The 72,089-nt window shown below is 43.0% G+C and overlaps 2 protein-coding genes and 1 pseudogene across 18 annotated transcripts in view; 2 read left to right on the top strand and 1 right to left on the bottom strand.

Annotated features, from left to right (window-relative positions):
• LOC133503907 (uncharacterized) overlaps window positions 1-8,099 on the top strand; it is a 13,784-nt gene extending 5,685 nt beyond the window's left edge. Inside the window, exons 1-2 of one of the 2 annotated variants that reach the window (XR_009795864.1) lie at window positions 1-4,316; window positions 5,114-8,099. The exon at window positions 1-4,316 is cut by the window's left edge and continues 5,685 nt beyond it. Coding sequence is in view for 1 of the 2 variants with exons in the window: in XM_061825897.1 (XP_061681881.1) it covers window positions 2,346-3,596 (1,251 nt within the window). In the remaining variant the exon portion in view is untranslated. Of the gene's footprint in view, window positions 4,397-5,113 lie in introns of those variants that run through there. The other variant, XM_061825897.1, reaches the window with a different exon arrangement.
• An 8,673-nt stretch (window positions 8,100-16,772) lies between these two features.
• Window positions 16,773-70,439, bottom strand: eef1db (eukaryotic translation elongation factor 1 delta b (guanine nucleotide exchange protein)). 16 transcript variants are annotated; one of them, XR_009795666.1, is made up of 10 exons: window positions 69,777-70,041; window positions 54,536-54,662; window positions 52,975-53,046; window positions 41,122-41,206; window positions 28,172-28,228; window positions 27,985-28,097; window positions 27,701-27,895; window positions 27,411-27,605; window positions 21,814-22,761; window positions 16,773-16,871 (listed from the first exon to the last, which is right to left on the bottom strand). XR_009795666.1 is itself a non-coding variant. In XM_061824365.1 (10 exons), the coding sequence occupies exons 3-10, from the start codon at window positions 54,656-54,658 to the stop codon at window positions 22,708-22,710; spliced, it is 894 nt and encodes a 297-aa protein (XP_061680349.1). In that variant the 5' UTR covers window positions 54,659-54,662; window positions 69,097-69,170; window positions 69,777-70,043; the 3' UTR covers window positions 16,878-22,707. The 16 variants fall into 16 exon arrangements, 12 of the variants coding, with proteins under 12 accessions (XP_061680352.1, XP_061680349.1, XP_061680350.1 ...); XR_009795667.1 differs by lacking the exon at window positions 16,773-16,871 and adding an exon at window positions 16,878-19,967 and having other exon boundaries at window positions 20,084-22,761; XR_009795665.1 differs by lacking the exon at window positions 16,773-16,871 and having other exon boundaries at window positions 16,878-22,175; window positions 22,610-22,761.
• On the top strand, window positions 22,768-27,404 carry LOC133503135 (protein Jade-1-like; annotated as a pseudogene).
• Window positions 70,440-72,089: the final 1,650 nt, after the last annotated feature.

Genomic DNA, 72,089 nt, shown 5'->3' with positions numbered 1-72,089 from the left:
GTTAGTCAAAAGCAATACCGGATACCTGGAGGACAGGAAGAAATTTCGGCGACCATTAAAGAATATTTAGAAGCTGGTGTATTGAAAACAGTGACGACAAACTGGAACAATCCGTTGTGGCCAGTCAGGAAATCAGATAACTCTGGGAGGATGACAGTAGACTACAGAGGATTGAATAAACACACACCTGCATTGACTTCCGCGGTGCCCGACGCAGTGACAATTATAGAATGAGTGCAACATCATCCCGGAACGTGGTATGGGGTCATAGATTTGGCTAACGCATTTTTCACTATTCCTATTCCTGAGGATAGGATGAATCAATTTGCGTTTACCTGGGAAGGGCGCCACTACACGTTTACCAGACTACCACAGGGTTATTTACATAGTCCCACAATCTGCCACCGGGTGGTAGCAGAGCACCTGGAAAAGCTAAAAGTTCCTAAGGAAACAATGTGACTTTAGTTGGAGGGAAGAACAACAGTGATCATTTGATATGGCGAAGGAAGCGATACAGCAAGCAGTGTCACTGGGAAAAATGAAATCGGGACTGGTAGAATTGCAGGTGTCGGCGTTAAATGAATACGCTAACTGGAGTTTGTGGCAAAAGCAAGATACGATTCGTAAACCCTTGGGATTCTGGTCGAGAAAGCTCCCAGAAGCAGGCCTTAAGGTACACACCTTTTGAAAAGCAGCTATTAGCATGCTATTGGGCATTGGTTGAAACTGAGGCTCAAACGGTGGGCCATGAGGTGTTAATGAGAACACATATACCGATTTTGACATGGGTTAAAGGTAACCCGACGACACATAGAATAGGAACCGCACAGGAAGCTAGTATTATCAAATGGAAATGGTATGTGTCTGAGCAAATTAAAATAGGGGAAAAAGGAGTCTAAAGAGTGGGCAAAGACTCACCATGTAGAATTGATCTATCACATTCCCTATTATCCGCAGGCTGCTGGGTTAATAGAGCGAATGAATGGAATTCTTAAGGAAACATTGAAAAAGCTATCTCGAAACAGAACGCTGGACAAATGGTGCAAAGACTTACCCGAGGCGGTGAATCAGATTAATAATAGACCGCTTGGGGCGGGAATAACGCCCCTAATACGAATGATAATGAGGGAACCGGTACAAAAATTCCAATGGGGAAATTAAAATGTGGAAAATTGACCCTCAAGCTGAAATTCCCATACGAGCTGCTCCAGGCTCAGCGGGATTGGATTTGAAAATCCTGACAAACATCACTCTGGTTCCCAACGAAATCCAAATAGTGAAAACAGGATTGGGGCTCCAGTGTCCATCAGGGACATATGGACATATTCTATCACGAAGTGGGTTATCACTAAAAGGGTTAACAATTCAAGCTGGAGTGATTGATGCGGACTATCAAGGAGAAATTGGAGTGGTATGCAAATTATTAGCAGAACAGCCCCTTACATTGGAAAGAGGGGACAAAATTGCTCAATTGGTAGTGAAGCCTTGCCTTGTAACCAAGGTAAAAGAAATACCTAAACCTGTGGTGATAACCACCAGAGGGGAGGGAGGATTTGGCTCCACTGATTTGGGAGGGGCAAAAGTTTGGGTAAAACAGCCAGACGGTCCTCCCTGAGCATCAGAAATTATAGCTCAAGGGCAAGATGCTACTGTGAGCGTCTTATATCCTGGAGAGGAAAAATGGGTAAATGTACCGGTGTCAAAATGTTATACAAGAGAGAACTAATCACATGTTTGTAGTATGCACTATTTGTCGTAATACAGATGCCGTGGTGGTATTTGCTGATTGGAAGACCATAATCGGAGCGGCGCCATGGCCGGACCAGGGAAGACCGAGGGCCGAAGAGGTGGCAGTGTTGTCTGCTGGGTCACATGTATCCTTGTCCTTGGTGCCATGGTCCAACTCTGCTGCGCAATGACGGAGGGTGACAAATTGGAGCAGGTCCAGCGGCTCCACATAAGATGGAAAAGCAGTACCCAGGACCGTACTCAAGGAGACTACACCTGTCCAGCTTACCAAGCTTGCGACGTGGTAAACGTCACCAGCAATTGTCAGATGTGGAAGTGCAAAAGGTGCCTTGGAGGAAATGACATCCCGGTGGTGGAACAAGGATGCAACTTAACCGTCACTTCAGTAGTCCCCATGTGCCACTACAACAGGACAACCGAGACCTGCAATGAGCACAACTGGACGAGGTGGACAATTACCGTAAAAGAAACTGGTTTTTTTTAACAGCTCTGAAATCTCGGGACGGAACACATTTTTGTATATAATATGGGTGTTACCTTGTAAACCTAATGCTACAACGACACACATAGCACCAGTATTAGATACCTGTACACACATGGCACAAGCCAGGGTTAAAACCCGAGTGTACTGGGAAATAAAATTCCCCGATATACCACACTGTACACGAAGACGTAGAGCTTGGTATGATACTCTCTTAGGAGGAATGGGAACACTGTATGGTGTAGCTCATGCTGCAGATAATGAAGTAACCAGAACAATGTTATCTAACACAGGGCAACATGCATCAGAGGCTATACATCAGGTCGGGGTATGGCTTCCAAAAGCTTTGATAGGGCAATTGGAAAACAAAGGTGTTTGGAAAAAGGCATTTACATGGGAGTTAAAATTATGGAATGAAACGTATGATGCGTTAAAGAATCTATCACATATAAGTAATTGGACAACCTGTGCATTGCAAATGATACATGCGGAAGCTCAAAAAGAGCGATTCCAGAGAATAATGACAACGGGAAATTACCACGAATGGAGACAGGTTTGGAATATTAGTAGCAAACTTTGGTTACAGTTACACTCGGAGCGAACAAAATGCAACAGTACATATTGTGCTGGGTATTGGACTCAGTACAATGTGTCTACTGTTAAAACGATATGTAAGTATCAAGTATTACCGGTGATTACTACCTCAGGATTTTGGTTTCTACTGGATGGAGAGTGGATGGATGTGGGAACAAATACGACTTATGAGATGAAAATGTGTGACGAAACAGACAGAGGAATGGCGTGTACATTACAACAGGGACACAGCAATCCATGTTTAACCGACTCAGAGGCTGTACTTTGTGATTGGACTAGGGAGCCACGAAGGGAGATGTTGTGGCAAATCGGACCACATGCTCTATGTGTGGCAACAATGCAAAATAATTCACAAGTACCATCGGTTCCTTTCGTTGGTTGCTTATATAATGTGCACCTATGGCATTGGGGAAACCAGACGTATCGTTTGACGAATTACCTCTCACTGGAGCGTTTCAAATGCGCATTGGAACAATCCACTGAAGTTCAGAAAATTATACATACGTCTAACATCTCCAAGCTCATGGTGTCCACATTAGTAGCCAGCGGACCGGTACAACATGCTGCTAAAATAGTACAACAGTCCTCAGCCCATCACTGGTGGGACATCTTTTCAGGGATGTCAGTCACTGCTAAGAGGACTTTGGTGCACCCTCTGATTCTGTTGGTTATTGTAATAGTATTGCTATCACTATGTAATCTGCTAATGTGTATCAACGTAAGACGTATCCGAGCTGAAGTGGAGTGGGTGATTATGCAACGCATGAGATGATTGTACGCCTTGAGAAAAGTAATGGACACTTCAGTGTCGAGAACTACACTGTTAAGTTGGTGCCTCACCTCACTCATGTATACATGTATGCGAGATGGCAAGGATGTTTATCACATCAATATATTCACAGAAACCTAACGTTGCGGGAATTATGGTCCATGTTCTTTCATGACATCATGAATAACACTGGAAATGGAATCGTGTTACCATCGACGTTTGACGGGTATATCAACTAATATGTGACGCCTCAAGAGTGGAATGAGAGGAGTGTTAATTAGTGATGCTTCCCATAACCGTTGAATACTCGAATGTATTGTGCAACCATGGTTATATAAGTTGTTTTTCACTCACTTGTTTTTCACTTTCGTATCACTCACTTGTTTTTCTGGTCAAGACGTCTGGACCGTTTCACTATCTTGTTCGCATGCATACCAGAGACGAACATTGTTGTGGGATGTCTTGACAGTTATGGCTGCGTAAGATGTTTTTCAGAGCCTGAAGGACACACTTAGGTGTCATTAGGAAATCAGGAAACAAACGTTGCGGCGCCAGGTGGGACGGGTAGGCCACCCGGCCTTTCTCTCGCACGCAACTGAAAAGTATAATAGAGAGATGCAGAGTACAAACAGGTAGAGTCTGCTGCGGGTTTCGTATAGACGCCCAGCTGGTTGACAAACGGAGCTCTACCTGGGTGATCGGCTCTCCACATTCTCGGCATAGGTAAGGGGCTCATATGATTGATTTCACGCAATGTCAACTGTGTTTTGAGAACTTGCATTTGGTCAAAATAAATATGCCAGTTATTGAGGCTAAATAGCATTTGGGAACGTTGGTCTTTTGTTGAGTGTCGTCTTTGTCTCCTGAGCGCCGACCAGCACCGATCCTTTCAATAAAACAAGGACTAATATATATTTTTTCTTAACACAAATATTCATACACAAAGGAAAAAAATGTTTTTACTCATAATCTGGATCTAGAAACAAGTCAGACAGGTTTAATGGAAAATCGTCATTGCTATCACTCCATCAACATTCTTTATCAATAAAGGATACATCGCCACCACCTGTTCCCTTGTGGAAAACAGTATTAATGAGTTTCACAAATGAGAACACAGACATCCACACAAGGTCAATATTGCTGTGAAAACAGTGACATACAAAATTGAGGACACCAGGGCTTTGTATTTTCCAAAGGCACTCATCCAGGAGTCCCACACGGACGTTTTTGACATTTCACCATTAATGGTTCGGAGACTCTCTTATGGCGTTGGTGTGTGACTTATTCACAGCTGTAATGTTTGGAAAGAAGTGTGCGACATTGTTCTCTGAACATAGCACAAAGTTACACTCTCTCAGCCAACATATCAATAGTGACTCCACCTTGGAATGCCACAAATGAAGTAGCACTTTCATTATTTGCTTAAATATGACCTTATACATTGAATCAACAGATAAAGTGTTACCCATTTGCCAATCAGACAAAGATGTGTTGTGGTTGTCCTTGATCTTTCTACGCAGAAAACCGGCTGGCGCCAACCTTCTATCCCAGGCGTTGCCGTGGAGATGAACAACAGCAGATAAGGAGCGGAAAGTTACCATCCCGGCCCAGGACCAGACTGCGGGGGGGCAGCCATTTTTACCATGGACCCATATATATAAAAACCTTGTGTTACAAGGCAGCTTTTGTCTTCTTGTTTTGCTATCCTGCCAGAAGACGCATGTCTCGTGTGCGGCAGATACCTAAATAAGACACAGACATTCCTTTGCAATAAATCCATTTACTGTTAACTTTTTCTAATCAATGGTCATATCTTCCTCGATTCGTGAACACATGTAGGGTCCAAACTCGCAAATCCCTACACTCCCTTCTGACCTTAAGCAGATACTCCCGAACACTGAGAGGCAATTTATTCCCCTTTTAACCTCGAGCAGATACTCCTGAACACCATAAACATGTCTTAAAAGAATGCCCTGATAATCCCTCGTGGGTTTATCCCTAGTGGGTTTATCAGGACACTGTTGCAGCCTTGAAGAAATATCTACCTTAGAGTCTATGTTGGTGTTGGTGAAGCCATCTGTTTCACCATTTGCACTGAGTGAACTTGTAACCATATATCTTTTGTCGCGAGAAAGCAATAAAAAGAGGCACAACGGGGAGGCTGACTCAGAACATTGATTGGAGGTGCAGCTAGTCAGCTGAACCCGTCCTCCTTATGAGAAAATCAAAGATCTCTTCTTGTCTTTAATTATTTGCATATTAGTCCAGAGGTTAAGTGATGAACCTGACAACAAGCCACGTATCTGGACAAAGAAAGGGGAGAGGTGGCTATCGCTAGTCTATTGCTTGGAGAGATTAGTGAGTTAGGGTCTACTTGAACTACACTAGGTGTCCACTTCAGGTCACGTTATACTCCCACGGGTGAGGACACCCGCATTGCATTACTTGACCCACACGTTGCCCCACGCAACAGCTCTCTGTAGCTTGCCACGTACACGTAAAAAATTTTTTGTCATGGGTGTGTGCCACGTACACGTAAAAATTTTTTTTGTCATGGCTCACCTGCGTTTATTCTCGGTAATTACGTTACATATATCTTGCCACGCATGCGGTCTGGTTGTACTTCATGTCACGTTCCCACAACTACATGTCCTTGCCTTTGATGCTCTGTGTACTGAACCCTGCCTTGTTGATAACCTTGCCTCTTCACCTAGTAATTCTGACAAGGCTCCTTGTTGGGACTGCCTGCCTGTGTTTCAACTTTGGACTGAATAAAGATGCTTCCTGAACTGTAACCAGTCTCGTGAGTTGTGCATTTTGGGTTCAACCTCGTGTTCTGGTCATGACAGAGCGATCTGGCCAACACATAGACCCAGTCAAGTCAGATCAGGTGCGCAGCACCCTCCAGGCTCAAGGACGGTGTCTCGTCGAACACAACAAAAATTTCCAGATGGTTGCTCGCCAGTGGGAGCAGCAGAACAACCAGTTGTGGGAGGTATTTGCCTGGCTTCGTTCCGTCTGCATCCTTCCCCAGCGGAGCCTACGCCAGCCAGGCGCCAGTCGCTGCCGCGGTATCCTCTCGTATCCATGAGACAGTCACCTCAACAGTCCCGAGCGTACATTCGGGTGTCTGCTGTCCCGTTCAGAGTGTTTATCAGGGGACTCTGAAAATGTCAAGTCATTCATTACACAGTGCGAGCTCCTCTTCGAGCAACAGGCACGCCTTTCCCTCTGACAGAGCCATGATCGCGTTCATCATTTCTCACCTTACGGGGCGTGCGGAATCATAGGCAAGTGGAGCCATGACATGGATATGTGTCGGACGTGGGCGTCATTCGTGAAATCCATGGTGCAAATGTTCCAGTATGCATCCCCTGAACGCAAAGCGGCGAACTCCTTGATCACGCTGCGGCAAGGCAAGCGCCAGGTTTACGACTATGCCATTGGCTACTGCTTTCTTGCAGTTGAATGCCAGTGGAACAACAGGGTGCTTCTAGATGCATTCTTTCTATTGCTGTCCCCCGCGGTATAGGGCCAGCTGATCCCGCTGGACTTGCTGACTGACCTGGATGGACTCATCACTCTTACTTTAAAGATAGAAAAGACTCATGGAGTGGGAGCAGGACAACGCCTGGTGGGGGAACACGCCTGCATGTATCAGGGACGCTGACACTCCTCAAAGTGCGTATACTGAGGCAGAGAAGCCCAGGCAGCTGGGCTGCCCCCGCCTGTGATCCAAGGAATGCCTACGCCGGCAGAGGGAGGGACTCTGCTTCTACTGTGGGCAGTTGGAGCACACAGTGACACACTGCCCGGTTAAACCAGCTGGTACCTCACCTCGAGCTCTGACTATGGTGCGTCTCAACCTCATTCAGGACTGTCCGGTCTAAGCACTTCCTCTTGTCACCCTGTGTTCAGGGGAGCCACTCAGGGTGACTGCATTCATAGACTCGGGTTTGGCTGCCAATCTTTTAAATTCAGAGCTGGTCAAAAGCATGGGTCTAACGACCTTCGAAGTACAGTGCCTCTGTAATGCATATGTGGCAAATGGCAATTTCCTCTGCAAAATAACCACTGCACTCAGACGCTCACCCGGAGATTTCCGGATTTACGTTCAGAACGCATAAATGTCCATGTTTTTGACACCAAGGGCTACAACATAATCTTGGGGGGGTCCATGGCTGAGATTACATAACCCTCATATTGATTGGTCGACCGGACAAATCAGGTCCTGGGGAGCCAAGTGTGCACTTATGTGCCTCTCGTCCCAGGGGGTGGAGAGGGAATAGGCTGCTCAAACTCCGGGAGATGAGCCAGACCTGTCTTCAGTCCCCTCCTGTTACCATGACCTGAAGGAAGTATTTTCCAAGTGTAAGGCCAAGTCGCTTCCTCCTCATAGGCCATACGACAGTGCCATTGACCTGCCGCCCAGCTCCTCAACCCCTCGCGGGAGACTATACTCTCTTTTAGGTCCTGAGTATCAAGCCATGAAATTATATGTGGAGGAGTCGCTAGCTACAGGACTGATCCGGCCCTCATCATCACCGGCCGAGGCAAGGTTCTTTTTTGTACCAAAGAAAGACAAGACTCTGCAGCCCTGCATTGATTACTAATGACTGAACGACATTATAATAAATAACAGGTACCCTCTCCCTCTCATTTCCACAGACTTTTAACTTCTGAAGTGCGGATAAGAGTGCGGATAAGAGAGGGAGATTAGTGGAAGACTGCATTCAACACACCCACGAGGCATTATAAATATTTAGTGATGGAATTAGAAATTTTAAAAAATCCACAACCTTCTCAAATGTATTTATTTTTTTGCACAAAATAAGATAATGAATCTGGTGTAAACAAGTTGTGTGCAAAACCACTAATAAAATCCACTATGGCAACGCTGCAGTAAATTTATCTCAATGAAAAATGTTTCTCTGCTTGTTTCAAGCCAAGTCAATGTTACGCCCCCGAGAGCCATATACCCCACAAATGGTCGGTATTATTTTCACCTTTAACCTAACCTTAACCCTATAAAACATTACACACTTCATTCAGCAGGTCAGTGATACACTAACAAAGTGAAAGTTGTTCTCCTGCAATGTATGAAGCACTGATAATAATGCAATCAAACTCAGAGAAGATACTTCTCCCTCACTTCCCTTAGAACATACAGCCTTGTGTTTGTTGGTATTGTTCACATTTAGTTCTACATGTGGTCTTGCGCAAGCCTTAATTGATCGTAGACACTTTGTCAACTGTGTCTTAGGCTTTGGAAAATAAATCAACCGGGCTCCTTGTAACCTAGCAGGATATCTTTCATCAGAATTGCGCGTTCCCCTAGCGCATCGGAGGACCATTTTCTTCGTAACATTAACTTTTCCAAGTGCAGGCTACTGACAACCAGCATTGCTTGTGGTACAATATGGCGAGAGGGGCGTGTCAAGCCAGGGGGTAAGACAATGTGGCTATCTGATTGACTATTCTTGTATGAGTGATTGACAGGTCGGAAATGTCCATTGATCATAAACGTCCCTTGACATGTCAGAAATGCGCTCTGCCACAGTGTTGGCAGACAGGCTGATGCTGCTAAAGTGAGCTTTCTTTTCTGGACAGACAATATGTGCAGCCTGTAACATGCACTTTTTGACAAATTCAGCTTCTGTGAATGGCTTTCCTGCTTGAGCAATCATCCCACTGACCACATAGCTAGCTTCAACTGCTGCATTATTCTCTTTGGTTGCTTTCTTAAAGAAATCTTGTCCCCTCATTAGACCTTTTTCAAGATTGATAACCTGGTTGGCTCTATAGTCTCTTTGGTATTATTCATACTCCTCAGAATGTCTAGTTTTGTAATGACATGTCAAATTGTATTCATTGTGCAGCGCAACTTTCTCAGTGCAAATGAGACACGTCGGGGTGTTCCCGTACTCAACAAAGAACTATTGCACTCCCCATTTGATCTGAAATTGTCTGTGCTCATTACCGACTTTTCTCTTCACTGCAGGCTTTGAAAATGACATGATTGGGGCTGTGTAATAATTCCACTTGGAGTCAGTGTCGCATTCAAGTTTCAGTTTCAGTGTTCGCAGGCATTCACACGGATGATCGAGATCGTTATGGTCAGAGTAAGTGGCTTCACAGCTCCTCCTCTGACCAGTTGATTGGAGGAATGAATGGGCGAGTGAATGCGGTAAGGCATTAGACGTACTGAGCACACGAGTGAGTTAAGGCAGTGAGGCGTTGGACGTACTGAGCGAGCGAGCAAGTGAAGGTGGTCAGGCATTGAACGTACTGATCCTGACTGTGTCTCGAGCTCTCGTCTAATATCACAAGTGCGCAATAAGCTCGGCGAGGGAAAAAAAAATCTAGCTCTACTTCACGAGATCCTGATACTGGTTCCTGCCACAGTAGCTTTGTCATAGTTGATGATTATGGAGTCGTGGCTTCATCATCACTCCCTTCACATTAGTCATCTCAAGCAGCTGAGTTGGTGTCACTTACAGAGGCCTGTCGTTTGGCATAGGGAAATCCGTCACCAGTTACACAGACTCCCACTATGTTTTTGGCGTTGTCCATGACTTTGGCACCCTACGGCGCCACCGGTAATATTTGAAATCTGATGGCAACCCAATTCTTCACTATGACAAGGTTGCAGCTCTCCTCAATGCTGTTCTTCTGCCGTCTCTTATCTTCCTCTTTACCTTTCGGCTTGTCCCATTAGGGGTCGTCACAGCATGTCATCTTAGATGAACGGATATTTGTATTTGTACAGTTTTTACGCCGGATGCCCTTCCTGACGCAACCCCTCTGCATTTAGCCAGGGAGAGAAGCTTACAGCACCTGGTCTTCCCAGGCGGTCTCCCATTCAAGTACAAACAGGACCAAACCCGCTTAGCTTCCGAGATCTGACAAGATCGAGCGTTCTGAGCCATCTCTTATAGCGGTGTGTAAATTTGCCGCACACACCGATTTTTCTGACCCTGTCTCTTGGGGAAATGCACCTGTGTTGCTGTCCCCGAGGCTGCATCACGCCTGCCTCTTCCTTCGTTCCACCTCACCTCCTACCTCTCCACTCACTGACCTTCACTCACTATCTACTCCACCTGAATGTGTGGTGTGGCAACAAAGGGGGGTACTTTCAAGAATGGCATCTGGATGGGCCCAGATGGTATGCCTTGTCTCATTCAATGTCTTTTATTAGGCTAAAACGAGGCGTGGGCTGGACCATGTTTACAAAAGAGTTTTCCACTTTCCCTGACGATTTTTGTAGATATTGCCTCACGTGCTCACTTGAATCCTTGTAAACCGCACCTGCTCACACCACAAGCGGCACATCCGCCACCTACACAGCGATTCCAACATGTAATGATGGGCTTCATAGAATTACACCCTCTGTAGGCAAGATATATTGTCTAGTTTTAGTCATGTTTTCAAAACAGATTGAAGTATTTCCAGTGAAGCATGGGTCAGTGTCTACAGTGGCAAAACTGTTTCTGACCGGAATTATTTCCAGATGGGGAATTCCTGAAAAACTCTATTCTCACAACGGGAAGCACTTTGTAAATGAAGTGATGACTCAGCTTTCAGGTAGACAACAATTTGAGCGCAAACACATTGTAGTAACTATCCCCAGTCCAGTCGAAAAAGAAAATGTGATTCGAAAAGCTACATTGAGTATATTTTGTGTAGACATCAAATTAAATTAGATCATGTGTCTGCCAATTATCTTGATGTTTAAGAGCATGCGTGTGCATCCTTGGCATAATTTGTCCCCGTTTGACATCTTGTTTTAAAAGCTATTTGAATTTTGGACTGCATCCTCCAGGCTTGCCGAAAGACACACTTTGCGAGGACAACACGTTCAGGTATTGCACATCTTTGATTAACCTGTTCTCTGATGTCAGGAAACAAGTTCATGCAGTATTCCCGAGGCCAGCACATGGACCCTTGCATGACGTGAAAACTGGTGACTTCGTGCTGATGAAGAACTTCCAGCAGAAAACGTGTAAAAGTGCTGGCTGGGCCCTTTTCAAGTTCTCCTCGTGACCAACACTGCAGTGAAAGTCGCTGAAAGAGCTATGTAGGGCTCATGCATCACACTGTGCGAAGGTCCCAGTGCCTCCAAAGGTCCTGAATCCTTCACTCTCCTCATCTTCAATGACGATTGACCATCAACATCATGAAGGTCAGCCTGTGAAGGCTGAGTAACCTCGAAGAAAGAAGGTTCACTTTTAGCATGGACTTTTAGCTACAATCAGTGCTCACAACTGATTGTGTGTTGAAACGTCACAGAGGAGCAGAAAATAGGTCATAAGGCAAAGCAAGAACCAATCCTCTGCCTGAACTGACACACACGCACCCACATTTAGATAACTCAGCAAAAGAGAAGATGACGACAATGACATCTTAATTTTTCTTGGTGGTTTGACAATTATTGCCGTGGTTGTTGTGATTACATTGAGTATTGATGCTCCCACTTTGACAGTTGACACAATACTGTACCGCACAAGATGTAACAGCCAGGACAAGCTTTCTTGGTTTCATAACCTTTCTTGGTTTAATACAATTTCCTCTACTTCTCATACTAGCATGGTTGTGTTGGTTTGCTCTTTTGGTTTGTATTGTGTTGTTTGCCCCGTCTCATGTCGTGTTGTTTTGTCCCTTTGGTTAAATCTCTGGTTTCTCGCATGATTGACACACCCTTTGTTCATGATGCACGTTTTCACTATTCCGTCTCTGGTTGAGAATTTTCCTGACCGCTTCCCTCAGACAGACTGCCTAGGTTATCTCGACCATTGTTCACTTTCCTCATCCTGAATCTGCTCCTTACCTGATGACAAACCGTGTATGATAGATTTTCTTAAACCCGCGGTGCAAATTTCTGGATGACTGTGAGGTTGTTGTTTTGGTGATGAATGATGATTTGCTGTTTCATTTTTCATATTTTAGCTTTACTTTGATTTACTTGTACACTAACTTGTTTGATTTAGTTTCAAGCAAAGACTTTATTTTTGTAATACAAATCCCCAAAGACAAGATTGTCTCCTTGCTTATGTTGTCATAAAAAGAACTGATGGACATAATCAACTGAGGCCTGAAAACGTGAAAAGCATGGAACACAGGAAAACATGAAACAAAACCAAAACAGACCACAACATATTTTTGATGACATGTGGTTCAAATGCCAAACCAGCAAACCATTTCCTGAATCAGTGGTATGATGCTTCAGGAAGCTTCAAACATCATGGGTTACATAATCAAACAACGCTCTGAACCACATTTTGCCTGGATTTTTGCTGATTACTCAACACACACTTTGAAGCCTGGAATATTATAACATTCATTACCTAGAGAAAACCCAAGCAGGGATAAAGTGAACATGCAAACTCCACATAGGTTGGGCCGGGATTCGACCCCCTTTAAACTAATGCAGCAGATATTTTGTTGTTGTTGTAACCTTGGCCAGATCTGTGCCAATTCTGTCTCCAACATTATGGATTTCCAATGCCCTTGTTGTTCCACAAGCACTTTCACTGTCCTCTGCCTGCATAATGCTCAGTACACACCGGACTGGTTTTGGGCATTTTCTGAAGCGTGATTAGGGTTAGAAAATCAATGCAGTTCATGCGCCTGGATACGAATCCATGAAAGCGTTGGCCTCACAGTTCTGAGGTCCAGGGTTTAATCTCAGCCCTCCCTGTGTGGAGTTTGCATGTTCTCCCCGTGCTTACATGGGTTTTCTCGGGGCACTTGGTTTCCTCCCACATCTCGAAAACATGCACCATTGGACACTTTAAATTGCCCATAGGTGCGACTGTTTGTCTCCATGTGCCCTCCAATTGGCTGACAAACAGTTCAGGGTCTACCCTACCTTCTACCTGTTGACAGCTCGGGTAGGTTTCAGCACTCTCCGCGACCCTTGTGAGGATAAGCAGCAAAGAAAATAGGATTTTTTTTTTTCATGTCACTTTAAACTGCTCCTTTGCACAATTGTCGTTAGACTGGTCTATAATGGAAACTGCAAACAGGTAAAGGGACTCTGTACAAGCTTAACACAATGTGGGACGTTGACACCCTCTTATCTCCTACCTGTTCTAAATTAAGATTTTACATCTTGCACATTTGACTCTTATAAGAGATAGTTCCTTTCAACAGAAATGTCTCTTGTTCTTAGTTCTTGTTACTTTGTTGTATGTTCTGAATGTCGTACGAGGGAAGTACAGACTGCCGGGGAAAAATTCCTTGTGTTTTTACACACTTGGCCAATAAAGCTGATTCTGATTATAAAGTAAGTAAGTTTCTTTCGGCTTGTCCCTTTCGGGGTCGCCACAGCGTGTCATCTCAGATGAACGCACATATGTTTGGCACAATTTTTACGCCGGATGCCCTTCCTGACGCAACCCTTCTCAGGGAGTGGAGGCCCCAGTGGGATACGAACCCACAACCGCTGGTTTATCAAACCAGTGCTCTAACCACTGAGCTACAGGGACTCCAAAGCTGATTCTGATTATACCGTCAGCAATTTTTCCCTGTGTTGTTCAATACAGACACTTGCTGGATCTTAAATATCATTGCAGGCAATCTGTACAATATCACTTGAGGCTTTTGTACATTTGAAATGTCTTTCATGTGTCATAAGGAGAGATTCACAGTGCAATGTGATTGTGTGACGTTGCCTGTGCAGTTGTGTTTGAAGCTGAAATATGTTAAATTGTTTTTCATACATAAAACCCATCAACCCCAAATTCTATACGATCTTACCAATTCATGTTTTGCCCTTACAAAACTATGACCGGTCTTACCACAAACGTCAATGCATGCATCCATCCATCCATTTTTTTAGCCACTTATCCTCACAAGGGTCACGGGAGTTCTAGAGCCTATACCAGCTGTCAATGGGCAGAAGGCAGGGTACACCCCGAACTGGTTGCCAGCATATCGCAGGGCACCAAGAGACAAACTGCCACACTCACAGTCACACATAGGGGGAATTTAGAGTGTTTAATTAACATTGCATGTTTTTGGGATGTGGGAGGAAACGAGAGTGCCTGGGGAAAATCCACCCAGGCACGGGGAGAACATGCAAACTCCACACAGGGAGGGCTGGGATTGAACCCAAGTCCTCAGAACTGTGAGGCCAACGCTTTCCAGCTGCTTCACTGAACGTCAATGCAATTTTCTTTAAAAATCACAAAGCTTTTATGGTTTCTTAAAGACATGATTATAATAAAATACAATGTCATGAATTAATATCAGATGGAAAACAGTTTGGTAGCAACATTTCTACTTATGCTGTTTATTTTAATTTGCAGTGGGGGTTTTGCCACTTCTATCATCTCTTTGGTTGGATTGACTTTATAGCACATTTTTATCACAGTTCATTTTCACTTGCATATCGTTTGTCAGTGTTTATTCCCAAAGTCTCTCTGTAATCTTTATTCCAAGGGAAAAGGCTTGTTATTCAGCATTGCTGTGTGGTTAGCATAACAGAAGAATGAACAGTTTTTCTAATCTAGATATGCCAAGTGCAGTTTTCATTTGAAAAATGCCTTCCCAGGATTTGTCTGCATCAATCTTTCAATCTTTTAAAATTGTTATTTTTATTAACATCATCCCATTCTTCTTTTATTCTTCCTCATCAAGTTCAACCTCAAGTTTGTGTTAAGATTTACAGCATCTGTATAATCCAGCTGCTTACTTTGGTTTAAAACTACCAGATCCTCCAGTCCAGGATCTTGAAAAGGAAACGTGGCCACCATGTGATAGTAGTATAAATATAAAGTATAGTATAAGTATAAATATGTAATGTTTTCAAAGTATAAAAAAAAAAGGCAATTTGCAATCTTTGATTGTTTGCACATTTCTTTAAGCAATCCTGTGAAATTAATGGCTACTGTGGCAGGGAAATTGTGTTGTGCAACAAATTGTGTAAATGTCTTTACTGTTCTAACACAATTTGAAGAGACCGGTTTTGTTTCATATTTTCCCGTGTGTGGCTCTACATGTGGGTGAGACGGGACCGCGCAGGCATGTGCAGTAAAAAAAAAGGTTAAGGAGAAAAGGAGCGTGCGCAGGTGCGAGTGATTAGAGTAAAAGTTTAGTGATAGGGACTGGGGAAGAGTAATATTCAAAGGAGCCAATAAATTGTTTCGAGAAGCAAACCGGTGCTTTGTGCCATTATTCTTCCCTTCACTGAGCTTCAGCGGTGCGAAAAGAGAACAGGGAGCGCGCCTGAGTCAGAGATAAGAAACGAGTTGACACTGGTAAACAAGTTGAACCCAGAGCAAGTTCAAATTCTCCACAATATTATCCTAGCCATCAACAGGAATCCATTTCTGTTGTCAGTTCAACAAATTTACAATCACATGCAAACAAATCTTGCAGGATGAGACTGTGTGTTGTTAAAAGTCCACTTTGGCACACACTCATCAAAGATGAAAGCACAAATGATCCAGAAAATACAAAAAGCTAGTTCTGTATTTTAAATACTCGGGAGCAAAAATAAAGTTCCACATAAAACTGTTTGGGCGCATCATTCAGCTCCCACCATGTCACTGCAAAGGATATTATGCAAGCAATAATTCATTTTTACCACAGGAAAAACAGTGTGGTATCATTGTCAAGTAAAAAAAAAATAAAAAAACAAATTTGGAAGCTGGCTTTCAAATTTATAGTTGGGTTGGTTTCGTGAGCAATGTATTTTTTGTGTAATTAAAAGAATATAAGTTTGACATTTTCATTGTAATTTAGGAAAAACTAAAAAGTGTTCTGAAAAAAAGTGCGGGTTCTTCTTGGGAACCTTGAGGTGGGCTGTCATAAGCATTTTTTTCCTTAGTTTTTCCATTTTAAACAAAAAACATTGAAAAAAATAAATAAAATTTTAGCCCCCAAAATTTCACATCAAGAGGTGTTATGTGTTGAATTTGGAGGAAAAAAATGTATTAATTCCATTTTGGAATGAGGCAGTAACAACAATGACAATGTTAAGTCTTGTGAATACTTTTTAGATGCACCCTATGTCTTGAATCATAACCTTTTTTGGGCTGTGGCATGGATACGTATGAGAATTCTGGATCCGGACCTGGACCACAGTCTTATCAGTTTATGATCACTGCCAAAGAAAGCAGTACAACTCCACAGTTGGACAATCAGAAGACAGTTGGGCAATAATAAAACAAAGGCCTCAGTGCAAGAGTCTTTTATTAACCGAGATGTGGTGATTGGTCAGTACGAGACAACAATTTAAATCTTGTTGAAAGCGGCGACGTCAACACTCTGAACCTGAAACAGCAAGAGCAAGCACAAAACACTTGGATTAATTTGGTAGAAAGTGAATAAAATGAATACTTCGTGGGAGATGAGAGTGGATGTTGTCAATTCTATTTTGTAAATTCTATTTAAAATCCTTGGAAAAAAAACATTCACCCATATTGTTTGCAGAAAAGATTCAACTCAATGTCTTGAGAACTAAAGGCCTTTTCATACTCGCGACGGTGGAGACAGCGCTGAATTCACTGCGGCTATTCAGTGCGTAGTTTCCCTTTAAACTTGAGTGTATCCCACATGCGCAGTTCTTCAAGTTAGCAGTGTGGCTACGGCTGCTAGGATGCCACAGGGTGAAGTTTCCTCAGCACTTTTTAGTCATTTCCAGTAGCAATTTTTTTTACTTTCCTTTCCGTAACAAGGAACAAAGGAATAATGGCGACCGTGAAACAGTGTCTCCTAAACAGATTGACCTAACTGACAAGATAATTTTTTTTATTCTGCAAAATCGATTAAGAAGGCGGAGGTGGTATGTGATCCAGGGGATAACAGTATGTCATCACATCATGAGATGATCTCCATGTCTGTATCCGCACAGATTTTTTTCTTAGATGTGCACGGCAAGTAACACAAAGGTGCTGCACAGGGCAATACGTAGGTCACGACACACACAAGCACAGCAGCATACAGGATTTGCTCGCTACTTAGCGGAACACTTTATGCAGCTTAAATGCTTTGTGGGTTTTTAATAATAAAAAAAAGAAATAGATCGGCATATTGTGGAAAGACACGTTGATACCAGGTGCGTGGTTGGTTCTTAGTGCTACATCGCCCAATGAGAGCACGAGTGGCTTTATCCCACGAGCTGATTTGTTGCACATCATCGAAGCCTAACCCAGCAACTTCCCTTGTCCCAACCATTTACTTGTTTTCTTCGTTGTCTCATCCACGCTGTTGACTGTCTCACATATGTACTGTATCTAAGTGTTATACTTGTGATAATGTTTTTAAGTGAAACATTTTTTTTATGTACAGTAGTTACAGTCGGCTCAGTGTTTTGCCCCATGAAAGCTTCCTCCCCAGCGCCAAAGAGGTGGTGACTCCGCATCCAGGTTTATCCTTTTAGGGATCCAGCGGGAGGAATGGTGTCCTATTTGGGAGCACTTTTATCCTTTTTTGAATCAAGTGGGAGGAATAAACCACTTTGTGCAGCAAATGGCATGGGGACTGTGGTACCTACTGGAATGCCCTCCAGGGCTCTGGACAGGACACTTTTCTCCTTGTTGGAGTGTTATTCGCCACCCTCGAGGACAAGGCTTTTTGGCCAGCAAAGGCTGGTTAAAAAAGTCAAATAAGATACAGCCTCAGGAACGTGCCACTGTATGCTGCTGCTCGTCGTTACGTGGAGAAAAGGTTTCCTAAACTCATCAGTGATGGCGGACCCAAGTTTTTAACATGGATGAAATACAGTGAAGAAAATAGGTATTTGAACACCCTGCTATATAGCAAGTTCCTCCACTTAGAAATCATGGAGGGGTCTGAAATTTTCATCGTAGGTGCATGTCCACTGTGTGAGAGATAATCGAATAAGAAAAATCCAGGAATCACAATGTATGATTTTTTTTTTTCAACGATTTAGTTGTGTGGTACAGCTGCAAATAATTATTTGAACACCTGAGAAAAACCAATGTTAATATTTGGTACAATAGCCTTTGTTTGCAATTACAGAGGTCAAACATTTTCTGGAGTTGTTCACCAGGTTTGCGCACACTGCAGGAAGGATTTTGGCCCACTACTCCACACAGATGATCTAGATCAGACAGGTTTCTGGGCTGTCGCTGAGAAACACAGAGTTTCAGCTCCATCCAAAGATTTTCTACTGGGTTTAGATCTGGAGAATGGCTAGGCCACGCCAGAACCTTGATATGCTTCTTATGAAGCAACTCCTTGGTTTTCCTGGCTGTGTGCTTCAGCTCATTGTCATGTTGAAAGACCCAGCCACAACCCATCTTCAATGCTCTGACTAAGGAAAAGCAGTTGTTCCCCAAAATCTCACAATACATGGCCGGAGTCATCCTCTCCTTAATACAGTGCAGTCGTCCTGTCCCATGTGCAGAAAAACACCCCCAAAGAATGATGCTACCACCCCCATCCTTCACAGTAGGGATGGTGTTCTTGGGATGGAACTCAACATTTGTCTTCCTCCAAACACGGATAGTGGAATTATGACCAAAAAGGTCCATTTTGGTCTCATCCACCTACGATGAAAATTTCAGAACCCTTCATGATTTCTAAGTGGGAGAACTTGCAATACAGCAGGGTGTTTACTGTATGATCATGTAGTTTGAATTCGATACGGCTTGCAAGCACGCAAAACAAAAAAACGTACTGGGTCTCAGCAATCTATCGTGCTAGTGGCTGTATGTAACAGTAATAGTGCAGGGTGGAATAAGAATGTGAACCCTTGGGCTAATGACATCAAAAAAATAATTGTCAGCCAACCTTAAGCTCCATTCATTGAGAAGAGTTTAGTGGAACTGGTTTAAGCTTCTCTGCTCTATAAAACACACAGTTTTGAGTTTGGTATCCTCTATAAATATTACCTGATGTGAATCATCCCCCCGTTTGGAGGCTCAACCTATTGTTTAATTAATAGAATCACATAGTTTTTCGACCCTGCACTTTGATATTTAATGAATCTATAATGTATGAAACTGAAATAAATATGCCTTCTACCATTTTTGCCATGGCCAAAATTCGTGGTTGAACCCCAATCCACGACTCATGAGACTTAGGCGCAGTTTGGGAAGCGTCTTTATTCGATCCAAGGTCAAAACAGTAGGCAGTCCATGGGGGCAGCAGTAGCAGAATTGGCAGGCGTAAGAGGAAGGTCAAGAACCAGGCGGAGTTCGGTACACGGGATAGCAAGAGCAAAGACATGAAGTTGCAGGAACATGACATGGGATCAATGATCTGGCAATGATTAGACCACACATGTGGCCATAAATACGTGAAACATAATTACAGAGACGAGGCGCCGTTGCTGATTGGAGCAGGTGCGCACAGAATCGGGCACTGGCACAGCTATAACAGGACCGGCACATCCATGACATCCTGGTAGAACCAGAGGGAAGGGAGTTATGTAAAGACTCGACCAAACTTAACTGTTGACTCCACGAACTCGGGTCGCGAAAAGGCATCAGACCCCAATTTCAAGGTCCTGGTATTACCTGTTCAGTCTGGCCATTGGATTCCGGATAACGGGCTGAAGAAAGGCTCACGGTTGCCCCTATAAGGGAGCAAAATTCTTTCCAGAATCGGGAGACGAATTGAAGGCCCGTGTCGGATACCACGTCAGAGGGGAGGCCATGTAGTCTGACCACGTTGGTCATCATGAGTTTGGCCGTCTGCTTTGCAGAGGGAAGTTTTGGTAGTGCGATAGTGAGCCATCTTGGAAAACTGGTCTACTACCGTGAGGACTGTGGTGTGACCCCTAGACACCGGTAGTCCTGTCACAAAGTCTAATGAGATGTGCGACGACGGGCGTCGTGGAATGGATAGTGGGTGTGATTCCCCGGCGGGATGCTGTCGGGAGGGCTTGTGTGTGGCGCACAATAGGCAGGCATTAATGTACTCTCTAACATCTTTCTTGCTATTCGGCCACCAAAAGCGGCTATGCCCAGGTGACATACAGTGCAGTTGGTGTGTGCCCATCTTATTACGCTGGCCCGTAATGGGGAAATGACGAATAGCCTGCCATCAGGGCATCCACGCAGGGTTTGAGTATCCCTAAGTGCATCCTATACCGCTGTTTCTATCTCCCAGCTAAATGACGATACAAAACACGCATTGGGGAGGATGGTCATCGGTTCTGATTCCATTTTTTCGCTATCATGGAACCACGACAGCGCATCAGATTTGCCGTTCTTTGATCCCGGCTGAAAGGAAACCACAAAGTGAAACCACGTGAATAAGAGAGCGCATCTGGCTTGCCTGGCATTTAGTCTTTCGATGGATTTCAAGTATTCAAGATTTTTGTGGTTGGTAAAAACAAAGAAAGGAAGCTGGGACCCCTCCAACCAGTGTCTCCATTCCGTCATTGCTGTTTTAACTGCTAAGAGTTCCCGGTCTCCAATACCATAGTTACTTTTGGTGGGTGTCAATTTTTTTAGATAGGAAGGCACAGAGGTGTATCCTGCCATCGTTCTGACTTCTCTGATAGAACTGCCCCTATTCATGAATTTGACGCATTCACCTCGACAATGAATGGCTGATCAGGATCCGGCAGAATGAGAATTGGAGCGGGTTCAAAGATGGGCTTAAGTTTACGGAAGGCAGCGTGGCAACTTGGGTTCCAACTGAACGTGCTATGGGCCGCCATGAATGCGTGCAACGGTGCCACAACCGCGCTAAAGTTTTGGATGAATTTTCTATAAAAATTTGTTAATCCAATAAACCTCTGAACCTCCTTATGTGAGCTGGGGGTTAGCGGCCAGCGGAGGATGGTCTCCACCTTGTGGGGGTCCATGCGGACCTTGCCCTCCGCCAGGATGAATCCCAAAAAAAACAACACAGATGTTTGGTGTAACTCGCATCTATCTGCTTCTACATACAATCGGTGATGGAGCAACTGTTGCAAAACCGCTTGGACGTGCTTGACATGAGTTGATTCGTCTGGTGAGAAGATCAGAATGCCGTCCAAATATACAAAGACATGGCGGTTGAGCATTTAGGGAAGCATATCGCTGACGAGGTTCTGGAAAACGGCTGGCGCGTGAGATATTCGTAATGCCCAGTGGGCGCGTTGAAGGCGGTCTTCCACTCGTTCCCCTCCCTTATGCGCACCAGGTGATAGGCGCATCACAAATCCATTTTAGTAAAGATTTTGGCACCCTTCAGGAGCTCAAAGGCTGTGGAAATGAGGGGAAGAGGGTATCTGTTTTTGACAGTAATACAGTACCGTTCAGTCCTTGGTAATCAATACTAGGTCTTAGGGACTTGTCCTTTTTCTTCACAAAGAAGAAGCCAGCTCCGGCCGGTGAGGACGAGGGTCGGATAAGTCCCGCCGCCAGCGACTCTTCCACATATTCCCTCATGGCCTGGTGTTCTGGACCTGAAAGAGAATATAGTCTCCCTCGAGGGGCTGAGGTGCCAGGTAACAAGTCTATCGTGCAATCATACAGCCTGTGTAACGGAAGAGACTTGGCCTTAACTTTGGAAAACACCTCTTTGAGATCTAGATAACTGAGGGACACTAGTGTTAGATCTGCCTCCTGCTGCAGGGTCCATGCAGTGTCAGAGGCGACATTCGCACCCTCCCTCCTATGGGATGAGAGGCAAATGATGTCGCATTTCGGCCCCCAAGACTTAATTTGTCCGGACGACCAGTCAACCAGTCGATTTGGGGTTATGCAACCTTAAACATGGACTTCAGCAGGATAATATCACTGTTCTGGGTATCGAACACATGCGAACCTAGCAATCAATCGAGCATGCGAATCTGGAAATTTCATGTTGAGCGTCTGGGTGCAGTGGGTTATTTTGCATAAAAACGTGCCATTAGCCGCATATGCGTTCTGGAGGTGTTGTGTTTTGAAGGTCTCTCGGCCCATACTGCTAATGAACCGAGGATTTAGGAGTTTGGCGTCTGAGCCGGATTCGATGAACACTGTAGCCGTGCGAAACTGTCCGCCTGAAGTTAATGTCACACGAAGTAGGGTTCGAGCCGAACAGACCGAGGCGTGGTTCAGACTCACCGTGGTCGATACTCTGAGTGCGGGACCCGCTGGTTTGGCCGGGCGGCGAGTCACGTGATTGCCCGCCCGTCCACAATAGAAGCAGTGACCATCTTGTCTCATTGTTGCCGTTCCTCGGGTGACAGCATTGACTCTTCCGCATCTGCAGGGGCCTGTTGAAGCGCAGGGGATTGTCTGAGACCCTTTCGGGCATTCCCCCATTGTGCATTGTCCTGTTATTGATTTACGAGCCTCTGATCGATTTTCAGGACCAGTGTGATGAGGGAGTCCAAGTCCTTTGGCAGGGCCAACGGGATTATTCGATCATTGATCGTGGGTGACAACCCGTGGACAAAAATGTCTAGGAGCGCCCTATCGTTCCACTGGCTCTCGGCCACCAGAATGTGAAACTTAATTGCGTAATCAACGACTCTACGTCGGCCCTGCCGGAGCGTGATCAGTGATGTTGCCGTCTCGTGTCCAGGGGATGGGCACTGTAACACCTGTGCCTTGGCCGTGACGAAGGATGGCCGCGTTCGGCATGTGTCAGTGCCACGGCTCCATTCTGCGTAGCCCAAGCTTTTGCCCTCCCCATCAGGTGGGATATCATGAACGCAATCCTGGGGCAGTCATTGGGAAAAGTGGCAGACTGCAACTCGAAGTGGAACTCACACTGGGTGATGAAGGGCTTAATATTGCCAAAACAGTTCTGGGCGGGAGAGCGGGGAGCGAGGGAGCAGACCCGGGAGTATGTAGGCCTGCCACGGCAGCGGCTGGATCCGGGTTGGCGCCGGCTCCACTGGACAAGGATGCAGACAAGGACTCAAGCCGAGCCATTACCTCCTGCAGCTGGTGACCAATCATTTGGAGGGCTTCTTCGTGTTCAGTAAGGCATCTACCTTGAACCTGAAGGGCGTTGCGAACCGGATCAGAGTCGGCCGGGTCCACGTTTTGGCCAGATCGTTCTGTCATGGCCAGAAATTGAGGCTGAACCCAAATGCATGACTCACGAGGCTTAGGAGCAGTCTGGGAAGCGTCTTTATTTGATCCAAGGTCAAAACACCAGTAGGCAGTCCACGGGGACAACAGTAACAGATTCGGCAGGCATAAGAGGAAGGTCAAGAACGATGAGGTTCAGTACACGGGATAGGAAAAGCAAAGACAAGGAGTTGCGGGAACGTGACATGGGATCAACGATCTGGCAAAGACGAGACCGCACGCGTGCCCATAAATACGTGAGGTGTTATCATGGACCCGAGGCACCGGTGTGCGCATTTGCTGATTAGAGCAGGTGCGCGCCAGATTGGGGACTGGAACAACCATAGCAGGACCGGCTGCCGGATTAGTGGAACAAAGGAGTGGGACAGTGAAGTCTCGATTAAGGAAAACTATGGAACATACAGGGAGAACTTGAGAATGTTTACATATAGTAAAACTGTACATGAAAATAACCCAAACAGATAAAGGATTGTTCCTATTTGAAATTATATCTGGTAGAACATTTAGACTGCCCATGATAGAGCAGCCAGTGCAGCAGTCAGAAGAAGAAAATACTTAAGCTGATTGGATGAAAGATGAGATGCTGCTAAATAAAACTGTGAAAGAAGCAAATGACCTGCTGCCTACTGTGCCTCCTTCACAGGTACTGTTGGTGTCCATTGGTGATTGGGTCCTGAGAAAAGTCATCAAGAGGAAGCGTTTGTCCTCATCTCGCTGGGAAGGTCCCTACCAGGTCTGCTGACCACTCCCACGGTGATAAAGAAAGCAGAACGTCCCACATGAATACACTTGTCCCACTGCAAGCTTGTGGCTCCCTTTTCATTTAACGACGAGTAGCGGTGGAAGTCCGGCTACAAAGGGTGGGGTAGCAATAGGCTGCCCTGGTCTCAAACCGGTGATAAATTCAGGTGATCTGCGCTTGAGCATGTTAGGTAAAGGAGAGCCACTATTGGAACTGCTGGCCTTAGTGCTGATCGGAGCATGGCTCCTCCACACTGGCCAGTCTGGGACTGTACGTGTTTGTCACTGGATCTATGGACATGAATCATCATGGAGCAAGGACAATCGCACCTCTCCAATGGACGCCAATGCCTGGTTCTCGTATGTGACGATGGTGTCCCTATGTCCACAACAAATGACAGATCAACAAGTGTGGTGAAGCTGGAACTACTCAGACGCCCCGCCATGAAAAGAAGTCTGCAGCAGCGACGAGTCTGACAATGCCAGCAATTCCACATGCTGGTCCCAGACTTGATACCAGGCCAGGAAAGAATGCAGACAGAAACCATCTGAGGTCTTGGGGATGGACCTGATCACCACCATGAAGGTGCAAGACTCGTACCAGCTCAACGCAGAGGATTACTGACCAATCCATGGAACCAGAAGCGGGAAAAAGGGTGTTTAGGTGCCCGTTAGCCAGCAGTCCATCCCAGACCCCGTGGCCCGGGCGCTAACCGACAAAAGCAACGAAGTCAAGTGAGTCAGGCCAAAGAAGTTGATCCACAGGTCGGCCACCCTGGCCCTCAGTTATATGGACATCAGGACTTTGGCGGAGGGCATGTGTCACTACGACCTCAAAGAGGAAGACGTCACCTTGCTGCAGGTCATCAACGAGGAGTTTTCAAGGTTGGCCCTTCCCCCACCGGATGAATTCGCCATGGAGTGCTCCTTGGAGGAGTTTGAATGCCATTGTCATAACAACATAACACACACTACCGAGACACAGTAGGGCTTTGACATAGAGTACAACGAGAATCTGGTGTGCGACGTGCCAGCTACCCAACGAAGAGGACAACAACGAGATGGTGTTCTGCAACAAGCGCAATATCTGCGTCCACCAGGTATCCTGACAAAGTGCCAGTTGTGCCCGAAGAAGGGCGATGCTATGAAGCCCACCCGCAGTGGAAGCAAGTGGGTCCATGTCATGTGCCTTGTGGATCCCAGAGATGAGCAATGGGAACCCGGAGAAGATGGAGCCAATCACTAATGTGTCGCACATTCCCAGCAACAGGTGGGTTCTCAATTGCTGCCTGTGTAAAGAAAAGATGGGAGCCTGCATCCAGTGCTCTGCCAAAAACAGCCGCATTTCCTTCCACATGACTTGCGGCCTCCACTCTGGCCTGGAGATGACCATCATCACCCAGAACGACAAAGTCAAGTTCAAGTACTACTGGCCCAAGCACACTGGGCCTTAAGGGCAGTGACTTTGTAGACTGGGACTCCACCACTGAAATTGAAAATGAGGAAAGCGTCGGGAGCTTAAAGGACAAAATGAGAGGAAGGGTTAGAGGGGACAATGAAGAGCACACAGCCGTCCTCGGCCTCATCGCTTTCGTCTCGTTGTCCCCCTCGTCGTTGTAGTCGTCCTTGTGTCTTGTTTGTCAATGTGACCCGCAGGAAAAGCGTGTCAATGTCCGCAAAATGAAATTGCAAGAGATGGAGGATGTCTTCTACCAGTTTGTGGACGCCGAGGAAGTGGGCCGTCACCTTAAGATGACACCCAAGACAGTTGACTTCCTGTACCAGTACTAGAAGCTGAACCACAAAGCTAACTTCAACCAGCTACTGCTCATGCCTAAGAAAGACGAGGAGGACACCCTAGCCAGACGTGAACACGAGGTGTTGCTGAGATAACTGCAGCTATTCATGCACCTCCGCCAAGACCTGGAGAGGGTGTGCAACTTGACTTGCATGGTGATGAAGATGTAAAGACTGTTGTTTGGAAAAATACGAGCGATTGAGTGCAGGACAATGGCCTGACTTTAAATGGACAAGGACTCTGCACTGTCACCAGCAGAGCTGAAGAATCTCTTCTGTGTTTGGCCTTACATGCCGTGGGGCGCCAAAGTCTACATGACTGTCCCAATCACCAGCGAGAATTACATCTCTAATCACGGCTTCCATTGTCAGTGGAGGCTGTGTGTTTATCTTGACATCAACCGTTGCCTTTCTCCTACATGTTTCCCAACTCCAGTACCAAGAACATCTACACTACACTTGCTTGTGCCGCTGTGTACACGCATTTGATGGGTTCAGAAATGAGCAACGATGTTCACCCACTGTTTATTTACTATTATTATTATTGTTTATTGTTTCACCTCTGGACCTTGGTATTTTGTTATGATGAAGGTCCTTGTACCTGTAATTACTGTTCTGGGTTTGTTCTGCCTTTTCACGATGTGTATAATCCCACGTTTGAAATCTATGATGGTTAGAGCAAGGTCAAATGTTTTTATGAATTATGGCCTTCCACAACAAGTAGACCCTGATTATATGCAGCTACAGCCAAAAGGAAACTTTTGATGCCTTTTATACGCTCAACTGTAAATTAACTTTCTGAAAATGCAACAGCATTCTGATGTCCCCACTCGTATTTCCAAAATGATAAAGAGGAGGGAAATGTTAAAGAGATCATTCACATGTTCTCATTTTGTACTGTAGTTGGTTTCCACATCACCACCTAGCTTCTACCTTTGAACTCATTGTCTTGAAAACAGATGTCAATCAATCAGACAGATATAATCAATCAAACAGTCACACACACAGACATCCACTCATCATGTGATTTATGTGAATAAAAAGAAGCTGCAAGGGGGCACAAGTTGGAGTTGGTTGGAAGCAGGGAGATGTCCTGTCGCTGCCCTTGCAGCAAGTAAAACTTGAAGTCTTGTCTGTTCTCCTTTTAATTGGGAGTCAAGCTTTTTAAACCTGATACCGCCCTAGCCATGACAATATTTAAATTTATTGAGCTCTACCTGTACTTTTTCTTGCAACTGTTATGTACTTGCCTTTGTGTAACGGTTTCCCTCAAATCGTTACTTACGTAGTCTTCAAACTTGGTGATTTCCTCTTCCAACATGTCTGTTCCAACCTTCTCATCTTCCACTACACACGAGATCTGGAGCTTCTTGATGCCATAACCCACTGGAACCAGTTTGGACATTCCCCATAACAGACCATCAGCTTGCACTGAGCGCACGCACTCCTCCAGCTTTGCCATGTCAGTCTCGTCATCCCACTAAAGAGACATGAGGAGACCGACACACTGAGTCACCTGCCTCCAAAAATTTTAATGCCGTCCTGAAGGGTAATCTGCATGCAGTGATGTCTTACTGGTTTGACGTCCAGTAAAATAGAGGACTTAGCGATGACAGTGGGCTTCTTGGCCTTTCTCTCTGCATACTCTTTCAACCTTTGCTCTTTGAGTTTCTCTGCCTCTTCATCATCATCACTACCAAACAAGTCTACATCATCATCATCCTCCACCTCTTTTGCGGCAGAACAGCCAGACTGCTGGATGGTAGTCCCCTAAACACATTGAAAATATATCTTCCTCAAAAGTAACGAAGCTAATCATGAACACAGTTGAATACACTGTCTGACCATAGCGTGCTTACATTTGTGTTGTGGATTGAAGGAGTGGGAGCTGGTGCTAAAGCTGCAGGAGATTTCTCCAAGGCTGTAACTCGACATTCCAGCTTGGACAGTGATGCCCTCAAGTCTTCAATCACTAAAGACACAGAACTATAGTTAAAATTGTATCTGAAATGTTTTAAATCTGTGGAATCTCGGAAGCAAACTGACCAAAATGTTCATGTTTTTCCACACAGCATGTATGAGGGCAGTCAAAAAGTAATGAGCCTGCATCCAACAAGGACATATATTAAAACCAAACCAAAAAAAAACTTCAAACATGAATTCAAACTGAAAATTGAATACGTATCTATTCGAATAAATTAATGGAATAAAACTGAATTGTGATTTTTACTTTTTGACTGCGCTTTGTATAAACATGATATTTTGGCAAAAAAAAATGCATTTCCATTGCATGGTCTGGGCTGTTAGTTTAAGCAAACTGCATCAAGTTGGCATGATTATTATATGCGCCAAAAGGGTGTCACTTATTTGAAATGCACAAGGGTGCAAGGGTGAAAGTTACTTGAAATTTGGTTAACACACTTGCAACATATTTTTGTTTGAACAGATAAATGTAGCACCTTCAAGCATCTGGAAATTGCATTCAAGGATGAGCCAGATTTGTGGAGACCCACAATTCTCTCTCTGATTTCCTGGCCAACTTCTTTTGATTTTCCCATGATTTCATACAATGAAGTAGTGTTTGAGGTGTGGCTTTAAATACATCCCAAGGTACGCCATCAATTAACTCACGTTGTCAGTTAACCTATCAGGAGCTTCCAAAGGCATGAAATCATCTGTGCTTCCCCATCTTCTTTAAAGACATAATAACTGTTGTGTAAAATATGACCTCAAAGAAAATACAAATTGCTCTAAGAAATTCACTCTCATTATTGGGGAATTAAACAATTTTGGTGAACCTGACTGACCTGAAACAGGAGAAGTTTATGCAAGGCAAGGCAAAGCATGTTTAGTTGTATTGCACAATTCAACAACAAGGTGATTCAAAGTGCTTTACAAAGACATCAAAACATGAATACAAACATTATTTAGGATTAACACAAAAAGAGGTAAGAACAATAGATAAAAACTATACAAAATCACGACTGAAAATGTGATTAAATTTAGAAAGGATTTGCATGTTTATTAAAAAGCAGCTGAGAACAAGTGTGTTTTCTACCTGGATTTATATACACTGTGTTATCATAAATACACTGCTAATCTCGGGCTTTCTGGGAGTTTGTTCCAGACCTGTGGGGCATAGAAGCTCAATGCAACTTATCCATGTCAAAAAAAACAAAAACAAAAAAAAAACAGATCCAGATGACATGAGGGGTCTGGAGAGTTCAAACTGGGTCAGGAAATCACTGATGATTTTGGTCCAACACCATTCAAAGCTTTATAGACCAGCATCAAAACTTTGACATCTATCCTCTGACAGACAGGCAGACAGTGAAAAGACCTCAGGCTGGACTGATGTGGTCCACTTTTTTGGTCTTAGTGAGAACTTGAACAGCAGAGTTCTGAATGAGCTGGAGTTGTTTACTTGATTTTTTTAGGCAGACCTGTAATGATGTTATAGTAATCAAGCCTACTAAAAATGAATGCTTGGATGAGATTTTTTCAGGTTCTGCCGAGACATCAGGTCTTGATATGTCCTGAACAGGGTTCATACTCAGTCTGACCAAAAAAATTTAAGGGCTTTTTAGGGGCATTCTTAGGGGCTGACACGGAAAAAATTTAGGGCCGACGTGAAAAATTTAGGGCCATCGTGGGAAATCAAGAGTAAGGAAAAAAGACTCACCCAATGGTGCCATCAACCATTCTTGGTTCATCAAATGTTCCAGTACCTCAGTACCTGTGACAGTGATCACCTGTCACCGCTTGTGGTAGTTCTCATTGATATGACCATTGTCAACGTCTTGACATAACAGTATACAGAAAAACAGATTCTAACTACAATTGCAACTATACACACAAATGTCTTCTACTGATGTCTGTCTCAGCACCCCTACTGTATCTCCTTGAGCCTACCCAGTGCCTCCTCTGTTTGCTGCTACAGAGGTGCCAAAGAGGCTCTCTTGTCCTTTGCTCTGCCTCTGAGTGGAGTGGCCTTGGTGATAAACCTCAGCTTCATCTTTTCTTCTGCCTGCTCACACAGCCTGTCAGCCTTCTCAATAAGCGTTGATATGTCAGTCTCTATTCTGGCCTTTTTGGCTTTGAGGCAGTAGAGATGAAAAGTGGGCAGCGATGCCAAATGTAGCCAGGTACGAAGTTTACACTACAGTGGTAGTTTTTTGCAATGTCACTGTCTGGGAACATGACTGCAAACACTTTGGAATTATTTTCACAAGATTTGTAACTGTAATGGCTGCAGATAACTTTTAAAGTCCACACGATCTCTGCCTTTAACGAGTCCGTCTTCGTGTATTGAACTACGTTCATAAAGCCTGACTTCTGGCTGGACAACTGTAGGTGCGCATTAGGGATCGCAACTGGTTACAAATAACCGGTTACAACCGGTTTTCGTTTTTTTTTTTTTTTTAACCCGAAACCGTAAACGGACTTTCGAAATCGGTTAAAATTTCCAATCATTTCTTCCGGTACTTCACATTGCACTATTTTTTCAACATCATTTCTACTTTTTTCAAGTTTCGCAGTTAGAGTAAAGTTGGACTCAAAAGAACATTCAGTTAAATCAAAGAAACAAACATGGCATCGAGGAAACGCCCCAAAGTACGGGAGTAAACCTGTTTTATTGCCAGACATCAAAACACTACTCGCATAATGGGGGGAACTCTGAACTCGTCACTCCGGAAGAGCAACAACAAAAACAGTCCGTGCGGAACCCCGCACCCCAACTCGAGGTCCCGCGGGTGAATTATGTAAACACCACTATGGTACCGTTTTTTTTGCTACAGCTGTTCGGTCAAAACCGGTTATGAAAGTAAGCGTTTTTTTGCGATCCCTAGTGCGCATGCACTGCTAGTACCACTGCCTAATGTTGATGCTTCACTATCTTGATATTTTAGAAACAGATTCGTACCAACGGAAGATGAGAGAGTCTTCACCAAATCAGCGTGTCTCCTGTTTTTCCGGTGCGACTCCAGCGCTTTGACACCCATCTTTTCAACGCTGGTAACTCTGCTTGCACAGATGGCAGTAAAACATGTGCTGATCTTTTGGATCTCGACGAACCCAGCTCCCAAACTCCTTACTTTCAACCCAAGCTTCTTGAAAAATGCACTTTCCCGTGATACAAGTTGGATCGATGAAAGAACTACGCTACGTCGTAATGAAGACGAAGTGAAATGCCTACTCACGGAAACAAACAATGGAATATCGACAAGATGGCGACTCGTTGTCAACACGGTGACTTCCGTTGACAATTTCCAGCTGATTTGGACGCCAGACGGATCACAATTTTTTTTTTTAAATAAAAGATTAATTTATTTTTTAGGGAGAATTTTGGCGGTCTTCCCTTTGATTTTTTTTCATTTAAGGCCTTTTTAGGGGCTTGACCGGTTTTCGCGGATTTTAAGGACTTTTAGGAGCCCCTAAATGCACCTTAGAAAATTTAGGGGTTTTTAGGGACTTTAAGGGACGCGTGCGAACCCTGCTTAATGTTGACTTTGTTATAGCTTGTTTAGTCTGATTTGACATCAGACAGACAAAAAATTAATGTTTTTGCACAGTGTATGTAAACTCCTGGCTTTAACTGTGTGTGTCACACGCACGGTGGTAATTATACTTACAAACGTCTCTTGTCACAAAAAATTCAGGTTACAAAACGCCTCTGGAAGAATATTCTCTTGTTACAAAGGAAAATTCAGGATATCAAAGGCAAAAACTCACAGCCACCAAATTCCACTGAACGGAAACATCCTGTATCTTGGTTTGAAAGTGGTGCAATAGAGCTGCTCTCCCATTGGCTATCGCCCAGCATCTTCCTGGCATCCCATTGGCTAGAAGGGACCACAAACTCTACCCGTGATCCTATTTGTTTCCGCTCGACACTCTAGCGTCTAGCGTGTTCACAAGCTTTGTCACATGCTAGCACTCATTGGTAAATTACAACTTTTCGTGAGTTTTTAGTTTGTGTTTATCCATACATCCATTTTCTTTGCCGCTTATGCTCATAAGGGTTGCGAGGCATGCTGGAGCCTATCACAGCTGTCAATGGGCATCAGGCAGAGTACACTCTGAACTGGTTGCCAGCCAATCGAAGGGCACATAGACAGAAAACAGCTGCACTCATAATCACAAATAGGGGCAGTTTAGAGTGTCCAATTCATGTTGCATGTTTTTGGGATGTGGGAGGAAACCGGAGTGCCTGGAGGAAACCCATGGAGACACGGGGAGAACACGCAAACCCCGCACAGGCGGGTCCAGGATCGAACCCGGGACCTCAGTACTGTGAGGCCAACGCTTTACAGCTGCGCCACCGAGCTTCCAGTTTTTGTTTATGACAAGTTTATCTTTCTTCACCATGGGCCCGAGAAAGTTTAGTGAAATTGACCCCTCCGTAGAAATTGCATCATCCGCGTCACTGACCAATCAGAGGCCAGAGATCTGCATAAACCACGCCCCCTTTTTTTGCACCCGCCGTTCCCTCAGACAACGTTGCATGGTCCACTATAGCTTTTGTTAGCGTTTTATCGCGTATTTGGGTTCTTTAACAATAGATATGGTTAAGAGGTGTAGTCACGGACTTTGTAATAGTGACGACAGGTATCCTGAAAGGCTAGTTGGTGGAGATCAATTCGTACCCTTTCCAAAACCGAAGACCCAGTACGAAAAATGTCTTCGATGGATCAAACTTTGTGGAAGATCGCATCATCAACTGAATCCATCTAATATCAACCGGAACATAAGACCGAGTACGAAAAATGTTTGATGGCTCAAACTTTGTGGAAGATCGTATGATCAACTGAATCCATCTAAAATATGTTACAGAGATGTTTGCACGAAGGTAAGCCCTATATTTGATTTTCAATACATGTCTCGTATAAATGAATTAGCAGTTCTTCGCTTGCATAATATAGGTACGTGTGAATGATTGACACACTTAATCTGTGTTGAGCGATATTTTGCGATGATCTGACTGCACAAAAGTGTCTCTGTTCGGCGGCTCCCAAGCTAAGCTAAACCGGACTTTGTTTGCACGAAGGTATGCCCTATATTTGATTTTCAATATTTGTCTCATATAAATGAATTAGCAGTTCTTCGCTTCCATAACATAGCTACGTGTGAATGATGGACACACTTGATCTGTGTTGAGCGATATTTTGCGATGATCTGACTGCACAAACTTGTCTCTGTTCGGCGGCTCCCGAGCTAAGCTAAACCGGACTAGCGAGTTCTAAAAGCCTTCGACGTGCACCGAGACACCAAGACTGAAGGAAGGATGTTTGAGGACACTAAAGTAGTGATTGTCGTACTCGGTCGGGACTTACGTAGGTTCGGCACTAATTCAAGAATAATTACTGAGGGGAGCGTGTGACGTTACACAAAGAAAACGAGAGAAACAACTCGTAAATCAAGCCTCGCCTTCTTTTCCTTCATACGGCGGTTCACAAACAGCTATACAGATACACATACAGATTCTGCACACAAGTGTGATATGTAACACGAAAATAGGAAACTCTCAATGACGAATTCGTCTTTGGGTTATAATATATTATGTGGCTTCTCTGTCTTCCTCTGACTCCGGAAAGATCTCGCGCTATCAATGGTTTCTCCATCGATATGCATGTAAATACCACTGAAATACCCCTCGCTGATATACTTGAAGCTCTGTTGTCTGCTTTTCAACAATATTTAACTATTCGCTAAGAATGCGAGTGAGAAATCAGCTAGTAAATCGGACATTTTCGCTCTAGTCTTTTCTTCCTGCGCCGCAATTTTTGCTAATTGTTTGTCTGAGGTTAGCACACGTGGGGTGACGTAACTTCAGGAGGCGTGGTTAAGTGCCCTGTACGGAGGGGTCAATTAAGTTGTGTGTGCGCATACATTTCGACGTATGCTTGCTCAGCTGACAAACATTTGCCTCCTCCTCTGTCCCCTACCATGCATTTCGCTTCTCACTCACCCATCTCTTCGCAGAGTCGTCTAACGGCAAAGGTAAATGAACATAATTTTTATTATTATTTACATTATGTACTTTGAATCCACATTTTTTGGGGGGTTGCGGTGGGGTTTGAAACGGATTAGGCTATTTCCTGTAAAAAGCGCTTCTGCTTACGAAAATGACTTCCAGGAATGAATTAATTTCTTAAGTGGACATACCACCGTACGCAGACATACATGCGACAAGCTTCCGCGGCCCTGTAATAAGCCACCCTGGCCGAAGCAGTGATCAGCGGGTGTAGCGCTGACGCACACAGACATTAAGCACCCCTGACTTCCGGATTATATTCCCCCCAACTATTATTATTATTTTTTTTTTTTTTAGTCGCTCCATACACACCTACCCGTCATTAGGTACTCACGAAGCTCTTATCCTTCGCACCTGTGCAATCCATTTTTCACGATGAACCAGGTTTTTTGGAAAAGTATTAAGAGTGAATACATCCTCCAGAGTGTTCGAGCAATACCCAGCAATACAACAAGCCAGCATTTTGGCTAACACGAAGGAAAAAAGAGCTACCTTCTCACAGGTAAAACGAGGCTGTCTGAGTGCGCTCCTGCTGATAACGTCACTTCCTGCTTCTTCTCCAAAACAAATCCCTCGAAAGGATCTTTATGGCGGGAGTTACAAAAAGCCATATACGTCAAAATCATGTTTTGTAGTGAAAAAACGGATGGGTCCATTCCAGCTCCCTTTTTTAAAAAATTAACATAATAAAAATGATGATTTTGGTGTCAGTGGACCTTAAAGTAAATGCAGGTGTTGAGAGAAGGTAATGAACTCTTAGGCTTACTCCAAGACTGTATGTATTGCTAGTTAGTAAGCAAAGCAAAACAAAGCAAATGTATTTATATAGTGGATTTCACACGCAAGGTACCTCAATGTGCTCTACATGATTAAAGACATTTCAACAGAAAGAAAAAATGTTTAAAATGGGGGACAAAATAAAAACGACAAAAAAAAAAAATAAATAAAACTTTATGTACAATTAATAAAAGCATTCAGTGCAAGAAACAAAAAGAGCAGTCACCTTATCGTGGTGCAGCGGTTTGTGTTTTCCGATGATCGTAGGACCTAACTTGTCTGGGGCTTCATGTCCCTGTTGGGTCACCTATGGCAAACAGGTTCTAGGTGAGGGACCAGACAAAGCATGTCCATAAGATCCCCATGACGGTACACAGAAATTGATTTTCCCTTGCCCGGACAGGGGTAACCGGGGTCCCCCTCTGGAGCCAGGCCCGTTGGTGGGGCTCGAAGGCGAGGACCTTGTCATTCCAATCCCCGGCTACAGAAACTGGCTCCAGGGACATGGAATGTCACCTCTCTGGCAGGGAAGGAGCCCGAGCTGGTGTGTGACGTCATAAAGTTCAGACTCGATATAATGGGACTCGCCTCTACGCACCGCCTGGGCTCTGGTACAAATCCTTTTGAGAGGGGTAAGAATCTGTTCCACTCTCGATTTCCCCACAGTGATAGGCACTAAGCAGGTGTGGGTATACGTATTGCCCCCCGGCTCAGCGCCTGTACATTGGGGTTCACCCCGGTGGATGAGAGGGAAGCTTCCCTCCGCCTTCGAGTGTGGGGAAGGGTCCCGACTGTTTTTGCTGCCAAACAGCAGTTCAGAGTACCCATCCTTTTTGGAGAAATTAGAGGGAGTGCTGGAGACTACTCACTCTGGGGACTCCATCATTCTGCTGGTGGACTTCAATGCTTAGGTGGGCAATGACAGTAAGACCTGGAAGGGTATGATTGGGAAGAACTGCCCCCCGATCAGAACCCAAGTGGTGTTCTGTTACTGGACTTCTGTGCTCATTCCGGGATTGTCCATAAGGAACACAATGTTCAGGCATCAGGGGGTCAACATGTAAAGTTGTGACAAGGACAGCCTAGGTCGCAATTCAATGATCGATTTTGTGATTGTGTCATCGGACTTGCAGCCAGGCCTTAATGTCTTGGACACTAGTGAAGAGTGGACCAGAGCTGTTAACTGATCATCACTTGGTGGTGAGCTGGCTTTCAACTCCCACCTCCGAAAGAACTTTGCTCATGTTCCAGCAAAGGCGTGACACATTGAGCCACAGCAGACTATATTCCGCAACTCCAGTGGTGTGGCGGCCGGCCGTAGTTGTTGCCGGAAGGTCGTCGGTGCCTGTCATGGCGGCAACCCCCAAACAGGTTGGTGGACACCAACAGTGAGGGATGCTGTCAAGCTGAAGTGGTCCTATCGGGCATTTTTCGCCTGTGGGACTGCAAAGGCAGCTGATGTGTACCGGCTGGCAAGGCAGAATGCAGCTTTCATGGTCGTGAGCCAAAAACCGGGCATGGGAGGAGTTCAGTGTGGTCACGGAGACTAACTTCAAGACGGCTTTGAGGAAATTCTGGTCAACCGTCCGGTGTCTCGGGCGGGGAGAAGCAGTGCACCCTCAACACTGTTCAGTGAGGATGGTTACTGCTGACTTCGACTCGGGATGTTGTGAGTCGGTGGGGTGAATATTTCAAAGACCTAAATTCCACAGACACACCTTCCCATGAAGAAGCATAGTATGGGTTCTCTGAGGCAGGTTATTCTATTTCAGGGGTTGAGGTAATCGAGGTGGTTAAAAAGCTCCTCAGTGGCAGGGCCTCACCAGTGGATAAGATTCACCTGGAGTTCCTAAAGGCTCTGAATGTGGTGGGGCTGTCCTGATTGACATGCCTTTGCAACATTGCGTGGACATCGGGTCAGTGCTTATGGATTGGCAGACTGTGGTGGTCGTCCCCCCTTTTAAGAAGGGGAACCAGAGGGTGTGTTCCAACTGCAGGGGGATCACACTCCTCAGCCTCCCTGGTAAGGTCTATTCAGGGTTGCTGGACAATAGGGTTAGTCAGAAAGTCGAATTTCAGATTCTGGAGGAGCAATGTGGTTTTTCATCCTGGTCTGTGGACCAGCTCTACACCTCGGCAGGACCCAAGAAGGTGCACGGGAGTTCACGCAACCAGTCTAAATGTATTATGAACTTGGAGAAGGGGTTCGACTGTATCCCTCAGGGAGTCCTGTGGGGGATTCCTATGGAGTATGGGGTACAGAAACTCAATACTAGCTGTTCGGTCCCTCTACGACTGCTGTCAGAGTTTGGTCCGCATTGCCGGCAGTTAAGTCGGACTCGTTTCCGGTGAGATTTGGACTCCGCTCTGCAGAGCTATGATAGTCAAAATTTGACCCGAGGGTAGCTTATAGAGGCAGAACAGGTGGGGTCCAAGAATTGACCCTTGAAGGACCCCATCGGTTAATGCCATTTGTTCAGATTGAGCTCTTTCAATGGTTACAAAGTAGCTACTTTCCCCCAGGTAGGACCAAAACCATTTACCCATTTCTACTTCGTCCTACCCATGTTTCTAACCTGTTCAGCAGTGTATTATGATATAGAGCTCGTGCACGTGATGTCACCATTTTCATGGCGCCATATTGCCGGTCAAACAGAGCTGCTCGACATTGTGGGAGACATTGAAACGGAGGAGTATATTTACAATGCCCGAGAACTGCTGTGCTGTCGGCTGTCACAACAGACGAGACAGATATTCAAAGAGATCATTCTATAGCATACTAGCTGGGAAGACCAGAAAAGATCGATAGATTTCGGCAACTGGTGCCCATCCAAATACACACGCCTGTGTAGCGATCACTTCATTTCAGGTATGAATTATTCTTAACTTCAAATTATGAAGAAGTATTTATAATGCCAAACTGACTCATTTGAGAACAATGCGTATTCAAAAAAAGAAAATTAAACCAACTGCGACAGACAGGTTTACGTGTGGCAGCGATCCGCTTCTGTGTAACGGAGGAGCAGACTCCCTGCTCTATTTTTTTTTTTTTTCCAATCATAGTTCATGAATGCGAATTTGTGTAAAACCAGGGGTCATTTATTTAAATATTGGTATTTGTATTGAATACCATCTGAAAAAAAACAACAAAGATCGATAGATTTCTGCGATTAAACGTGATGGATGGTGGCCAACCAAATTCATTTCAGGTAGGAATTATTCTCAATCTCAAAATACCAAGAAGTATTTGTAGTACCAAATAAACAGTCTGTCGCAAAGGTTTACGGAGGTTTACGTGTGGCAGTGATACGCTTCCGTGTACGGAGGAGCCGTCTGTCCTCTTTTTGTTCCAATCATAGTTAATGAATGGGAGTTTGTGTAAAACCAGGGGTCATTTATAAATTTATATTCATTCATTCATTTATAAATATTGGTATTTGTATACAAAAAAATCTGAGCGGGCCCATCATTATGTGGGATTTATTCCTGATTGAGAACAGATCCAGCAACAAAGTGTTTGGATGCACTATCAAACTTTTCTACGTAAATCTCAACGACGTACTCACCAGATACATGTGTATATCCAGTTGTTCAAGACAAGCGGAAGCGGGTTAACAGTCCATTTTCTTATCGGTCTAAGCATCGACTTCGACATAAATGCTATGCCAAGTGTCATTAATTTTCCCACGTACCTTTGTTTATTATCATCTTCTAAATGTTTAACGGTTTCAGACAAAACTCTGGATGTCATACTAGAATACGTATTTTCATTTCATCTCAACGGAATTGATAGAAGTTAGTCAAAAAATCAATTTAAAGTCAAGAAATTGCTGAGTTGATTAAAAATAGCTTTCTCAACAATCTTGGCTCTGAAAGTGGACATTACAAATGAGTCTATAACTTGCTCACATGGAAGCGTCCAGTGCTGTTTTTTTATAAGAGGCTTAACGGCAGCTAATTTAAGAACTTTAGGAAACTCGCCAAACTGAAGTGAGCAATTGATTATTTGTTTCAAATCAGCTCGTACTGATTTCAAAATAGTTTTGAAAAAGATGGTATTGAGTCAAGGCAGCTCTTTGATGATGATGGAACAGTTTTTTTCTACAGTTTTTGGGTCAACTGTATCAAATTCTGATAAGGTAATAGAGCTTTGCCTGGGTGCCTTCAGAGGTAGTATCAGTGTATCATTTTGCTGATTTGTGCTGATGTTTTGACTTCTGGAGTTGTTATCTTGTCAACTACAGCAAACAAAGTGCGAGTATTGTTGAGATTCTTTCTCATAATTTCAGAAAAGTGTTGCTGTCGAGCCTGACTAACTCTTAGTTAAAATTAGAAATACACTGTCAGCATACTGACACTCTAATACTTAATTTGGAGTTTAGTTTTCATCTGCTTGCGTTTTGCTTTTCTACACTTTGATTTGAACCTCTTGACCATCATTGTGCTTCTCCAAGGTGTTTTAGGTCACCTCAAGATGGTCTTAGTTTTAACAAAAGCAACGACATTCATGGCATTTTGAGTTTTTCGAGATTAAATTTTTTTCAATTGTCTCAGCATTTACAGTTTGTGGCACAATTACAGTCTCCATAAATTTAGTGGCAGTACTCTCATTTATGAATCATTTCTTAATAGACATTGAGGTTGTCTGAACTTTTTGAAGAATCTGTCGTCCAAAAAATACACAAAAATGGCCAGAAGACGATATCCTTAATTTCAATTGATAGAATCTCATCATCCTTAGAGATGACTAGGTCTAAGATGTGACTGAGTATGAGTTGGGCTCTTAATATCTTGAGAGGTCAAGTGTGTCTAGTATGGCAAAGAATTCTTTGGATTTTATTTCCATGTTGTTATCTACATGAATGTTGAAGTCTCCTGGTATTACAAAATAGTCGTAGTCAGTACAAATAATGGACAGCAGTTCTGAAATAGCTTCCATATATATTGTATTATATCTTGGAAGTCTATAAATTATGACAATAATCTTTGGGTCATTTTTAACAAAAAAAAAAAACAGATTTTCAAAGAGCTAAAAAAAAACAAAAAAAAAAAACAAAAAAAAAATCAGTATAATTTCTTTTTACTGAAATAATGACTTAAAAATAACAATACAACGGCGTTTTCCCCCATTCGACACTTGTTCATAAAATTAAAATTTGCTGGCGTTACCTTATTTAAAATGCTCCTACAGCTACTTTCTGTTAACCACGTTTTATTTAATAAAAAATAAGTCCAGATCATAGTTTGTGATGATGTCATTAATCAACACTGACTTGATCTGAAAGGACTTGCTCTTTGGAGCTGGTGGGTCAGTGGTTAAAGTCCCACTATGGCAAAAAGATGCAATTAGAGAATGATGCTAGCCTGATTTCTGGCTAACTTTGAGGTGCCTCTGAGCAAGGAACCTATCCCCATGGCTCAGCTCAAGTGGCACAGGACTGTTTTTGAATCTTGTGTTGTCATGGTTGTGTTAAATGTTGAGTGAATATTTCTATTTGTAACGTAAAATGCTTTCCCTGCCTTTAGGCTCAGGGCACTTGCTTGATTACCACTAACTGGGCAGTGCTTCCACAAGTAGGAGATACCAATCATTCACTGCAAATACTCACTACTGAGTAAGCCAGAGGAAGAGCTGACCAAGGCCAGTTGAAATGCGCTAGTGCGATGAATCTAATTAAATCCCATTGAACCAGCAGTATGTGGGGCTGAATGAGGGCTAATGTCACTTAAAAAAAATTATCAATTTTCACCATGGTGAGAAATTGACTAATAAAGCGACAAGCAGCAGTCCACTCGTGACCCAAGTGAGGATAATTAGTTCATAAAATGGACAAATGTGTCGGTCTACAATTGGCATATTTTGAAAAAACATGCCACAGACATTTTAAGAGACTTGAGAGCCACTGTAAATTGTAAAAAAAAAAAAAAAAAAAAGGAATCAGATGTCTTTTTTTATATGTTTGAAAAGAGGCCACTGAAGTGTGATTTGCTTGTGTTGTTGGTCTACAAAATATTTCCGATACCATTAAGGTGCCACAGGCCAATGATAATAATGGTTACAAATATTCAACATTTCACTATCTTCTACTTAATTGTTCCCTTAGAATTCTTTGAATATTTCCCAATTTTTCAACATTAGTACAACACTAATTTTTCACTGCCAAAATGTAAAAAATTGACCCACCTTTATTTAAGCCCTTGTTCTCCAGCTCCAGGCTCTTGATTCGAGAAACCAATTCTTGATCAGCTGTGCTACTGCTGCTAGTGCTCTACCAAACAAGAACACAAAAGTTGTTAACAGTATAATGACTGCGTGATAATCAGAACTTTTATCAAACTCAAATCACACCAAAAATAATGTGAATTGAATGATCCATTAGCCAGGTTACCAATATCTCCAATTCGTAGGAGGGTAAAATTCTGTCTGGATGTCTGGAGGGGTCCCACCAGTCACCAGATCACATTGGCATTGATCTGTTTTATGACCAGCTTATGACCATATTGAATGGAAGTGCCCACAAAGCCAATTGAACTTGTGTGCTTGTGTGGGGTGAAATTTCTTCAAATTTCCTCAATGGATTCACATTCATATTTGCTTAAAATGGAAAAAAAAATTCTAAACATAAAATTCAGTGCTTTTCAAATAGTGGGGGGTGCAGTGCTATGTGGGGGGGTGTTGACCTTGGGGAATATTTTTGTTGATTTTTGCCATACTAGAATAAAGTGTAATTGCACATGCACTACAGTAGTTGGCAGTGGCACTCTGAGTATGTACAGGGAGTATTAGCTCTGAGGTGTCGCATTTTCTTTTATTGCACCGAGCAGGCAATCTGAAGTACAGTAAATGAACCCACAAGAGACAACATCAAAACATTTTTAACAGGGATGAAAAGAGGGGCGGAGAGAGACAAAAACAATGAGACAAAAGACAGTCACCCGAAAGCTAAGACGAGGAAATATGACGAAGCGTATGTAGCGCTTGGCTTCACTGTGACTACAGTGGGCAACGAGGTAAGGAGGAAAAAAAAAAAGTTTGCAGCGAACATGAAACCAAATAAATTAATGCACCCCTAAAAGACATTACACTCCAGTCATGCTGATAAACCGCTGGACTATTTTCAGTGAAAATGTGCTGAATATTGCAAACAATCACCCTGCTTTGTGAAAGATACTTCAGTAAACCAGCGAGCACTGTTAGCATCATAGAAGGTAGCGTATCAAATTGGTCAGTCCAAAAAACCCCCACACCATAGCAGATTTATTAATTTTTGTTTTGTAAGTTAAAGTTTATATATTGTGCTCCTGCGTTAATGTTGCTGAACTGAATTTGAAGTTGTAATTTGATTTTACAAAATTTTATTTTTCACGATCAAATGGTGCAAGAAGTCGGTCAAAAATGTTTAGTTTAAACAAGGATTTTTTTTTATTTTCATTGATGCTCTGAAAATCTTTTGTGACACACTAAAAACAATGTTCATAAAGTTATTTTTTGTTGTAAGTTGAACTATACTTAATTTGTTTTCTTTAATGCTAATAAAGATAGAATCTCATGCAGAGCTGTACATATAATTTTATGGACAAATTATTATAGTTACAGACGAGGTGGAGAGTGCGGGTGGGGCGTGAATTGTTTTTTTTCTTGCTAGGAGAGGCGTGATGGAAAATAATTGAAAAGCACTGCTGTAATTAATGGAAGAATTGTCTGCGGTGTGCCAGAAAATCCTGAAGGAGAACATCCGGCTATCAGTTTGTGCCCTCAAACTCAAGCACTCTTGGATCATGCAGCAGGACAACAACACGCACACCACACCACTGCTGAATGGCTCGTCTTCTTTTCCTTTCGGTTTGTCCCGTTAGGGGTCGCCACAGCGTGTCATCTTTTTCCATCTTAGCAATCTTCTGCATTCCTCTCTAACCCCAACTGCCCTCATGTCTTCCCTCACCACATCCATAAACCTCTTTGGTCTTCCTCTCGCTCTTTTGCCTGGCAGCTCCATCATCAGCACCCTTCCACCAATATACTCACTCTCTCACCTCTGAACATGTGCAAACCATCGAAGTCTGCTCTCTCGAATCTTGTCTCCAAAACATCCAACTTTGGCTGTCCCTCTACTGAGCTCATTTCTAATCCTATCCAACCTGCTCACTGAGCGAGAACCTCAACATCTTCATTTCTGCTACCTCGAGTTCCGCTTCGTGTTGTTTCTTCAGTGCCACCGTCTCTAATCCGTACATCATGGCCGAGCTCACCACTGTTTTGTAAACTTTGCCCTTCATCCTAGCAGAGACTCTTCTGTCACATAACACACCAGACACCTTCCGCCAACCTGCTTGGACCCGTTTCTTCACTTCCTTACCAAGCTCACCGTTGCTCTGGATTTTTGACCCTAAATATTTGGAGTCCTCCAGCCTCGCTATCTTTTCTCCCTGTAGCCTCACTCTTCCTCCTCCACCTTTCTCATTCACGCACATATATTCTGTTTTACTTTGGCTGATCTTCATTCCTCTCCTTTTCAGTCCATGTCTCCATCTTTCTAATTGTTCCTCTGCATGCTCCCTGCTTTCACTGCATATCACAATATCATCTGCGAACATCATGGTCCAAGGGGATTCCAGTCTAACCACATCTGTCAGCCTATCCATTACCACTGCAAACAAGAAGGGGCTAAGAGCTGATCCCTGATGCAGTCCCACCTCCACCTTAAATTCTTCTGTCACACCTAAGGCACACCTCACCAGTGTTTTGCTGTCATCATACATGTCCTGTGCCATTTTAACATACTTCTCTGCCCCACCAGACTTATGCATGCAGTACCACAGTTCCTCTCTTGGTACTCTGTCATAGGCTTTCTCTAGATCCACAAAGACACAATGTAGCTCCTTCTGACCTTCTCTGTACTTTTCCACTCGCATCCTCAAGGCAAATAATGCATCTGTGGTACTCCTTCTAGGCATGAAACCATACTGTTGCTCGCAGATACTTACTTCTGTCCTGAGTCGAGCCTCTACTACTCTTTCCCATAACTTCATTGTGTGGCTCATCAACTTTATTCCTCTATAATTCCCGCACCTCTGAACATCGCCTTTGTTCTTAAAAATGGGAACTAGAACACTTTTCCTCCATTCTTCAGGCATCTTTTCGCCCGCTAGTATTCTGTTGAATAAGTTGGTCAAAAACTCCACAGCCATCTCTCAAAATTGCTTTCATACCTCCACCGGTATGTCATCAGGACCAACTGCCTTTCCATTTTTCATCCTTTGTCGTGCCTTTCTGACTTCCCCCTTAGTAATCATTGCCACTTCCTTGTCCTTCACACTTGCCTCTTCAACTCTTCCTTCTCTCTCATTTGCTTCATTCATCAACTTCTCAAAGTATTCTTTCCACATATTTAGCACACTACTGGCACCAGTCAACACATTTCCATCTCTATCCTTAATCACCCTTACCTGCTGCACATCCTTCCCATCTCAATCCCTCTGTCTGGCCAACCTGTAGAGATCCTTTTCTCCTTCTTTCGTGTCCAACCTGGTGTACATGTCTTCATATGCCTCTTGTTTAGCCTTTGCCACCTCTACCTTTGCCCTTCCGTCGCATCTCGATGTACTCCTTTCGCCTCTCCTCAGTCCTCTGTGTCCCACTTCTTCTTCGCTAATCTCTTTTCCTTGTATGACTCCCTGTATTTTGGGGTTCCACCACCAAGTCCCCTTCTCTCCTTTCCTCCCAAAAGACACACCAAGTACTCTCCTGCCTGTCTCTCTGATTACCTTGGCTGTCGTAGTCCAGTCTTCTGCTGTCCATCGAGAGCCTGTCCCACTTCTTTCCGAAAGGCCGCACAATATTCTTCCTTTCTCAGCTTCCACCACATGGTTCTCTGCTCTACCTTTGTCTTCTTAATCTTCCTATCCACCACCAGAATCATCCTACACACCACCATCCTATACTGTTGAGCTACACTCTCTGCTAGCACTACTTTACAGTCAGTAATCTCCTTCAAATTACATCGTCTGCACAAAATATAATCCACCTGCGTGCTTCTATCTCCGCTCTTGTAGGTCACTATATGTTCCTCCCTCTTCTGGAAATAAGTGTTCACAACAGCCATCTCCATCCTTTTTGCCAAGTCCACCACCATCTGTCCCTCAAATTTCCTTTCCTGGATGCCGTACTTACCCATCACTTCTTCATCGCCCCTGTTTCCTTTACCAATATGTCCATTACAATCTGCACCAATCACATGGGATGCTCAGAAGTATTTCATCTAGTTCCTTTCAGAATTTCTCTTTCAACTCTAGGTCACATCCTACATGTGGGGCATAGCCGCTACTGAATGACTAAAAACAGAAAAACAAAAAACAAAAAAAAAAAGGTTTTGGGGTGGCCAAGTCAAAGTCTGAATTTAAAACTAATTCAGATCCTCCAATATTGCGGAGTTGAAAAAATTCTGCCAAGAGTGGGACAAAATTCCTCCAAATTAAAGACTCAATTATCGCAAATGCTTGATTTCAGTTATTGCTACCATGGGTGGCACAACCCATTAGGTTCAGGGGGAAATTAACATTTTACAGGTAAGAAAGATTTGGATTTATTTTTTTATTATTTAAAACTGCATTTTGTTTGCCCTTGGGTTGTCTCTGTGTCATTAAAATTGGTTTGAGGATTTTAAACCTTTGTGTGTGATTGATATACAAAAGAAAAAAAATTGGGAAGGGCGGCAAATACGTTATTCACAGCACTTAGTGCCACAGAACTGTGTCTGTGAATGAAGAAAATGAGAGAGAAGGAAGAGTCTGTGCACATACAGTGAAGAAAATTACTTGAACACCCTGCTATATTGCAAGTTCTCTAACTTAGAAATCATGGAGGGGTTTGAAATTTTCATCGTAGGTGCATGTCCACTGTGATAGAGATAATCTCAAATGAAAGACCCAGACATCACAATGTATAATTTTTTTCAATGATTTATTTGTGTGATACAGGTGCAAATAAGTATTTGAACACCTGAGAAAAACAAATGCTAATATTTGGTACAGTAGCCTTTGTTTGCAATTACAGAGGTCAAACATTTCTTGTAGTTCTTCACAAGGTTTGCACACACTGCAGGAGGGATTTTGGCCCACTCCTCAACACAGATCTTCTCTAGATCAGACAGTTTTCTGGGCTGTCGCTGGGAAACAGAGTTTCAGCTCCCTCCAATGATTTTCTATTGGGTTTAGGTCTGGAGACTGGCTAGGCCACGCCAGAACCTTGACGTACTTCTTACAGAGTGCCACTCCTTGGTTTTCCTGGCTGTGGCTTCGGGTTATGGTCATGTTGAAAGACCCAGCCACGACCCATCTTCAATGCTCTGACTGAGGGAAAGCAGTTGTTCCCCAAAATCTCACAATCCATGGCCGCGGTCATCCTCACCTTAATACAGTGCAGTCGTCCTGTCCCATGTGCAGAAAAATACCCTCATCAAAGAATGATGCTACCACCCCAATGCTTCACAGTAGGGATGGTGTTCTTGGGATGGAACTCAACATTTGTCTTCCTCCAAACACATTTAGTGGAATTATGGCCAAAAAGGTCCATCTTGGTCTCATCTGACCACAAAACCTTCTCCATGACTCCTGTGTATTATCCAAACGGTCATTGACAAACTTAAGATGGGCTTTAACATGCTGGTTTAAGCAAGGGAACCTTCTGTGCCATGTATGATTTCAAACCATGACGTCTTAGTGTATTACCAAGAGTCACCTTGGAAACGGTGGTCCCAGCTCTTTTCAGGTCATTGACCAAGTCCTGTCGTGTAGTCCTGGGCTGACTCCTCACCTTTCTAAGGATCATTGAGAACCCACAAGGTGATATCGTGCATGGGGCTCCACTCCGATTGAGATTGACAGTCATGCTTAGCTTCTTCCATTTTCTAATGATTGCTCTACTAACTTTAAACAAGCAATAAGCACAGAAAGTAACGTAAAAAAATTCAACTTGCAACTAGAGGTAGGGTTAATGTAACCAAAGAAAACAGCAACGCAAAACAATCAACAGTTTCAAATGTCTTCGGTGGTTGTGACTCACCCTTTTTAACAAAGAACGAATCTAATGTCAACTGTTTCTGCTGTCTTTTGAGCACTTTTCTGAAGTGGCTCATTAAAATTAATTAAAATTGCAACATTCTGCTTTATTAAGGTGATGGAGTTCAACAAAATTACGGATGTCATGCCATTTGGCGTGGATAGCTTTTATATCGGCACTTGAGACATCCTTCCTGCCTTCAGCCTCATCAGACGAAATCTCCTCCTCCGTCTCTTCTCCTGAAGATGCAGGAGTTCTTCAGTATTGAGCTCGACAAGATGCTCCTCCAGCAGGTCCTCAACATCATCGGTGTCCATCTCCAAACCAAGACTTTGGCCCATTGTCACAATTTCATGGATGAGTTGACAATCCTGTGGAGACCCATGTTTCCACCAGCAGCTGTTGAAGGCCCTGCAACAGGTGCAAGACCTTTGAATTCACGCTCAGTAACACATTCAGGCCACAATTTCTTCCAAGCAGAGTTCATGGTCCGATCTGTCACCTGGCTGGCTCCATAAGAACTTTTCGACTTCCTTCAAGATCTGTGGCCTCAGCTTGCTAAACACGGTTGCTCCTTTATGGCCCAGTTTGAGGAAACGTTGGTAGTCGCCCATGGTCGCCGGGATAGCTCCAGAAGAGCGTTGTTTGAACGCTAGTGAACGTCAATGATCGCTGGAGATTGACGGAGAACGCCAGTCCAGAAAAAAAGTTTTGAACATGCACAAAAGTTCTCACTGAGACCAGCGTTCATCAAAGTTTAATTTTAAACGCTGCAGAACATTCAGGAACGTCCATGGAACGTTTTACTAAGGTTCACCGAGCGTTGCATGCGTTTGGCTATCGTTAGTCAGTTGTAACTCTAGCTTTACTTGGTTGTTACTTAATCGTTTGCTTTGCAGTGAACGACTCACTGGCGACCTGTCAACGACCACTGAACAATCCCGTAGCGCACACAGTGGGTAACTAAAGTCAAACGAACGTGGTTTGGAGTACATTGAGCGTCATTCATGCATTTCCCGAACGTCCATGCGTATGGGTATATAAACCGATGCTTTGGAAGCAAGGTCCATTTAATATTAAGCTACAGTAGAGAGCACCTACTATGGAAGATCCAGAAAGCAGCAGTTCGTTTTTACGGAAAAACTCCAGACTATCCTCAACAGCCCGGTCCAGGATCCTGCAATCCTTTCTCTGCTTCTTTTGTCTTTTTGTCAGACCATGCTCACTGGGGTTTGCAAGGTGTTTAGGGTTCCCAGGGGGTGTCACATGGTGCGTGACTTCACGGGCATGCTCTTCCTCCTGCTGTTGTTTTTCCTCCAAACACATTGCTCGTGCTGAAAGAGGCTTAGCTTTCTTACTAGCAGCGCTAGTTGCTGAAATCCGCGCCCTAACTTTTTTTTTTTCTTGGCGGCATGATGCTCACTGTTCTAACTCACGACAACAACTGAAGTGACTATGAACTTTCCAACGTTTTAGTGCCGGTTCCACTGTAAAAATTACACGCCAGCAAAACGCTTTTCTGTCGTTATTCACCCATTGGTCACACGCTCAACACGCCCGTGTTATGTTGACAAATCGCTCGTCGCACCCCAATGACAGGTTTGCACACGTTAATGGTTTTTAGGGGTATCTTATTTGGTCGCTGTTACACGCTTTTTGTGCGTTAGACACACGTTAATCACATGCCAGCTGTGTCATCAGTGTTTGAGAACGCCGAAAAATAGAACGTGAAATGTTCAGAGGACGTTGACCAGAACGTCATGGTGTGACGGAGCCTTTAGCAACAACACTTGCTTTGAGGGCATCCTTTTGTTTCAGAATAGTGCTGATTGTCGATTTTGCCATGCCGTACTCCCTCGATAACTCAGAAGCACGCACACCAGATTTGTATTTTGCTATCAAATAATTCTTAAAGTCAACAGTTTTACGCGCCACTTTCCTTTTTTCAGCACCAACATTCCACTTGCCTTCTTTGGAGAATAAGATCCATGATTGGGGGTTGATATTGCTCACTAGGAAGAAAGAGTCACTACCGGGAATCGTCTCCAAGCAGAGGCTGCGTTATACACAGAGCTTCGTGTGTGGGTCAACTGGTTGCGTCCTGCGCGTTACGTCTTATTCGTTTTTTTTTTTTTTCCCCCGGGGGTGCGTTCAAATTCACAATAACAAATCATCGTGGGTCAGCTGGTCGGGGCGTTCGACTACCGATTTTCGTTTGAAAACTGAAGCAAAAAAAGGATTGATCTTCATCTGATGAAGAAATATCAGTATCGGTTTATCGAGAAGATGGAGGAATACTTCCATACAGATTTTAACCTGTGCCTGTAATTAATGTTGAATATTCGGATGGGTCTTCGGGTGGAAAGACGCTGAGTCTGACTACTCGAGAAATCAACGCTGGGCATAATGGTGTTCCATGTAATTGAGCGTTTGGAACGGCACAGTACATGTCACATACGCCCACGTACATCATGTGACTCGCGAAAATGGCAGCGCCCCTAAAAATTCGTAATTGGCGACAAAAATCTTCTCAAAACACTATTAAATGAGAGATGATTTAGCATCACATTGTTAAAATAGGGTACATATTATGACCTTTTGGATACGCTGTTCATCCAAAGCTCTGGATTTCTCCTTTATGATCAGTCAGCCGCTAATTCCTTTTGGCCTTCCAAGTGACAGCTGCCCTTACGTGCTTCCAAAAAGCTTGTATCCGCCACAGGATGTCTCATGAGTGGAGAGAAATAGCTTCCTCAAATGTGACATACCTGGGAGTTGTGGGCATATTCAACCCATGACAGAAAGGTGTGGGATTGCGTGCACCAATGCAGCGAAGAGGAGATTGCAGATTTTGGATTACCTGCTCCATCTGGCCAATGGACTGTGGATGGTAGCTTGAGAGATAAAGTGGCTGCTGTACCCAGTGCCTTACAGAACTTCCTACAGATCTGGGAGGATAACTGAGGACCTCGGTCTTAGACAATGTCTCTGGTGATTCCATGGACTTTTCATACTAAAAGAACATAAAGATTAGCAATCTCAAAAGCAGAAGGTAAACTTGCGAAGGGGGGGGGGGGGAAGCTAGGCTAGTAATAAATTCCAAGGCAATATAGGACCAGGGGCTCGAGGTCGGTTAGGGGCGAAGCAGACATGCTGCGGACTGATGTGAGGCCTTCCCCTGGACAGAGACGGAGTAGGCTACGACAGATTCCTGGGTGTCTTTTGCTAGGGTGGGCCACCACATGTATTATTGAAGGAATTGGAGGGTAAAGGTGATTTCGGGTGAGCTTGGAGCAGTGAACAAAGTGAAGAACCTGAGAGGGGTGACAATAGGGCACGCAGAGATGGTTGGAGGTCCAGTCTTAGGGTTAGGTTGGTCTCTCTCTGAGCCACCTTAACCACTCGTTCCATTTCCCACATAGTACAGGACAGAAGGATGGGTTCAGGATCCAGCGAGCTGGAAGGGTGTGAAAGGAGGCAAGAAAGCGCATGTTTTGTTGTTGCAAACCCAAAGAAAAAAACAGAGGCTAAAATCAAAGTGACTGAGGAGCATTCTCCAGCATGGCTGACGGGGGTAAAGCAGTTTTAGCAGTGTGGAGATAGGCGTGGTTCTTGTGATCAGTCCAGATATTGAAATGGTCCCGGCCCCCTCCAACCAGTCCCATTCCACCAAGGCCTAAAAAATTGGGAGTGACACACGATTCCTCACATCATACTTCCATTCTGGAAGTGACAGGTGATGGGATAAGAAGGCAGAAGGGTGAAGTTTTTGGGTCTTGGGGTCCAACAGAACTTTCCAACTTGTCAATCACTCGTACAATAATAGCGTGCGCTTGGAAAAGTTAATGTTACGAAGAAAATGGTCCTCAGATACGGTTGGGGAACGTGCAATTCTGATGAAAGAATTCCTGCTAGGTTACAAGGGGCCCAGTTGATTCATTTTCCAAAGCCTAAAACACAATTGACAAAGTGTCTACAATGGATTAAGGCTTGCGGAAGACCGCACGTACAAGTAAATGTGAACAATATCAACAAACACAAAGCTGTATGTTTGAAGGTAAGTGAGGGAGAAGTATCTTCTCTGAGTTTGATTTAACTATTATCAGTGCTTTATACATTGCAGGAGAACAACTTTCACTTTGTTAGTGTATCACTGACCTGCTGAATGAAGAGTGTAATGTTTTATCCCAAAGAGTAAAGTTAGTGATATGTAAATATGCGATGTCATGCAAGAGAAATGTCCATTTTCCTATTTGAATCACATCGGACTTTTAAGACAGAGCACTGGGTTCCACTACGAGCCAAGTCAAATGAATAGATCCACTCACTTATAAAGATTACAATGATATTACTCGTGATCTTTCCAAGTAAAAAGTACTCACCCTGCTTTATATGCGGAGTATTCCACTATTTTATCCTGTTGGATTTCAATATGAAGTTTGTGAGCCGTCAAACTTTTTTGCATCGATCGCCAACATTTCACTGTTGAGTGCATTGTCACTCTCACAATGTGCCCTGCACTGTCCAAAATCTTAATTCTGTGTGCATATCCTTGCGTAAAATACAGTATTTCTTGACCGTTCTACAATTTCTTTGAATTATATCATTTTGTTGGAGATTTTAGATCGTTTGATTATTTGATACTTCTTGATTGGACAGGTGTGGATGTGAACAGTGAAAATTAACCAAATATTGTGATTAGCCACAATTCATTATTTAACAGGGGGTGTCTGGGGACTACGATTTCACACAAAGCCAGGTAACGCCTTCATCCTTAAATGAAATTACCATTTGAAAACAGCATTTTCACTTCCACCATATTCGTCTGATATTTACATTCGTTTAAAGATCTTCAAACAGGGAAACTGCATTGGTACTTCCGGGGTGCAAACTGCATCCACCAGTACAGGGTTGATGTAATAAAAATCAAATAAAAACTGAAGCCATAATTTATTAACAATTATGACAATGAATGCCATACAAATGCTCAGAGTAAAAGTTTGAAGATATGGAAATTCAGATGAATTGTTCTGAAAGTGGCAGCATGGTGGGGCAGCTGTAGAGTGTTGGTCTCATAGTTCTGAGGACCTTGGTTCAAATCCCGGTCCCCCGTGTGGCGTTTGCATGTGCCTGTGGGTTCTCTACGAGCACTCCGATTTTATCCCAGCTCCCAAAAGCATGCATTAATTGGAGACTCTAAATTACCCCTAGGTAATCCCCTTGGACTATGATGTTTGCAGATGATATTATGATCTGCAGTGAAAGCAGGGATCAAGTGGAGGAACAATTCGAAAGATAGAGGCACGCACTGAAAAGGAGAGGAATGAAGATTAGCCAAAGTAAAACAGAATATATGTGCATGAATGAGAAAGGTGGAGGGGGAAGAGTGAGGCTGTGGCAACCCCTAATGGGACAAGCCGAAAGAAAAAGAAGAAATTGCCCCTAGGTGTGATTGTGAGTGGCAACTGTTCTCTGTATCTATGTGCCCGGCGATTGGCTGGCAACCAGTCCAGGGTGTAGCCTGCCTCCTGCCCAATGGCTCCAGCACTTTCGAGACCCTCGTGAGGATAGGCGGCTCAGAAAATGGATGGATGTTCTGGGTTGTGCAGCCACTTACGGATCAGATGGTAGTATACTGGCCTTATGTCACGCAATGACTACACTGAGGAAAACCTTTCAGCGCCCAGTATGTAAATAATGTCAGTGTTGTAATGAACATTGTAGTGAACACTACTATGTGATAAAATGCTTCCCACGGGGCATCCATTTTAGCCTGGTCATCCTGGAAGAGGATGCCTGCCCATTTGCGGTCCCTTCTCAAGGTTTCCTTTTTCCCCCCTAAATGGGGTTATGAGGCTTTCCTGGGCTGACTGGGGGATTTAGATTACAAGATATTATCAAATCATTTCCAACTGTGAGCCTGTGAAGCTCTTTGAAACCTTTGAGATTGAGAGCTACATAAACACTTGACTTACTTACTCCTGCAAGTGACTTCTGTATGTTCTCCCGGGCACGTGCGATGTCCTGAAGGATCGCGTTAGCTCCAGCATCCTTATGATAAACAAGAGATACATTTGATTAATTCTATATGATTAATATGTCAAAGGAAACAGGTCTTAAAACTAGTTACACTACCACCTTTGGTCTGGCAGTGACAGAATATTGAAGGACACAATTCTGACTGGTGATTCTAAATAAAACTGACTGTAAATGTTTTCAAAATAGAATTGGGTATTTTATTAATATGGGTTTGCTTTCGGAGGGCTACCATTATGTGCAAGGCTTGACTCTAACGGTGGCCAATTATCCAAGTATGTGTACATTTCAAGAGTCGGAGGTAACACAGGCAATCTTACAGGCCACTTTGGAGTTTTAAATATTGCGTGTGTACTTTGGAGGTTTTCATAAACTCAGAGAGAGCAATAGGAAGAAATATGGAACAATGCAAAGTAAGTTAATGACTTTCATGAAAAGCGGAAGGCAGGTTGAGAATTGCACATGTATGACCAAAGACAGCAAGCAATGTACTGCACAAACTGTTGGATGTCCATTGGTGAAAGGATGCAGGGACATCTCTTTTGGGGTTAGCACATCAAATTTTAATGCAAGAAATTCTTAAGAACCATGAAATGTCTCTTGGTCACCAAGGGTATATTCGCTACTAAACAGGTGAAGATGGCAGGCTTGTTGCGCAACAGTGGGAAGGTGAAGTCTCTGGCCTTAATGAAGTCAGACAAATTTGAAAAGGTGAGAATGTTTTGGAACACATGCTGCGAGGTAGAAATGACCTTTTACAAACTATTAGTGGACGTGTAATAATTGTGTTAATTGAAGACAGTCTGGGTTTTATGCTCTCAAAACTATAAACATGTATGTTTACAAACTGCAACAAAGAAACCTCTATTACCTTTTTTAATTTCTGAGAAAGCTACATTCGTTTTAACAACTTTTTTCTTGGTTTGATGAGAGAATAGTTCTAAAAATTGGAAACAGAGGTTATACGCATTGGAGCTGATTATGGATAGTAATAATTATTTATCTACTCACACATATTTCAGTGTGCATAGGGTTCATTTACATTTAAAAAATGTTCTCCATGTAGTTCAAGAAACTTTAGCATGCTGTAGTCTGCTTTAATCTTAAAAGGCCCCGTAGCTCAGTGGTTAGAGCATCGGTTTGGTAAATCAGGAATTGTGAGTTCATGTCTCACTGGGGCCTCTACTCCCCAAGAGGGGTTGCATCAGGAAGGGCATCCAGCGTAAAAAGTGTGCCAAACAAATATGAGCGTTCATCTGAGATGTCACGCTGTGGCGACCCCTAAAAAGGACAAGCCTAAAGAAATTTACCTTGTCTGTTGTAATCTTAATATACATACTGTAATTATCCAACCCCCCAAAAATTGTGGCGATTAAATATATATCCAGTGTAAATAAATGGCCCTCTAACCACAATAGCTGGTAAGCAAAAATGACTCGTGTGAAACCCAGATTATATGTAGACTCTACTTGGAAATGGATTTGTACATTCAGCTACCACTTACACATACTGCCCGCGTTGTTTGTGGGGAGTTGATCACACGCTCGAAGAAGCGTCTTTCTGCCTCATCGTATCGATATTTGTCAAACCAGATCTTCTCCTTGGTCAGAAAGTTGACAGCGCTCATGTTGCTACATAACAAAGGAAGTACAACAGTCGGACGGACGGTGAACAAGACAGGAGGGATTAGTGTAGTTGAGATTATTCTATTTGTGAATATACAGGGTATATAAAGTCTACAAATCAGTGTTTGAAAGTCAGGTTTTTGTGATGACAAAATTTCACAACTTTACACATTGAATGTGACCTTGAAATTTTTACATAACTGAAAAAAATGGGGAGAAATAAATGTACTATAAATTTGTTGCATAAATATGCACACTCTCAAACTAATAGTTTCTTGCACCACCTTTGTGTTTTGGGATAGAAGTTTGATCAGTGTAACATCTTGAAATTTTTGCCCAATCTTTGTAAAAATACTAAAAATCTGTGAGATGGCGATGGCATCTCCAGTGTACTGCCAAGTTGACAAGCAATGACTGATATTTGGAATTCTTCTTAATTCCCTCCACCTTGACCTGGCTGACAGTTTCAACTGAGAAACGGCCCCAAAGAATAATTCTGCCATTCTCGCTTCACTATTCTGGTAGTGTTTTGGTGTGTGGCAGTGTTGTGATTATCCCAAACATGCATTTTGGAATTATGGCGAAAAAGTTCAAAATAATTTACCAGACCACAGTATATTTCTGTGTGTTTTGAGATTTCAATTGTATTTGTACAAAAGTTAGGTTTTTTTTGCAAGACAAGGCTTCTGTCTTGAAACCCTACGAGCTCTTCATCACAATAGCCAATACAAGCAAGAAATTTCTGAAGCTGCTTCAACGTTGCCTTCAGCCTCTAGACAGCCTTCTCGACAGGTTTTCTTCTCATCAATTTTGGAGGGACATCTTGGTAATTTGACGTCTTGATGATGACTGTTTTCACTGTGTTCAATGCAATCTTTAAAACCTTGGCAATTGTTTTGCATTCCTCTGATGCTTTGGAAAGTTTGAGGACCATGGCTTGTCCTGTATGACAACAAAAGATGCCAGGAAAACTTATCCAGAACAACTAAAATTTGAGTTACTTTATATGGTGCAAGGTATGTGCCAACTGTCATTTAACAAGTTAGAAAAGAATCTAATTCTTAACAGCCACATCCCCATTTAATTTTCTGTGCAACCACATAACATGAATCCCTCTCTACTGTACGGATCACCCATCGTGGATTCTGTGCATCACAGATTTCTGCAACCCCCCGCCCCCCCAAAAAAAGAAAAAGCCAGATCGCTACATACTAATGCACCATCCCCAGCGAGACAACATGGAACAATGAAGCAAAAAAAAGAACCTTTACCTCTACTTTGCGGTTTTTCACTTTTCACGGATGGGTATGTTACCAATTAACCACGAAAAATGATGGATTGCTTTATCTCAGTTGATTTTCCAAATTCCATATAAAATTTTTTTTCCCTTCAAAAGAGTTGTACAGGTCATAGATCATTAATGTGGAAAATGTTTTTGAAGGCTTTGAGGTTATTCATTCTCATTTTTTATATCACAAAAAACTGGCATTTCAACATGGCTGTGTAGCCTTTTATATCCACTGTTTGTAATTGTAGTTATATTATGATGTACTACAGTAGCTCTAAAATATTCACTAGAAGTGGATTACGATGGTACTTTAAACAACACCAACAAAAACAAACATTTGTGAGATGATACACAATAATGCTCACTTCAAATAATCAATCCATCCATTTTCTGTACCACTTATCTTCAACTAGAATCGCTAACGTGCTGGAGCCTATCCCAGCTATTTTTGAGAGCTGGGGTAACACAGCTATCTTCGATAGGTGGTGTATACCCTGAACTGGTCGACAGCGGAATTGCAGGGCACATATAAACAAACATTCACAATCGCATTCACACCTATGGGCAATTTAGATTATTTAATCAAACTATCTGTTGTTTTGGGGATGTGGGAGGAAACCTGAGTACCCGGGGAACCCACGCAGGCAGGGGGAGAACTTGCAAACTCCACAAAGGCGAGGCTGGGATTTGAATCCATTCTTAGACTAGTGAGGCAGATGTGCTAACCAGTCATTCACTGTGCCGCCAATTCAAATAATCATTCCCAAAAAACCAAAAATTAATAAATTAACAAAAAAGGGAATGAATTATGAAAAATGTCAACTTAAAAAATTAGCAAATGCAGAGGAAAAGGAGAGGAAAAACAAAAAGTGAAAGTTTATTCAATCTACAGGTTCAATCATACTTTTCCCACAGTTGGACAGTGACAGCAATCGATGAGTCTGTTTTGGGTCTCCAAATTCTCTTTGCCACCACTGCTTCACCCACACGGAAACCATGGAAACTGCTCTCTGCAGCATCATACCTCCGCTTGGTCAACCACACCCGCTCACTGTCAGGGTGAAGAAAATAGCAAAATCCAAGATCATGCTTCTGTTTGGAAGGTATCTCAGATGGTTCTTCTTCCTCTTCGATTGGGTGCAGAGCATGGAAGACCTCTGCTACACCCAGCAAAACCGCTTGTTTTTTCTCCACCACTACTTCCTCTTCCACCTCTATGAAGCTTTGAGGCAGTTCACCACTTCTCAGAGTGTAGCTGGATTGTTTAGATGAATTGTTCCCACACACACTTTGGTAGTAGATGGCTTCTGCATGATCATACAGTGGCTTCTCCAGCCATATGTGGTGAAACAGGTCTGCTAAAATGGGGCAGAGCCCACTAACAGTTTGTCGTGTAGTTAGTGTAACTGCTTTCTGTTGTGGGCTCAGGGTTACAGGAGTTGGCGCTTGTGATTGATACCCTTCATCAGGGGTTGTGGGCGTGATGAAGCTCTGGGACAAAGAGTTTGCAACAGTCAACTGCATGGATTCTTCGAACTGGTGGTCAGCGTGACTAAAACCTCTCTTCATGGGGGCTTTCATGGATAAAGTGCTTTTTTCTGGAATTGGAGCTGAGCCATTTGGATTACTGTTTACAATGAGTGAGTTTGCCAACCAGCACTGATAGAGGCTCTCTGCTTGCTCATATATGCGTCGTTGAAACCACACATTGGCACATTCCGACTGCAGGGGAATCAGTCTGGTTTGGGAGTCAGTTGGCTGGGGTGTGTTTTTATCACATTCCCTTTTGCTTTTGGCTTTGGCATTAATCTTCACCCTCTCCGGTTTAGATATACATTTCTTGCCACATTGACTTTTTCCACTTCGCTTTGTATCTACGTTGAAGCATCCATTTTCTGGAGATGATGACATTCCCCTATTTTGCTGGGTTGAGTTAGCCTGGTTTCTACACTCGGCCACCAAGTTGGATGAAGAGTCAATCTTACTAAGGTTGGAAGGCTTATTATGATCCGAGATATCTGTTGTAGAATTCTGGCCGGTCTTCGACATCTTTAATCAGTTACAGGAAAAAGAAAACAAGTACAGTCTTGTGTATTAGTTGGACTTAAGCAGAACAAACCTGACAAAATGGATTGATAACTCAAGACCCTTTCACACGTGAATTGCAAACGTCCTTAACATCACTGGTTGGTTCTCAATTTGCAGTAACATACCTGAATCAGTCACTGTCTATATTTAGATGGACAGAAATTCTGATATTTCAGAAAAAACGAAGTAAGAAATGGAAAAAAACTTGGATGTATAATCCATACTCATGTGAACACAAACTATGAGGTTATCTTAGATAAGGTCAACAATGAGGTGAGTAGCTGCTGCCAATGTGAACATTTACAGAGTTTGATATCACCAAGAATAATATCGACATTTCAACATCTGGAGGCGCTATGACCTTACAGATTCAATGAAAGCAATTAGCCCTCATTTCTATTACTTCAGAAGTAGTCTACTGATTGTAAGATGGTGTGTAATTGAAAATGAGCATAAAAATATTCAACTGTTTGCGCCAAGTGTGAAAGGGGATGTTGTGGGGAAATGGTTCACAAATCAGTATTAGAGATCATTCTTAGAAAATAGAAATCGCTGAATTCAGTGAGAAGAATCAAGCAACATGCAAGGGAATGAAATCATGCAGATGAAGTAGGCTAGCAGAATGTAATATGCTTATTTGTCAATAATTATGGTTGACACTCTGAACCAAGGACGACACAGTGAAACAACGCCTTTAAAATTCAGTTTTCTCAATATAGAGCTCGTACACCTACGTCACCGAAATCACGTGACTGGCCACATTACCAGTCAAACAAAGCATTGTTCAATGCTAAGTCCGTTGAGACGAAACGAAAATGTCTCAGCCGATACTGTTAAACATTTAGACAGTGATAATAAATGAAGGTACGTGGAAAAATTAGAGACACTTGGCATAGAGGACCCATATTTAATGCTGAAGTTGATGTTTTCGCCGATAAGAAAGTGGACTGTTAACCCGCTTCCGCTTGTCTTGGACAACTAGATCTACACATGTATCTGGTGAATAAGTCGTTGAGATTTGCACAGAAGAGTTTGAAAGCGTATAAAAGTTTGGACGCATACAAATACTTTGTTGCTGGATCTGTTCTCAATCCAGAATAAATCCGACATAGTGATGGAGCCACTCAGATTTTTTCAATACAAATACCAATATTTAAATAAATGACCCCTGGTTTTACACAAACTTGCATTCATTAACTATGATTGGGAAAAAAAAAAAATAATAATAATAAAAAAAAAAAAAAAAAAAAAGGACGGAGATGGCTACTCCGTACACAGAAGCGTACTGTGCCACATGTAAACCTCTGTCAACCTTCTTTGCGACAGACGGTTTATTTTCTTTTTTTTAAATACGTTTAATCCCGTTTAATTGCCGAAATCCATCGATATTTTCTGGTCTTGTCAGATCATTCTGTCTCATATGCTGTGACAACCAACAGCAGAACAGGTCTCGGGTATTGTAAATATCCTCTTCCGGTTCAATGTCTCCCACAATCTCGAGCAGCTCTGTTTGACTGGCAATATGACACCGTGAAAATGGTGACGTAACGTGCACAAGCTCTATAGTCGGGGGGTAAAAATATGCCCGAAACCAATTATTGAGTTCATCTGTCAGAATCCACTGTGCGTTTTGATAAGGAGCAGGGCAAAATTATGCAGACAGCTACAATAGCTTCTTGCTCTAGCTAGCTCAGGGGGCACAAACTCAATTTAACTTGGGGCTACCAGAGGCAGAGTCAGGCTGAGGCTGGGCTGCAGCCTCGGCACATGAACGTGCGTGCAATTTAAACTAAAAGTTTTAAAAAAATCCAATCTTCTCAAACCTCTTCTTTATTTTTTAACACAAAATAAGAAACAGATGCGAGTGTAAACAAGTTGTGTGCAAAACTACAATTAAACTCTCTTTGGTAATACTGCTTTAACTTTCACTCATTGAAAAATGTTTCTATGCTTGGATCAAGCCCACTCAATGTCACACCCCCTTGAGCCATATACCCCACCATGTTTGATAGGTTTGTCAGCTCTCCACACCACACTAAAACCCGAGGGCCATACAAACAGTAAACTTTCATATCCAAACAGGGTGACAAAATATCATCTCATGAGCCATTGTGCCAGTTTGAGACTCCTGATCCAGCTAGTCATTAATTGGTTTTCTGCCACATGCTTGTCAGTTGTGATCAAATCATAGTTTGTCTGTGTGCATGTGCAATGTTCAACAACACACTGGCCTTTCAATCATGTACACGTGTCAGTTGTTTGAAAAAAAAAAAGTTTCCCCAGATGATGTTATAACCCCTGCTTGTTCATCATTCAAGAATTAAGAGGGTTTTTAACATTGATATTAAAATCCTTAACGTCTGGTTCTACTTGTATGATGTCTGTCAAAATCTTATATTGCCTGCACTGTTAAAATGATTTAATGATGGTGACAATTTGGAATTGCAACAAACTACAGATTCCAAGTAATTATCTATAGATTTTTTTTTAATCCAAATAAATCATAGGCTGGGCCATTGTTTGGCTTGTAAGAACAAGGAGCGCTCATTATTAGTTATACAGCACAAGAAATGAGGACCTTTTTATCTTTGTAATGCCAATGGGTCAAACAAGTCTCAATTATTGCCCTACTAGTGTTTTTAGTTCTACCTTTTTAACAATTGCTCTTTTAGTTCTGTTTATGATGACCATAAAAACCACTCATCAACTAGCGTTCAACTAGTGATCAAGTAGCGATGCAGTGCTACACTAGCAATAATGAACATGTCAATTATGAGCAAAATCTTTGGGAAGTGTATAAACTTTTCAAGCGCAGAATTTTTAATAGTACTAATAAAATTAACTTGTTAAATTGAGCAAGTTTTTTTAAATTGTTACCAGTCTGTATGTTTTTTGTCTGTTAAACTAGACATATCTCCAGTCTATAAAAAGAAAATGGTCCCTGGCAAAATGTGTAAAAATTGTTTAGACATTCACATTTACAATAAATGGAGGTCATGCAGGCCATGCAGTTTTGATGATACTAACATACAAATACATTGTTTGCCTGAATGCAGGGACCCCCCCCCCCCCCCTCCACACACAAACACGCACACGCCCACACAGACACACACTTGTAAAAATAATTAAACACTGACAAACGGATCATGGGTAGTCTTTGGAAAGCCATTTCCTCCAATCAAGTAACAAATTGCAATCAAGGTCTGAACTTACCGTCAGTGGCAATATGCAATTCTCGAGTCTAAAATGAATTGCTCAAATGTTCTTTTCTTCCAGCAAACCACAAGCGATTGGAAAAGAAATGAAAAAAATAAATCAATCATGAGCTTGCCAAGTCAAACAAAAAGTTACAGGGACAGTAATACATACAAAATTGATACATTCAAGTAAAAATAGCATTCCCAATGTACTGTTTTCAGTTTCCATAGAACCCAGATGCCAAAATTACTAGCTTGATGCATTACATAATACTGACTAAATTGCTTTTTAATTATTAACCGAATACTGTAAAAAATATTAAAAAGCTCAAGGTCAGCATGGCCAATACCCATTGTCATCATCATCTCAAGTATTCTCTTCCATACCTTTTGAACAACAGCAGTGTGACTGCCCACAAAATGACATGAAAAAACAGTAGGGATGCATGATTACTGTTTTTTTCCCACCGATAATATAACTTGCTGCTTCTTCAAGCCAAAACTGATACAATAACTGTTATTGTTCTTTTAATGGACCCCCAAACTGATGGAAAGCTCAAGCCTGGATATTGTATATACTACTAATTGTGTTTTAGATGAAACTGTTAGTATCATAGAATGCGATTTTATCCAACCACTTTCTGTACATCTTATTTTTTATTCATCTAAAATATTAAAATAATATGATAGTAATATGATAAATATGTATTGTAGTGACAAAAGCTTGGTTGTCACTGCCCCCCCCCCCAAAAAAAAAAAAAACAACAACTTGACAAACTGCAATCTCCCAAGGTGTCGGCCACTAAAGGACACCATGGTATCTAACCCAAATCTTGAATTAATTAGGAACTTTCCGTCAAATCTTGATTCCATGACCCCAAGTATTTCAAGTCGTCCACCCTTGTGATCTCTTTTCCCTTGAGCCTCACTCTTCCCTCTCCACCCTTCTCATTCACGCACATATATTCTGTTTTACTTCGGCTAATCTTCATTCCTCTCCTTTCCAGTGCATGCCCCCATCTTTCTAATTGTTCCTCCACCTGCTCCCTACTTTCGCTGCAGATCACAATGTCATCTGCGAACATCATGGTCCAAGGGTATTTCAGTCTAACCTCATCTGTCAGCCAATCCATTACCACAGCAAACACTATGGGGCTCAGAGCTGATCCATGATGCAGTCCCACCTCCACCTTAAATTCCTCACACCTCACACCTATAGCACACCTCACCGCTGTTCTTATCTTGAGACTCTGTCATGGGCTTTCTGTAGATCCACAAATATACAATGCAGCTCCTTTTGACCGTTTCTGTACTTTTCCACCAGCATCCTCAAGGCAAAATAATGCATTTTTGGTACTCTTTCTGAATGTATGAAACCACACCATTGCAGTCACTCACATTTGAAAAGTTAGTCTTGCTCGCAGATATAGTTACGGGTGTGGTCCACCAGTCATGCCCGCATTTAAAGTTGCTGGTGTGATTAGGGATGGAGTCTCAAGACCTTAAAATAACTTACTGGATTAATATAACATAACTGTAAATTTAAAATAAAATAAACAAATACATAACTAAAATAGAAAAAAAAATAAAACTCAGAAAGCTTAATTTCCAATTTCAACAGATATTAGCAGAAAATGATATAAAATGGTATTTAAAATTCTTCAGCAATAAAAAATCTTGATCTGACAAACTTTATCTGAAGAAAAGTTAAATGCACTGGCCTGTCAAGGAATAAACACGGTCTATACCCGCAAAGTTTCGAAACTGCTGAAAGTTTAGTTCAACATAATCCGTAGATATTGAAAGACGTTGCTTATTTTGTGTAGTCTTGACATTAATTTACGTGTCTATTTCATAAACATTGTTAACTAAACAAGCCTGTTCCTAAACAATTAGTATTCACCCGGAAATAGGAAATGCAAGTTAAACGTGCTGAGCATGTACGGAAGTGATGCCAAAAGCACATTCGGAGCTGCTTCACGGACTGCGAGCGCATTTACGTCGAAAGTCATCAACATAATGAGCCATGTCAAATGAAATCCAGTTACACCAGGGGTGCTCAAAGTGTCAATCACGAGGCAGTGTGACGGCATGCCCAAAAAAAACAAAGAAAAAAAAAAAAGACGTTAGACTATCATCCACGTTGTCACTTGATTCAAGTGTAGCCAATACGTCGAGAACACCAACATAAAGGCGCATTCTCGCAAGCCGGCCTCCTATTTACGACAGTCGCGGCAATGCATGCACCCCCCCCCACACACACACAACATCATGATTGGCGTATATTTGTTACACTGTATCGCTAGCTTGTTGCCACTATGCTGATTTTGTTGAACTAAACTTTCAGCATTTTCAAAACATTGCGGGTATAGACCGTTCGTATTTATGCCTTGACAGGCCAGTGGATTTAACTTTTCTTCAGATAAGGTTTGTCAGATCAAGAATTTTTATTAATGAAAAATTTTAAATACCATTTTATATCATATTCTACTGATATCAGTTTAAATTGGAAATTATTATATCAGTTATAAATTTTGGTTTTCTATTTGAGTTATGTATTTGTTTTATTTTGAGTTGTGTTATATTAATCCAGTAAGTAACTAACTTTCAGCATTTTCAAAACATTGCAGGTATACACCATTCGTGTTTATTCCTTCACAGGCCAGTGCATTTAACTTTTCCTCAGTATCTGCGAGCATGACTGACCACACCCGTAAATTTTTCAAATGTGAGTGACTGCTGAAACATTACCTGTGTGATATCCAAGAAATATTTTCAGTGTAACTGAATCTCCGTTGACATTGCTCACGATGTTGAGGACTTTCAACGTAAACGCACTCGCAGTACGCGAAGAAGCTCTGAACATTAACTTTTGGCATAACCTCCAAACATGCTCAGTACAGTTAACTTGCATTTCCTGTTTCTGGGTGAATACTGATTGTTTAGGAGCAGGCTTGTTTTTTTGCTACTCGTAACAAATTTTACTTGCATGATTTTTCATGCTCGACTGCGCAGATTTGCAAAGCGCAATGGGGCTCGCATATGTGAAATCACAGTGGCTTGTGATGTCTAAATTCAAACGCAAATTATCTTTTCTAGACGAAAATACATGTTCAACTGTACTGTAAAATGAAATAAAATAAAAGTTTTTCACTTTTATTTATTATTATTATGAATTAAAATCCACAAAGTTTGACCTAGTTTCCCATGTCTGAAAAATGACTCACTCCGGGGGTGGAGACTGATACGTCACTACAGGTGGACTTGCTATTGTGCGACTGGTACTGTCTGGTTATGGCATCAGTTTACCACGTGAAATTATATTTATGGTGAAGCAAGATATCACCAGCTATTGCTCTCAAATTAACGTTGCAACATTTTAATCGGACTTCCTCAATTTAAATCCTTATTTGTGAAAATATATCTTAGACTGTGGACTACGTTTTCATCTTCTGTTTGTTTTGGTGCGATAATAGACAAACCATGTACACGCAAATTGGTGACGCACATCGTACTGCAGATAGTTTCTCATACAAGCACATGCAGATCCATCGTGCTGTACAATAAACGGCTGGGTGGTCGTGTACCTATTTACTAAATACACGGTGTTTGCATAATTTTAAAACAAGACCGAAAATTTTGTATATACATTCAGGATATCGAAGCCTTTACTATTTCTGAGTTTATGACTAATTAAATCAAACAGGAACTTCACAAATGCTTACCAGTCTTTGTTTCCAACACGAGGCATATCCTGCTCGGCACTTTCTTTTTGTCCAACCCTTACCCCGGCATTTGAACATGTGTGCTGTCTAACTGGCTCAAGTTGATAACCTTTAAAACCTTTATAATCCTTGTATTCTTCACTGTCTTCGTGGGACCCTTCAGAATAGTGTTCATCGGTTAAAATATCGGAAAATGCATTCTCATTCTTACAATGTATTATAATACTCGCCATTGTTGACACCAGCTATGATGTCACGTTCCTAGTCGGATGTTTCCGCTTTGTTTTTGTCTTTTTCCGGCGAATTCAGCAATCTGCAATCTTTTTTGCTGATAGTCGAAAAATATGTTTCCTTCATAACGGAATTCAGATTTCAATTCTGTATTAAAAACTGTGTAATATTAGCAAAAAGGTACACTAAGGACATTGCATACACTTGAAAGATGAGAAGTATCACACTTCTCCACCATTCTTCAGGCATCTTCTTGCCTACTGTTGAATAAGTTGGTCAAAAAGTCCACAGCTGAATGTGCAAGAATTCAAGGAAATTACATTGCAAATCTAAAGTATTTTCAGAAAATACAAAGCCTTAAAAAATAAATCTTGGCATCAGTTAAGATGAACAACTAAAATATGTTGGGCTTACTTGACGTCAATGGCAATATTTTTTTGGGAGGTATGATTCACTGATCTAAAAAAAAAATAAAAATTAAAAAAAAAAAAAAAAAACTGGATGGCTCTGTGGCCACCAAAACTGAAGTCGCCACCTGCTATCTTGATACTCCCAAAACAGCCATACCGACCTGTCCTCACTTCACATTGCTTTCCTATCTCCACAGGTATGTCATCAGGCCAAACAGCCTTTTCAGTTTTCATCTTCTTTCGTGCCTTTCTAACTTTCCCCTAACTTAATCATTCCCACTTCATGGTCCTTCACACTTGCCCCTTTTGTTCTTCCTGATTTCCTTCATTCATCAACTTTTCAAAGTATTCTTTCCATCTATTTAGCACACTACTGGCACATTTCTATCTCTATCCTTAATCACGCTTACCTTACTGACAATTGCGACAAAGCGTGAATGTAAAGTAAAGATTAGCTGATCAAGAAAATTTTGGAGGGTTTTGTTCCTTAACTGCCAAATACATATATAATATGCCAAATACTCATGAATACACGTGCATATAAACACACAACAATCTGGCAACAAGTGGCATGAAAAACAAGACTTAAATACACAACAGAATCACCACACACGAAGAAGTGACACACAGCCACGCTGCCACAGCTGCTACAGCTGCTATCAAACACCCGACTTAAATCTGTGCTTCTGCATTCACGGCAAGTGGAGAACCACACCCCTGAAATATTTATTATGTGGTGAAAAATGATAGGGTTGGTGGGAAGGATGATGGACTATTCGCATTTTATGTTTCACCGAGCAGCACAGTGGATGCTGGTTATAGTGTCTAATTGAACATTCTAAATTGCCCGTAGGTGTGAATGTCTGCGCGAATGGTTGTTCGTTGATATGTTGGCAAATGGCAACCAGTTCAGGGTGTACACCTGGCCGAAGATAGGTGGCATAAGCTCCAACACTCCCGCGACCCTTTTGAGTATAAGCAGCTCAGAAAATGGAGGGAAGTTTCAATGAATAACTTCATGGAGCCAGAGTGGTCTCGAGGGGTAACATCACCTAGTGGCGAGAAGGTATAGTAAGCGTGACGTTTGCAGGAGTTAGCTGTTGTTACCTGCCAAGGTGTTCCTGCTGCTCTTCTTTTGGCTTTAGCAGCTAAGCGAATGTGATACTTAGTCGGTCGCTCGGTCTCACCGCAAGTGTCACAGGTAGGAACACAAAGTCAATGGTCGTAATTTCAGCAAATGCTGTTGATCATGATCTGATTTACTGCAGGTGTTGTCGTAGGCGAAGAATTTTAGCCATAATATCCATGACAAAGCGGCCTCACAGTTCTGAGATCCAGGGTTCATTCCTAACCCACCTGTGTGGAGTTTGCATGCTCTCCCAGTGCTTGCGTGGGTTTTCTCCCACATCCAAAAAACATTCAACATTAATTTGACAATCTAAATTGCCCCTAGGTGTGACTGTGGGTGTGACTGTTGTCTGTCTCCATGTGCCCTGCAAATGGCTGGCAACCAGTTCAGGGTGTACCCTGCTTCCTGTGCGTTGACAGCTGGGATAGGCTCCAGCATTCCCACGACCCTTGTAACGATAGACTGAGAAAATGGATGGATGGATGGATGGATGGATCCGTGACTGTCTGTAGCCAATGCAACAGTTTAGCGAGTGGCAGGCAGTATGCCACTCAATTGTTTGGTGCCACTGAATGGCACGGTCGAGTTTTGTGGGGTATTGGACCAATGAGTATATGTCATTATTTCCAAACTCTGGGCCGATTTTTATTGGGCATCACTAAATAGTAGTAATTAATGAACCCTATTTTGTGATTTATTTTTAACTCAGCGAGAATCCTCTTTTTATCAGTTAAAAAAAATGATGGAACCGGTTTCCACCAGCAGGGGGAATTCTGGCAGAGGCCATGTTTTGTTTTGTTCTTGAAATGGAAGTAGCCAGATGGCACAGTAGTGGAACTGGTTAGAACGTTGACCTCACAGTTCTGAGAACCGGGGTTCAAATCCCAGCCCCACCTGAGTGGAGTTTGTTTTCTCTGGGCACTCCGATTTCCTCCCACATCACAAACAATTAATTGGGGACTCTAAATTGCCTTTTGGTGTGATTGTGAGTGCGACTGCTGTTTGTCTCCACGTGCCCTGCGATTGGCTGGGAGTTCAGGATGTACCCTGCTTCCTGCCTGATGATAGCTGGGATAGGCTCTAGCACTACTGCGACCCTTGTGAGAAGAAGGGGCTCAGAAAATGGATGAATGGAAGTAGCCATTTCCATCAGTGAAAAAACAATATTACACTGTTCCAAGTGGCACAGTCACTTCCATAGGCAAGCAACATTCAAAAGATTTAAGTCAGTGTTTGTTTAGACTTGAACGGGCCATGTATAGATATTTTTGCTCTCCATAGAAATCTAAAATTTGACTTCACGAAGGTTTTGTGTATTTGTACATGTCAAAATGTATTCAAATTACATGAATTGTGTTTTTGTACATCTGATAGCTTATCAACATAGTACATGATACTCTTCATGCACCATGTGGGTCACCTACAGTTGTGGCCAAAAGTTTTGAGAATGACAAGTATTGGTTTTAACAGTGTGTTTTTAGATCTTTTTGTTAGATGTTACTATGATATACTGAAGTATAATTACAAGAATTTTATTTTTGTCAAAGGCTTTTACTGACATGAAATTTATGCATTGTAGTGTTGACGCCTTCTTTTTCAAGACCTATGCAATTCGCCCTTGGACCCTATCAATTAACTTCTGTGCCTCATCTTGGCTGATGGCAGTCCATTGTTACATAATAAATGCTTAAGAGTTTGTCAAATTTGTCAATTTTTGTATGTCCACATACCTCTTGAGGATTAGCAACAAATACACTTTATGCATATATTTATCATGCATTTATATTTAAGTTCTTTTAGCAATAACTGCCTTGATTCTATGTATTTTTTATTTTTTCCTCATACCTAATATATTCTATTTTATTCTACTTTATTTATTGTAGATAAGTGCTCATTATTTCGTTGCATGCACAGTCATATATTGACAAAGGCTTTTTATTTATTTATTAAGTTTTCTATGGGATTAAGGTCTGGGGGGTTTCCTGGCCATGGACCGAAAATGTCAATTTTGAGCCACGTAGTCATCACTTTTGCCTTACTGCAAGGTGCTCCGTCATGCTGGAAAATGAATTGTTCATCAAACTGTTCGAGGTAGTAGATTTTCTTAAAATTAATTTATGTCATTGTCAAAACCTTCGGCCATGGGTGTAATGCACGATACCACATCAGTTTTGTCCCGTCCCCTGCTGTTGCTTTAGTGCACCGCATGGAGGGAATTTAACAGTTGTTGCCCCCCCCCCTCCCCAAATGTCCCATTTCACCCATGGACTTGAAAAAAAAGTGGTGGAAACTGGCATTCAGCCCAGTAATAAATAAATAAATATATATACACACATACATACAAGCGCACACACACAAAAGTCATCACTTACACTAATATTTTTACTGGCAGGATAGGCTTCTATGCCGCAGGGCAGTCCACTACAATCTAATAGGTCAGGATTAACTGCGAAATGATACAGAAAATATATAACATTATATTGGATATTTGGGAGTGAGGTCGCTGTTTCGGTGAAAGTCATGGAAGATGCTGCTCTAAATGCTAGAAGACTGCATCTTTGCACAACTGTGACTTTTAAAAGAAATAGTTCCCTATTAATTGAATGTTTATTGTTCGTTCTTCTCCATACTCAACATGAACGTCGTACCAGGGCGGCACTGACTGCCGTAGACAAATTCCTTGTATGTTGTGACATACGTAGTCATTAAAGCTGAATCTGATGTCGCACGATGGTGGAGGCAACTGAAAAACCTCAGTATAAATATTAACACCCTTGGAATAACCATGGAACATCAAACGAAATTACCAACAGAGTGGGAGGTTTGCACCGACTAAGTAAACCAAATCCCTGCAAATCACGATACTAGCGACATTTCGTCTTCATTTGACCATCACTGCGTAACAATCAGCCCGTTATGGTCGGCCTCATTCTGCTCTAACGTTTGCTAGCAATGGCTAACACATGCCCACTGGTGGCTTCTTTCCTCCTAATATCTACCCTTTAACCAACAGGAACAAACGATCGCGAGTGACAATGAGCTATTGACTTACTGTTGGATTTTTAGGTGTCGTCGTTACCGAAACAGGCTGTGACATGAACGTCTTAGGCCAAGTAAAAAGTGGAAAAGGGAAGTAGAGGCTGTGCGCATGGGATTGAGCTAAGAAGATGATGGGGGAAGGGGAAGACACGTCGATGCCTTCCTCATTATGTGACGTCAAAATGAAGTCAGAAATCAAACTACTGCTCTAAGAAAAAGACTTGGATAGCGCATACACATCGAGCGGTATGTCGAATGGTTGAAGCCAGTTGGCCGCCATTTTGGTACTCCCAAAATGTGTGGAGGACATGGTTTCAGTTTGGATTATGGCGTGGTTTTTCTCAAAGTTTGGCATGTACAATGAAAACTGGTTGTGTGACCTTGACATTTTTTCAGTTCTGGTAAATGGCTAAGTGCAAAGGAAAGACATATAACACCATGACTACCAAGAAACATTGCATATTACCTTGGGCCGATTTTCGTGACATGTTAGCTTTTCCCAAAAAACCTTTACAAACAAACTTTAACAGTGTCAAAGTAAATCTTTCCAATTTACCTGTGGAATGTTTTCTCACAACCACGAAGCAGGTCGGGATGGTTGATTTGGGAGAATCAAGTTGGTGGGTGGCAACTTCAGTTTTGGTGGCCAATGAGCCATCCAGGTGTTTGTTTTTTTTTTTTTTTTAGATCAGCGAATCATACCTCCCCAAAAATATCGCCATTAAGACCAACATTTTTTAGTTCTACATCTTAACTGATGCTAAGATTTATTTTTTAAGGCTTTGTATTTTCTGAAAATACTTTGCAATGTAATTTCCTTGAATTCTTGCACATTCAGCTGCAGGGATATTTCCAAAATACAATTGCCTGTTGCACTGAATACAGTATACACTAATATTTTCCTACACATCGTCCCTAAACCGAGTGGCGGTTGGCGACCGTGTGGTGACTACCGCCGCCTTAACTACGCCACTACGCCCGGCCGTTACCCTGTTCCACACATTCAGGACTTCTGGGCCCACCTGGCGGGCAAAATCCTGTTCTCCAAGGTCGACCTGGTGCGCGGGTATCACCAGCTTCCCGTGCACCCCTCAGACGTTCCCAAGACGGCTGTAATCACACCGTTTGGACTGTTCGAGTTTCTGAGGATGCCGTTTGGCCTTAAAAACGCTCACAATCTTTCCAACGTTTAATGGATTCTGTGCTCAGGGACTTCCCATTTGTGTTCGTCTATTTGGCCGTCGCCAGCTCCTCGGAGGATGAACATCTGATGCACCTCCGCGACCTCTTCGCAAGACTCGAGCAGCATGGCCTGATCATCAACCCGGCGATGTGAGTTTTCGGGGTGCCCTCTGTCCAGTTCCTCGGGCACCTCATCGACAAGAACGGCGCCGCCCTCCTTCCGGCAAAGGTGGAGGCCGTCTCCACTTTTCCCCGACCTCGCTCGGCTCGGGGGCTCTGGGAGTTCCTGGGGATGGTGACTTTCTACCACCGGTTCATCCGCCGGGCGGCCCACATCATGCGCCCGCTCTATGAGGTTCTTAAAGACGAGGCCCCCAACTGGGACGTTGAATAGACGGCCGAGTGGATGGAAGCCTTCAAGGCTACGAAGGCCGCGCTGAGTCGTGCCGCTATGCTGACCCACTCGACCCACCGGGCCCCTGTCGCTCTCACTACCGACGCATCGGACTACGCTTTTGGAGCTGTATTCGAACAGTGGGTCGGCGGCGCCTGGCAACCGCTTGCCTTTTTCAGCCGTCAGCTGGTCCCTAGGGAGTGCAAATACAGCACGTTCGATAGGGAGCTCCTCGGCCTCTGGCTGGCGATCCGCCACTTCCGCTCCCTATTGAAAGACCGTAAATTCACGGCTTATGTGGACCATAAACCCCTCACTTTCGCCATGTCCAAGGTGGCCGAGCCGTGGTCCGCCCGCCAGCAACGCCAACTGTCGTTCATCTCGGAGTACACTACGGACATCCAACACATCGCCGGCAAATCCAATGTGGTCGCGGACTGCCTCTCCAGGGCGATCGTCGGCACTGTGCATCTGGGTCTCGCCTACTCCCGCATGAGCGCAGACCAGGCCTCGAACCACGGGGTGCAGGCCCTCAAGACTTCTGACACGGGTTTGCGCCTGGAGGAAGTCGCGGTTGGTGACTCGGACATCAGGTAACGGTCTCTGCTAAAACCAGTGGGTAATGTCCACAAAGCTGTAATAGCAAGATGAATAATGCACCTAAAGTGCTTCATTTCTGGTCTAGAGTCCATGGTGGTGGGTGCCAGGGAGGGAGAATAATGGGGCAAACCAGAGAGGTTGTTGAATATC

This window comes from Syngnathoides biaculeatus, chromosome 7, assembly GCF_019802595.1.
Source record: "Syngnathoides biaculeatus isolate LvHL_M chromosome 7, ASM1980259v1, whole genome shotgun sequence".
Classification (NCBI taxonomy): domain Eukaryota; kingdom Metazoa; phylum Chordata; class Actinopteri; order Syngnathiformes; family Syngnathidae; genus Syngnathoides; species Syngnathoides biaculeatus.
This window is presented reverse-complemented; position numbering and strand designations above follow the sequence as displayed.

Coding starts and splice junctions, on each gene's coding strand:
- eef1db (XM_061824361.1), bottom strand. CDS start 57,993: ATGTCGAAGACCGGCCAGAATTCTACAACAGATATCTCGGATCATAAT.